General features: G+C 47.6%; 4 protein-coding genes across 5 annotated transcripts; 1 reads left to right on the plus strand and 3 right to left on the minus strand.

Moving 5' to 3' along the window:
* Nucleotides 1–56: 56 nt before the first annotated feature.
* On the plus strand, nucleotides 57–2,922 carry AMIGO1 (adhesion molecule with Ig-like domain 1). Its single transcript, XM_006865955.1, has 2 exons — nucleotides 57–335; nucleotides 739–2,922. The coding sequence occupies exon 2, from the start codon at nucleotides 820–822 to the stop codon at nucleotides 2,299–2,301; it is 1,482 nt and encodes a 493-aa protein (XP_006866017.1). The 5' UTR covers nucleotides 57–335; nucleotides 739–819; the 3' UTR covers nucleotides 2,302–2,922.
* An 11,017-nt stretch (nucleotides 2,923–13,939) lies between these two features.
* Nucleotides 13,940–15,713, minus strand: LOC102821433 (cytochrome b561 domain-containing protein 1-like). 2 transcript variants are annotated; one of them, XM_006865956.1, is made up of 3 exons: nucleotides 15,537–15,713; nucleotides 15,045–15,082; nucleotides 13,940–14,483 (listed from the first exon to the last, which is right to left on the minus strand). In XM_006865956.1, the coding sequence occupies exons 1-3, from the start codon at nucleotides 15,682–15,684 to the stop codon at nucleotides 13,980–13,982; spliced, it is 690 nt and encodes a 229-aa protein (XP_006866018.1). In that variant the 5' UTR covers nucleotides 15,685–15,713; the 3' UTR covers nucleotides 13,940–13,979. The 2 variants fall into 2 exon arrangements, with proteins under 2 accessions (XP_006866018.1, XP_006866019.1); XM_006865957.1 differs by lacking the exon at nucleotides 15,045–15,082 and having other exon boundaries at nucleotides 13,980–14,483; nucleotides 15,670–15,684.
* Nucleotides 15,714–17,466: 1,753 nt separating this feature from the next.
* On the minus strand, nucleotides 17,467–26,535 carry ATXN7L2 (ataxin 7-like 2). The gene is made up of 11 exons (XM_006865958.1): nucleotides 26,400–26,535; nucleotides 24,449–24,514; nucleotides 23,965–24,069; nucleotides 23,338–23,548; nucleotides 22,816–23,006; nucleotides 22,145–22,227; nucleotides 21,560–21,813; nucleotides 20,535–20,733; nucleotides 20,276–20,397; nucleotides 18,642–19,434; nucleotides 17,467–17,687 (listed from the first exon to the last, which is right to left on the minus strand). Exons 1-11 carry the CDS (start codon nucleotides 26,524–26,526, stop codon nucleotides 17,673–17,675), a joined length of 2,166 nt encoding a protein of 721 aa, XP_006866020.1. The 5' UTR covers nucleotides 26,527–26,535; the 3' UTR covers nucleotides 17,467–17,672.
* Nucleotides 26,536–30,457: 3,922 nt separating this feature from the next.
* On the minus strand, nucleotides 30,458–42,705 carry SYPL2 (synaptophysin-like 2). The gene is made up of 6 exons (XM_006865959.1): nucleotides 42,652–42,705; nucleotides 42,401–42,475; nucleotides 34,900–35,024; nucleotides 33,642–33,843; nucleotides 32,377–32,568; nucleotides 30,458–31,093 (listed from the first exon to the last, which is right to left on the minus strand). The coding sequence occupies exons 1-6, from the start codon at nucleotides 42,703–42,705 to the stop codon at nucleotides 30,947–30,949; spliced, it is 795 nt and encodes a 264-aa protein (XP_006866021.1). The 3' UTR covers nucleotides 30,458–30,946.
* Between the last annotated feature and the right edge of the window lie 10,453 nt (nucleotides 42,706–53,158).

Raw genomic sequence — 53,158 nt, forward strand, 5'->3', positions numbered from 1 at the left:
GCACGCGCTCCGAAGCTCCGGCGGCGGCGGGCGCGCGCGCGGTGCTGGCTGCCCCCACGCCGCTCCCTCCCCACAGATCGCGGCGTCTCCCGCTTTCCGCACCGCTCCAAGCCAGGCTGGTGGACCCCGAGGCGGCGGTCGTGGTCCGTGGGTTGCAGCGGTCGAGGTGGGAGAGCAGAGCGGAGCCGGACGAGTCTGCGGGAGACGATGCCGCCAGGAGCGGGCCCCTGCGCAAGGCGGGTGTCGTGACAGGCCGGTCGGTGCTGCGCCGCCCTGGGAGGCCGCGACGGAGCTCCCGGACCGGCCATGGGCTGAGACACGTCCTCTTCGAGCAGGTGCAGTGCCCAGAGGTCCCAGAGGGATCCCTTCCCACAGGCCCAGGGATCCTATCCTTCTGGACGCTCCTTACCCGGCCCAGTGCCCTGTTGACCTTCCCTCAGCTCCTCCCCTAGGCCCTGCTAACCCCGCCTCCAAACCCAGCCCTAGCAATCCCTGCGACCCCACTTACCTGACACCTCGCTCGTATAACCATCCGACACCCTGTCACCCCAGCCCAGTAGGCCCTTGTGCCCAATATCTGCACAGTGCATGGGAACTAACTACCCGGCATCTCTTCCTTTCTGTTCTAGCTGAACGGGAGAGTGGGGTGTAAGACAGGAGGGAGGGTTGAACCATCCCTACAGAGGCCCTGCTGACCACAAACCCATCCTCTCTCCTTTAAGAAGTCTACAGTGAAAGTGACCCTTCCTTACAGAACATGCCTGGGTGACGCCCTTCCACATCTTCCTTGTGGCCTTCCTCACCTTCCCCAGTGACACTATGCAACCCCAGTGTGACCTGCGAGGCCTCTGGCTCCTGCTGCTGTCCTTGTTCCTGCTCCTCTTTGAGGTGTCCCGAGCTGGCCGTCCAGTGGTTAGCTGTCCTGCGGACTGCCTGTGTGCCAGCAACATCCTCAGCTGTTCCAAGCAGAAGTTGACGACCGTGCCCCACTCCCTGCCCAGCTACACAGCAATATTGGACCTCAGCCACAACAACCTGAGCCGCCTGCGGGCTGAGTGGACCCCCACCCGCCTGACCCACCTGCATTCCCTGCTACTGAGCCACAACCACCTGAACTTTATCTCCTCGGAGGCCTTTTCCCCAGTACCCAACCTGCTTTACCTGGACCTCTCCTCCAATCAGCTGCATACACTGGATGAGTACCTCTTCAGTGAACTGCAGTTACTGGAGGTGCTGCTGCTCTACAACAACCACATTGTGGAGGTGGACCGCTGCGCCTTCGATGACATGGCCCAGCTGCAGAAACTCTACTTGAGTCAGAACCAGATCTCCCGCTTCCCTCTGGAACTGGTCAAGGAAGGAGCCAAGCTACCCAAACTAACACTCCTGGACCTCTCCGCCAACAAGCTCAAGCTCTTACCCCTGGCTGACCTGCAGAAGTTGCCCGCCTGGATCAAGAATGGGCTCTACCTGCATAACAACCCCCTTCACTGCAACTGTGAGCTCTACCAGCTCTTTGCACACTGGCAGTACCGACAACTGAGCTCTGTGGTGGACTTTCAGGAGGATCTGTACTGCATGAGCTCCAAGAAGCTGTACAATGTCTTCAACCTGAGTTTCCTCAACTGCAGCGAGTACAAGGAACGGGCCTGGGAGGCCCACCTGGGTGACAAATTGACCATCAAGTGTGACACCAAGCAGCAAGGGATGACCAAGGTGTGGGTGACACCAAGCAATGAACGGGTGCTAGATGAGGTGGCCAATGGGACAGTGAGTGTGTCCAAAGATGGTAGCCTTCATTTCCATAAGGTACAGGTTGAGGATGGGGGTGTGTATACCTGCTACGCCACAGGGGAGGCTTTCAATGAGACACTGTCTGTGGAGTTAAAAGTGTATAATTTCACCTTGCACGGACACCATGAAACCCTCAACACAGCCTATACCACCCTGGTGGGCTGTATCCTCAGTGTGGTCCTGGTCCTCATATACCTGTACCTCACCCCTTGCCGCTGCTGGTGCCGGGGTGTAGAGAAGCCTTCCAGCCATCAGGAAGACAGCCTCAGTTCTTCCATGCTTAGCACCACACCCAACCATGATCCTATGGCTGCTGGGGACAAGGATGATGGTTTTGACCGCCGGGTGGCCTTCCTGGAACCTACTGGACCTGGGCAGGGTCAAAACGGCAAGCTCAAGCCAGGTAACACCTTGCCTGTGCCTGATGTGACAGGCAAGGGCCAACGGAGGATGTCGGATCCAGAGTCGGTCAGCTCAGTCTTCTCTGATACGCCCATTGTGGTGTGATCAGGATGGGTTGGTGGGGAGATTTTGCCCCAGGAGAGGTAATGCACCCCTGAAGGATATGAGGGGATGGAAGAAAGGGCTGGCTGCCCAAGGGAGTGGGTTCCCCCCAACCTGAAGGGAATAAGTCACAGATACAACAGCAGGCAAGACCCCAACCAGGGTGTGACTGCCATCATTTTCAAACATGGATACATTAATCCTCAGGCAAAGGCTACACCCATACCCAAAGCCCTGGTAATTGTGAATGTGGTAGAGGAGGAGCATGTTTGAGTTGGGTGGGAATGAGGAAGGGGTGAGGGAAATGGTAAATTCCGTAAACTTTTTCAAGATCATCCCTAGCTCCTTAAGAGAAAATCATTCTGGGGGGAGAAAAATCATATTTCTTTTCTGTCTCTGTCCACCTGCACCTGTGATGCTGTGTGTGGTGGGGAGGGTGGTCTTGCACAGGAACCACACTGGGGGAAAGCTGTAGAAGCTTCTTTGGACTGGCCAGGAAGTCACACTTCACAGCTGGGGAAATGAAAAACCGTAGGAAAAGGAGTCAGGAAAGGTTAAGAGCTCAATCAATATAACATTCTGTAAAGCTGTTGTGAGACTTCCCATTAATGCCTTCCTCTTTCCCGATTGGCCTTGGGAGCATGGATCTTTGCAGGAGTGCTGGTCTGTTGCCTGTCAGATATGGCAGCATTGTGAGGTGTGGCATTTGTGCCTTGTTCTTCAATTAATGGCACAGAGGAGTGCAACATGAGCTGAGAGGTCCATGGGATAGCATAGGTGCCAGCATAAAACTTAAGTGATGGAGGGTGAACTCTAGGTAAGCTAATTCCCTGGTCTGTGGAACCCTTGATTCGCATTTGATTCTCAGCACCTGGGTGACAGACCAGGGTAGGACCTGCCGTAGACAGAGCTTCTATGGATGACTGCCAAGGAATGGGAATGTAGGGCCACTTTGCACTAGAGCCTCTATTATGTAGCATCCAGCTAGACCTACCTGATTTTCTGTGTATGCCATTTCTTCATTCAGTCTCATCAAGCTTACGTGGAATTCTGAGTTTTTCTTAATATGCTGCCCTGCAAAGAAAGAAGAAAGAGCTCAGGAAAGTCTGGTCACACTGGGTTAGACTAGGCTTGGGGTAGAGGGGACCAGGTATATTTCTCCTCTATGTTGACAAAGCTGTTTTGCTTTTCTCTCAGAGATCTCACCCTTATTGCAAAACCAAAACATGGGTAGTCGGGTAGTCTCTGCTCCAGGATGGTAAGAGTTCTGTCCTCTCTACAAGGTTACAGACCATCCTGTGGCAGAATCAGTGGCACTTAAACTTTCAGAAGGGAAAATGGACTACTGTCATTCTTCATCCAGAGGCCTGTGCAGTTGTGGTTCTTAGGCCAGAGGAGCATCACAGAATAAGGCACATTTCATCCAAGGTTGCAGAATACTTGGGGTATAGAAACGACAGCTCCCTTTAAAGTCTCCAGGCCCTGGCATGTGGATGCTCTGAGCTTTGGCTGGGGAGTGAGCAGGGCAAAGGTGAAAATGTTCTCTAATGTTGGTCTTTTTCAGTCTGTCCCCTCTCGCCCCATGTTCTCTGTCCATCGAAAGTTCTCCAGAGTCTCTAGTTCTCTGACCTGCTCTTTAGTTTCCAAGAAGGGTTACTCATTGAGGGTGAAACTGCTTGAGGCTGTTTGCTAGGAGGACCTGACTCCAGCGACCTATTAAGATTAGGGACAGGGACTGGGACTCAACATTTTCCCTCATCTGTTTCTAGTATCTGAAGATTGCTGTCCATCCTTTGTTAGTGACCAGGTTTTGTTGAGAGAGAGGTGCAGCATTTCCCTCAAGTCCTTGCATGCTCATAGTGCATAGTGCATGCTTACAGGTACGCATGCACACAGCACCTTGACTTCCATCAGGACAGTGATTCTTTAGTCCCGACCAGTGTCCAATTTCAGAATGGTCTCTACCTATGTGCACAACGTCATGCACTCCATTTTCTGACCCTATCAGTGAGACAGTGACCACGCCGGGCTCCCCAGACACACAATTTATTGTGCTTCACCCACATCTCCACAGCAGTGAATCACTTCTCTGCAAAGGCTGGAATTGGAAGAACCTCAGGCTTCGTGAAGGCCTAAGAAGGAAGGGAGTGGTGAGGAGGTAGCTGGTTCTTCAAACTCCTCAGAAACCTCCCTTAGACTAAAGACAAGAAGTATGAGAAATTAAGATAGAACTAAATCAATGGAGGGCCAGAAGCACGTTGGTAGAGAGCCAAGCAATGGTGAGTTGCTTTTCCTCTGTTAAACTTCTCTAGTAAGAGAGGCAGGAGGGAAAAGTTATCTGCTTATGTCCAGAGACTTTTGAACATTTTGGTACAGGATATAGAGGAAACCAGTATTCGCTTCCCAGACTTAACAGGGAACTGGGAAAGTCCCATTTTTCATGCTGCAGTTTCCCTTTTGAAATTAAGGTTCTGAAAATCTTTAAAGTGAAAATCAAATGAAGTAGGCCTCCTGGGGCATTCTAACGGATCTCCTGAGGACTAGCAGGGCCATGTTCTTAAATGTCCTACCTAGTTTAGGAAACAAGGAAAGGTCCTGTGCCTCTAAAGTTCCCTACTGTATTCTTCTAGTTTGGCCCTAGTTTGAGAAAGCTGGTGGATGTGCCTAACTGTCCCACCAAAAGATTTAACTGATTGGCAGCCTTGTCCATGGTTTCAGTTGACAAAACCCAAAGGTTTCAGTTGACAAAGCCCAAAAGTTGACAAAAACCAAAGGTCTATCTGGGGGACTAAGTAATCAGCATTATGTGAGCTCACTAGAACCCTGTAGGAAAAACCAGGCATTTTTCTGGTTGTAAGAGCAGGCTAAGAGACACTTCCTCCCCTCATCCTACCCCACACTTATAAGCCAGACATGTCTCCTAGGAAGTAGGTGTCCCTGAAGACAGCGTGTGACAGGGCTCTACAATCTGTCCATGTGATTATTTGTGATTTGTTTTGTTTGTTTGTTTGCCTGTACTTATGGGACTCCCGGAAAGGGTTCAGAGGAGGGCACACTCCAGCTGGAAAGAGCAAAGCAGACTGAATCCAGTTTTATGTGTTTTTACCTTTGTACTTCCTTGTGGCCCTGCTGGCAAAGTAAGTCGGCCTCCCTGTGCCCAGAACCCTGTTGTTCCCACTGTGTACACCCAGGCTGGCACACCTCGGAGCCTCTGGCTCTCAAAACTAGACAATGTTCATTAAACCTGGCTTGAGTCTCTGTTCTGGCATAGTCTGTGACTGGTTTTATTTTGTTGTTGTTGTTGTTGTTTTTTAAATATTTCCAGCCTGTGGGCAGGGCTCACTGTATCTCAAAAGGGTGTGGTCTGTCTCAGGATAGAATATTTAAATGTTAGAATTTACTTTGAGGCATTACGATAGATCTGGGGTTGGCACACTTTTCCTTTAACAAGCCAGGTCGTAAATATTGTAGGCCTTCAAGGTCACACATTCCCTGTTTTAGTGCTGACAAGTCTGTTTCAACTTATAATGACTCTATATAGGGTCTCCAAGGAGCAGCTGGTGAGTTTGAACCACTGAAGTATAGTTAACAGTCTAGTGCTTATGTTACCATGCCACACCAGGATTCCAAAGTCTCTGTAACAATTACTCAACTGTGCTGTCATAGCAGAAAAGGAAGGCGCCCTGGTGGTTCAATAGTTAAGTTCTCAGCTGCCTTCTGAAAGACTTGCAGTTTGAACCAATTGAGGGAAGAAGACCCAGAAGTCTGCTCCTGTAAAGATTACAGCCTGGGAAACCCTGTAGAACAGTTCTACTGCCATATGGGGTCACTATGAGTTGGAAGTGACCCAATGGCACCTAACAACAAGCAGGAAAGCAGCTATAAACAAATAGTGAATGATTGTGGCTGTGTCCCAGTCAAACTTTATTTATGGACATGGCTATTTGAGTTTCCTATAAATAACATCTTTAAGCTGGACAGTGAATAAGAAAGACCATAGAAGAATTGATGCTTTTGAGTTATGGTACTGGAGGAGAATATTGAAAATGCCATGGGCTGCCAAAAGAACCAATAGATCTGTTTTGGGAAAAGTGCAGCCAGAGTGCTCCTTGGAGGCCAAGATGGCCAAACGTCATCTCTCGTACTTCGGACATATTGTCAGGAGGGACCAGTCACTGGAGAAGGATATCATATTTGGTGAGGTGGAGGGTCAGAGAAAAAGAGGAAGACCCCCAATGAGATGGATTGGCCAAGTGGCAGCATCGATGAACTCAAGCATGGCAACAGTAGTGAGGTTGGCCTAGGATTGGGCAGTGTTTTGTTCTACTGTACATAATAAGGTCGCTATGAATCGGTACCGACTCAGCATGTTAACAACAATAACAACACATCTTTAAATTTTCAACCACTTAAAAATGTAAAAACTATTCTTAGCTCACAAACCATCCAAATACAGGCAGTGGAATGGTTGGCTCATGGGTCATAATCTGCTGGTCCCTGGGAGATGCTCAAAAAAACATGTCATTGAGGCTTTGAAATTCCATGATCCAGGGCTAAAACCTGTAGAAAATGAAGGCTTCCTGGACCCTTGGAAAGGAAAGTTGCCTTCCTGCAAAGTTCTGTTAAAAGGCAGATTCAAACCTACTAGCCTCACTATGGAAAAATGCATATACGGGCTTTTAAAAAAATGGTTGGTCAGCAGCTCTCTTCTGCAGCATTTGTATTAGTGCCAGTATATCTTCATGTCATAAATGGTTACATCTTAGGCTAAAAGTAGACATCTAATGGACAGATTAACATTCATTGGCAGTTTAGTGTATCCTAGGTGTGGCGCTGTGGGCTAATGAGTTAGACTGTAGTCAGTTTGAACCACAAAGTCAGCGGTTCAAGCTCACCAGTCACTCCTCGGAATCCCTATACAGAGGTAACTATGGTCGGAACTGACTTGACGGCACTTAACAACAAGAAGTTATTTCATGGGACTGAGAAATACAGTTCCTATTTTCTTGGTACAGACACAGCCTGCCAGCAATTGGGTTGGATTCTAGCTAACTCTAAACATGTACATTTTTTACTACTCCCTTGATAACTTTCAGAAGGGAATTGTCATGGTAAAGTCTGTGTGGGAGAGGAAATGGTGTAAAGGTAAAAGGAAAAAATCAGAGTTGGATTACCTCTGGTCTGGAAAGTTTTTTTTTTCACTTCAGGAGAAACCACCAGAGTGGTAAGGACTGGAGACACCACATCAGACAAATAAACCTTGGCAGTCAATTAAATGATGGATGTTGGTGCCAGAACACCCCTGTAGTCTGCATTTATACACTTTTTTCATCTTTTCAGAGCAGTGTTTGCTGTGACTGCCTGTTTGGCAAAGGAGATGAAGTTGGTAAAGAGAGCAGATCTGAGGAAGACTACTTAGACCTCCCCTCTTTTTTAGGTTGTGCAGTCTATTCCCAGTTACTTCACAGTGTTTTCTAAGAATGCCCAGGATTGGGCCAGGCCTCTCTTATTTAGGCTCACTCCAGGACAACCTACGGCCTAGTGAAGGAGCTTGGGAAAAGAGGGAAAAGCAGCATCGTGCTTCAAACCTGTGTGCATACTCAACACACGCATGTGCACCTGAGAAGGCTTTGACACTATGTATGCCAAGGAAGTTGATACACACACAAATCACAAGGTGTTCCCTAGATTCTGGTCCAGATGCAGTTTTATCTGCCAGATCTTGCAGCCCTCACCCTAGTTCCTCTTAGGTAGTGCTCTGCTGGGAGGGGCAGAGGGACTAGTATGTCAGTTTCCTTTTAGAAAAGAAGTTGAGAGTACAGTGTATCCGCTAGCTTCATGTTTCTTCCACCTGAGCCCACCATGCCTTCCCTCTCTGCAATTGCACTTCTTTTGCCACTTGTCTTGTTTCCCAGGAAACCAGTGAAACTTCACTTCCCCTACCCACACTACAGAAAAGGGCCAGTCCTCTGCAGTAGGATGGATGGCTTATCAGGGCCTGGCTACAAGTGCCTATGTTGGATGCTTCCTCTCCTGGGACTTGAGAGAGTAAAGTTAAAACAGCTTCCAAGTCTAGCCCTTTCATCAGGCTTTGCACTGTCACATGGAAAATGTCATGTGATAAAGATTCCTTTCCTGAGGCCTTCCAGTCTACTTCAGCCTGTTCCTGCCCTAGGGTCACAGAAGATGTGGAACCAGGGCCTCAGAGCCAGCCTTTGGTGTGAGTCCTACAGTGGGGCTTCTGAGCACTCTCTGGTACTGGCATACATGTGCACTTTTATGCGTGTGTGAATGTGCACACAGGTCGGGAGCGCTGTACTGGACAGGACTCTGCTGCTTTCCCCTCAGCTCCCAAGCTCCCCCTGGAATGAGCCTGATCTGAGAGGCCTAGCTCAATCTTGGATGTCCTTAGAAAGCACTGATAGGTAATGCATCGAAGACATAGAGTTCTAGGGGACCACTTGTGGACACTCAGTAAGACAAGAGTTGGATCCTATGGTACCGCAGAGGGGCCCGTCCCACTGGCATTGAGCCAGTTCTGACTCATAGTGACACTGTATATGGTTTCTGAGGCTGTAAATCTACAGGAACAGAAAATCTCATTTTTCCCCTATGGTGCAGCTGGTGGGTTTGAACTGCTGACCCTGAACTAAGCAGACCAGAGCTAATCCTACAGTGCCACCAGGGCTCCTTACAGAAGAGCCAGCAGAGGTTTAAAAAATCTGATAAATTCAGACAATAGCAGGTGGATTAAAAACAGGGACTTTTGTTCCGTGACCACCCAGAAGGTTGAGGGGCTGGGGTGGTTTTCTGGCACTAAGTTGTGTCTGTTTTCAGCCCAGCCCAGTGCTGGAGACCACTTCAAACCACCCTTCAAGGCAGTTCTGGGGCATTTTCAACTTGTCATCTATTTACCCGTGCTGGTGAGAAATGGTGAAGTTATGCCCGCAGTGCCCATCTTGTGTTTCATTACTGAATCCCAGGGCAGAAGAAAACAATTAAGATTTAATTTAAAAAAAAAAAAAATACTCAGGTCTCTGTGCTGCTGAGGCTCCTGCCTCCGAGTCCTCTTCAGGCCCACTGCTGCAGAGTCTCATCTCAAGCAAATGGAATGCAAAATACCCTTCCCCTAATTAAACACTGAAACAGAACTGTTTTCTTGGGGTGGGGGGGTGGCAGTTAAATTCAATAAAGTGCTTTGAGGAGGAACTGTGATCCTCCTCAAGAGCATGGAACTGGGAAAAGCAAACCGGAGAACCCCTGGGCGCTCACAGCTTTGCATGAGAGCCTGAGACGGGCAGAATTTGGAGTGTGGCTACGAGGGTCAGGGTGGCAAGGCTGGCAAGGCTGTGTCCATTACCCATGCCCCTTTCTTGGTTCATCTGCCCATCTTTTTCCATCAGGGAAGAATTAGGGAAAAGATTTAGACTTGTGGTCAGCAGCTCCAGGCTCTTCAGGCAGGCTGGGCCTATGGATCTAAAGGGGCATGTGCATTGACTCAGCCCCCTCCCTGACCGGAAAACACCAATTAGGCAGTAGCTTCATTAAATATAATCTTAGTTGTTTTGGGCAGGAGTGGGCAAGGGTCAACCTTGCCTCTAGGAGGTCTGCACACTTACAAAGGCCAACAACATAACTTCTCTGAGACTCAGGTCCCCTAGGCATCATTAGCCATAACTGTTACTGCCTCCCCAAAAATCATAAAGTCCAGAGCCAGGCTAGGTGAAGGAAAGAGGACAAAAACATACCACCTGTTTACATATGTTTAATGCTTTGTGTTTAACATTCATTCCCTCACAACATCCCTGTGAGGTAGGTCTACCAGTAAGTGATTTGTTCATGGCCATACCTCTGTGAAGAGCTTAGTAACCCATATCTCAGATTAGCTCCAGTGCACTTTTCAGTTCATGATGATCTGGCTATTTATGCCACCAAGACACAGGGCCATCACAGACACTAAACCAGAAATGTCCCTGTTCCCTAAGCTTTCAGAGGGCACCAGAAATACTGAGGCGGGGGCCTCAGGACCAAGGTGTCATCTGGAAGCCAAGCAGGTAAACACAAAGGGCATGATGGCTAGAGGTCCAGGGTCACTGCGGCTTCTCCCAGACTGAGCACAGTATGCTCCTTCCGTCTCTTCGAACTTTGTCAGGTGCAAAGGCCTTATTAGTTTACTCAGAGGACTCTCAGTACTACCAGAGTAGAGCCTCAAGGCATGGCTGGAGGGAAGATTCCTGACCACCTCCCCTCACAAGGTGCCTCCCCATTGGGTTACACTCTGTAGCCCATGAAGAAAGGAGGAGGGGTGAGGGCTGGCTGACTCAGCTTGCAAGTGCTTAGAGATCTGGAGCTGAAAGGCCCCAGCACCATTCAGCTAATGATTATTATTAACTCTGAACAGGCCTTGGCACAGCAGCCAGCTGGCTCCAGGAGGATGCCTGGCTCTCCCACGGTGAGGTTTCAAAAACAAGACTCACAGCAGCCATGCATGGAGGTGGAAGGGTGGGGACAATGAGAAAATATGGACAGTGTCAGAGAGTGGGGAGGGGTAGCCTGTCTGGTGACCGAGTGGGGAAAGAAGCCACACAAGCTGGCAAGAGATCGCAGCCTATCTTCTAGGTAACTGAAGAGGCAAAGTGAGGCTGTCATTCCACACCACCCCAGGCCATGGTGGGGCCCAAGGGAAGGGGCAGTTACAGGAAAAATGGGGCTTGGTGAAGATACCTGGACCTAAAATGGTAATCGTGTTCCATAGTGGGCCCACCTATCTTTACAGTGTTCTCGAAGTTGAGTGTGAATATAATTATACCTGGAATCAGAACTTGGTGAACTCGATGTGCAAATGTGTGCAAATGATACTTTTTTGTTGTTTTTTAAATCAGCACCCTGGTTTGTTTTTTTTTTAAAGAAAAAAGGCAAAACAGGTGAACAGCCTTGCTTAGCTACAGGGACAAGGGCAAAAGGGCAGCCTTTGCTTCTTCCCCAAGGCCTCTGCCTCCTTGCTCAGGAGCCCAACTAATATGCAACATGGGAAAATACAGGGAGGTGGAGGGCTGGGGTGGGGGTGGGGGGCATAAGGAGGAAAAAACACACAAGCAGGAGGCATCTGCAGCTGGCAGCCACTGAGATCTCAGCTGGAGGAAGACCACTTGGGCACTGAAGTCTAATGGTTGTCCAGCTGCTGCCCCAGGAAGTGAGGGCAGGTGGTGGTAGCAGAGGGAAAGATGAGAAGAGGGGAGGGAAGTTCCCCCACAATCTGGCAAGCCAGAAAAAAGGGCTCCCTCTGGTGACCTACTCCCTATATGGCAGGCAGACACCACTAAAGCAGGAGACCTATGTTTTCCCCTCAGCCCTGTAACCCTACCCTCTAAGCCCACTGGTCAGAGAGAAAGGTGGCAGTAGGAGCCCCTTCCTCCTGCAGAATATAAATGACTTCCCCCTTCCTCCCAGGGCTGGGAATAGACATCAGCTGGCACAACCCACGCAAACTGCCGGCTGTCAGCACGCCTGCCTGCCTGCCTGCCTGCCTGCCTGCCTGCCTGCCTGCCTGCCTGCCCGCCCACCAGCCCCCGCACCACCTGGGAGGAGGCAACACCTCAGGCAGGCTCTTGTGTTATGGTGTTGCCTGCTTGGTTCTCAGAACTAGCTGATGGACCTTACCTGGCCTTTTCACACTACTGCAGACAGGACGCAAACCCCCAGAACTGGGATTGATGGAGATGTAGAGGGGTGACGGAATGGAATCCCTGGATCATAGTGACCCTAGGTGAGACTTTTCGCCATGCAGCCCCAGCTACCATTCATCCAAGTTCAGGCCATACTGGATAACTGGAGAGAAGACAGAAGGCAATGAAGGGGACCACCCTCTGCCCTCTGTACAGCAAGGGCCTTCTGTTTTGATGCTCAGCATTTAGAGAACTTCTGAGAGATGCTATCTGACCCAGGAGAAGCCTAGTGAGATGCATTTTAGCACACTTCTGCCCAATCAGACCCTATTCCTGTTCTGTTAGCTCATACTAACCTCCTGGCTTCTGAGCCATCCAGAGAGGAGGCCCTGAAGCTTTGGAAGACTGAGTGCAGCCAAATTATTGACATCTAGGAACAACTCCCGCTGCTCCTGGGAATTGGAGCTCTAGCACCTACACTCCAGGCCTCCTAGAGCTTCCACTGAACTGTCTCTACCTGCCTCAACAGCAGCCTTCCTGGCTCAGTTGCCTTCAGTTTGCCATGATCAATGGAGGTCCCATCTTCCCAAATGAGCCAGACCACAGTTAACCAGTCTGGCATCCAGCCCTCACCACCCAGGGCAGTCTGGGGAGCTACTTTCAGTATGGAACAAGGAAGGGTCTCTGCAGGGAAGAGGGCCCAACCCTCATCTGCCAGCTGGCACCAAACTCAGTTCCTTCCTGGGCCAAAAAGCTAGCCAGAGTCTACAAATGAGGAAAGCATAAATTATAAGGGGAGAAGTGGACCCAGGAGTACTTTGTTTTCCCTGGATTAAAAAAGCCCTGCCCCACTTCCTTGGTATTTATTTTGTTCTAAAATCTTCAAAATAACTTCATGAAGCTGTATGGTAAGAATCTGAATCCTCGAAGAACAGGGCATGAGATGTCCAAGACTATTGGTCCCTGAGAATGGCTGTCAGGAGACGCACACCCAGGTCCGACTGCTCTCAAACCCAGATCCTATCGGAACCTCTGTGTGATGGCTGAAGAAAGTTCTTAGCTGGGCTCATCTGCTTTCCATCAGTGTAGTCAGGGGCTAGAGATTTGGCTACACCAATGCCCTTCTACTCCACAAACTTTAAAGTGACATTAGTGCCTTTACTGTCTTGGAGTCCGGGAGACCCTCATTTGGGCCCCTTTTCTCCATAATGCCTGCCCTTTGTGTCCTGACTCAGGTACCAAATCAACCAATGCCTGAAAGCCTACCAGGGCAGGACTGTCCCTCTGGGTGGGCAAGGGGAGAATGAATATAAGAATCACATCCTGAGTCTGCCAAGTGGTCTTGTCCATAGTCCAGAACTGGGAGGGTGCTCTGTACCATCAACTTGACAGACACTGAAAGTCAGAGATGAAAGGGACAGATACATTGTTTAGAAACATTCATTTCACAGATGAGGAAATTGAAGTGCTAAGTAAGATATGTGACTTGTCTAATAAGGGCCACACAACAGAGCCTCGAAGGATTACAACCTATAACAGGCTCCATTTATGATCTAATAATTAAATCCAGTTTGCAAAATCAATAGCAGACTTTGGAAGCTGAGCCTAACGATATCAGATTCTGTCATGTGTGTTCTCTGCTACACCATACTGCCTTTTCAAAAGTGACCCAAATCTCAAAAACTGCCATTCATAATTTATAGGAACCCAACTCTTTAGGTACAAAAGCAAGAAATGACCTCTACCACCATCACCTCCCACCCCAATACTTCAGTCTTCTGTCATAGTGGAGGCTTCAGGCTCCGACTCCCCATTACCTTCCACTGGCTCTCCATTTCCCCACTTCAGCTCACTGTATCTTCACTCCTGCAATAGTAGCCTGGGTTTCAGCAGCACCTGGCCCAGCCAAGAAGTGCAAAAACCCTACCACTTCTGAAGTGGGTCCCTTGAAGGTCATCAAATGAACCAAGGAAGTCCAAGGCAAGTGTCCCACTTTGAGTCTGAGTTCAGAAGAACTCACATTTCCATTTTCTTCTTTGGCAAGTAAGAGCTGGAGATTTGGTGCATGATCACCAGGGCTGGGTAGAGTGGCAGTGCCAGGCACAGGTACCAGGCTGTACCTTTGATCTGGGCTTGGAACCACACTGAGTACATACCCAAAAGCACCGTTACTGTTGCCATCAGATAGACCACCAATCCACAGGTCATATGGTAGAGCTTGAGGCGAGCCACCCTGGAGACCCTGGCTGCCCGGGGACAAAGGAGGCACAGCCCACACAGTGCCTGGCCGCCAGTGGCCAGCAGTGTCAGAATTCCTACCCAGCTGTGCCAGGACACCAGATGGGGCAGTTCACTTCGCGTCCTGCTAGAGATGATGAAGCCCAGGCCCAGGGTGGCAGAGATGATGGTCAGGGTCTGCCCCACCCAATGGAGCCGGATCCGAGCCTTTCGGGAGCAGAAGAAGAACAGGGAGTGCTCAGGAGAGAAGAGGAGGATGGCCTCAGCCATGCAGAGGCAGAACTGTGAACAAAGGAGAAGACCAGTGAGCCTCTGGGCCAATGTGGAAGCCTAAGAAAAGGAAGTGCTTTCTTACAAATAAACAAGGAAGAAGGGTGGGATTTCTAAAGAACCTCCTGTTTCACAGGCTAGCAGTTCTAGGAACAATGGGAATCAACATTTGAATAGACTGTCTCATCATTCTGGCTGCCACCACCACTCTCAACCTCCTTGGACAATGATTCCTATTTCTGGACCAGTGGCAGTAACAAATGTTAAACCTCCTTTCTCAATTTTGAGAGAGTGGGGGAAGGCTACATAACTTCCCCTTCTTTCTTTCAGGCCCCAGTGGAGAAAGAAAGAACTTCCGAGGCCCATCTCCCTTCAAACCACTTAGCACTTTATCAATGGCACATCCCTCCAGTTTTCCCAATCCCACTGACTGCAGAGAAAGAGTGAGTCCTTGTGGTTTCCCCCACATCCTGGGTCTTAGGAAAGATAAATCTTTTGAGGGCTGAATGCTCTCCTAGGGATGAGGCTAGGGATATCCAAAGAAATTAGTGGCGGAAAAAAGTCCAAACTCACCGCCAAGGCCATGAATACAGGGTGCCACGAGAAAAGACCTGAGAATCAAAGAGAACAGGCTGACGGCTGGACACTCATGTTCCCGTCCAAAGAATCTGGCCACAGTGAAAAGGTGAGTGAACCATCCCCTAACCCTAATCTGGAACTGAGGGCAAAGCCATGGTCCACATGGGGTAGCAAACCAGAGTCGCACCGCAAATATGCATCAGCCTGGCCCGGGCTGCCCATGTGGCACATTTCAGCTGTTACCCCAGTCCTTCATCAGGGGCCCTACTTATGGTGAACTAGTCAGTTCAGTTTTAGTCAATTGTCTGTTCCCCGCCCCCAGCACTCCAGGCTCCATCCTCCTGTGGCGGCCCCTGCCCCTGCCCCACCCAGCCCTTAGAAGCCCTATACCGTCGCCCCTCTACTGCTCGGTGGTCCCCGTTCTCAAGCATTGCCCCTCCGCATCTCGGCTCCGCCCCCTGCTGTGGCCCCACCTCGCACACTCACTGGTTCCTGGCCGGGACAGCACAGTCAGAAAGACGGTGAAGCCCAAAGCCACCAGGTGCGCCAAGATCCCACTGCCTTTCCGCAGCCAGCAGGTCAGTCCCGGCTCCCTCGTTGGAGCAGGAACTAGACCTACCTCCAGGGGCTGCATGGCCTTGTCTGGATGGCCGCACACTCCCAGCTGCCAGAGCGCGTCTTCCGGGTTTGCTATTGCGGAGGCGGCCGCGACTGCAGAGAGGCTCCTCCCCAGGGACGCCGCGGGCAGAGTGGCGGCTTCGCCCACAGCGCCTCTGGGGGCTGGGGGGAGAAGTACGTCGGCCTAGGAAAGAGGCCTGATCCCAAGGAAGCCCCGGGGGCAGAAGTGAGCTGACAGCTCCAGGCCCACCTTGTTTCTTTAAATTGTTTGCTTGTATCTATATGCCTGCAAGGGCCGGTGTTTCAAGCAGGCCTGTGGAAATTACATTTATGGTAACTGATTTCACTGAAACCCCAAATTACAGCCTTGGTACACTGAACCAAGAGAGTGAAACCGACATGCTTTAAGTTTTTAGTAAGCATTGGGTTTCTTGTGGGAGCTGAGTGGCTCTATAGGATAAGCACTGGACTGTGAACCACAAGGTTGGTGGTTTGAACCCACCAGTCACAAGCGAAAGATAAGCTTTCTCCTCCTGCAGATTTACAACCTCCAAAAAACCCTAAACAGGGTCGCTGAGTCTGAATCTACTCAATGGCACCTAAGGACATTAGGTTTCCCTGGCTGCCATTTCTCTACTGCCATTCTGGTCTTTTTCTCTCCTGTTATTCCTTCTCCTGTCTAGTTAATGGAGCAAGATTCCTCCCTTCCTAATAGCAAGACAAAAGGATAGTACTCGGCCAGAAAGTAGTGCCTTGGACCTGGTGAATTAGGGTCTGTGGACCAGAAAGAGTGAGGTACAAGAGTTTCTATCTGCATAGTTGTCCTCAGTTAAGGCAAAGGGAAGAATTAGGGCACTCTTGGTCCTTTGTTCCCTCCATGCCAGCTTCCCACCCAGGGGAGCAAGGTAATCCTAAGGTACCTAGGGCTTCCCACACTCCTGCCCCTCTATGCTAAGAGTTCTATAAACTATACCTTTTCCATCCCTGTCTCCAAAAAAAAGTGTGGTTCAGCCCAAGGAGGCCTACCTCACCCTTATGGGCAAATCCAAGGGTCAGGGAGAAAGCAAAACATGGTGTCCCACAGAAAAACATGATCCTGAGAGCATGGAGCAACTTGATCAAATTCCTTAAGCAGTTAAGAAAATGGGGCTGCTGGCAGGAAGCACAGATTGAAGAAACCAAGGCAATAATTCAGATGGAGCAGAAAGGGACCAGAAGCGGACTCCTACAGACAGACCCCCAAGTAAAATGTGGAGTCGGAGGTATGGTTCCCCTACCATATCAAGTTTCCCTTCTCAGTGGGACACATCTTCTCTGGAGTCAGAATGGTCAGTGTCTACCCCAGAAAGAATGGGGCAGAGGGTTAGAGGGTGGCAGGGTTCTGGGAAGCCTTGCTTCTCACAGCCACACTCACCACCCCATCTGGAGAAAACCTATCCCCCAACCCATGATAGAAGTCTTGGTGTAGCGCTATGGGTTAATGCGCTGGACTGCATGGTTTGTTTAAACCACAAGGTCCGTGGTTCAAGCTCACCAGCCACTCCTCGGAAAACCATACAGAGTCACTATGAGTCGGAACTGACTCAACAGCACTTAACAACAACCACCCAGGATAAAAATCCAAGCCATTTCTACATGGTTTCAAGTGACAAAACAGGGAAAGAAAAAAAAACAAAAAATGAGCTCAAGAGATTTTTTTTCAGGCAGGTGACCGGGCAGTGGAGTCTGAGCCTATCATTTCAACTTTCCAGGCTGGGGCTGGGTACAGTAAGAACATTCATTTTGTTAACATTTTTCGTCTTTTTCTATGATTCTGTTTTTATATTTTCTTAGCAGCAACAGAACAGGGAGACAGTCTTGAGGTATTTTAAAGTGTTTTTTTGTTTTGTTTTGTTTTCTTAAAAAAAATAATATAAAGTTATAAAAAGCGGCAGCAGCCCGAGGCCCGGATCCGGAGAGAAGGAGGTGCTGGGGGCTCCATCGCAGTGGGCAGGCACTTTCTCGTTAATGGGCTTTTGACTGCAGGAAGACAAGAGATAAGAGACAGGATCAGGTGGGGTCAAACAGTTCTTGTACCCAGTAACCTATATAGACCACCAGAGCTAAGGCTTTGATTTCTTCCTGCTGGCTTGGTAACCCTGGGTAATGGTGACAATGAATGCCACCCTGGCAGGAAAGCCAAGTACACATCAACATGCACACACACACTTGATTCCTGAGCAACTGTCCAATTTACTCTCATGTAAGTGCCAAAGGAGCTGGTACGCACCTGGCCCATGCCTGAACCAAGAGAGCATCCCCTCTTCCCACTCCTGGCTGAAATCATATAGGTAGTCCATGGCATGCTACATTAGGGCCCCCATCAAATAAACCTGGCAGCAGGCTTTACCAAATGCCCTGGAGAGCTTGCTGGGCACTTGAAGTGAGCTCATGTATAAGTCAGGCACCGATGTATATCCAAGTCCTTGAATTGTGTCCCTACCCTTCCTTACCCTGATGGTCAGAGGTAGAACCAATGACCAAGACTGGTTCATCCAACCTACTGTTCATATTAGGTCACAACTCAGGGGCCAAAACTCAACCCCATTGACCCAGCCATCCCATGAAGCTCAACTGCTTCTCCTTCAGAGCACAGAGGTAGCTCTAGTTCCTAGTATGAGGACCACAGCCACTCCAGGAGGAAGTGGCTCTTTGGTTAAACCTAGAGTGGAAACAGGCAGCATTATCTCCTTAGCCCCAGAAAGAGGGCTGCAGTTAGGAAAAGGCGGCCCATTAGGCAAAAGTCAGGGGTCGGTCACTTTGCTAAGAGCTGAGCCACCTCTCTCTATATAGAAGTTGGCCTAGGAACTTCCCCTTTCTTCCCATCCATGAACAAACATGTACTCCATACTTTGTCAGTTACACATGGTGCACCCCACCCTGACCCTTTCTGACCCTTCTTTGGCCATTCTCTTCAGGGAGCTGGGCTGGTACCTTCAGTGTGGAGCACTTCTCCTCAAAGGCCAGGGCTGGGCCTGGTTTCTTACGGCGCACAGAACAGGCCACGTTAGCAGGGGTACCTGCCTGACAGTGCTTGGCCTTCACCGGCCGGCAGTAAGTAGCCAGGTTTTTCCGCTTCTTGGCTACCTCCTCCTCAGAGAGGCAATTGGTTGGTAGAACCTTGGCTGGGTGTCCAGTTGCTCCCCTGTTCTCCAGCTGAGAAGCCTTGACCGGGGGAGGCTGATGAGGGGAACTTGGACAGTCCAGGGACCCTGCCCGCTTCACCCTTGGTCCCACTGTCCCATTAAGCCCCATGCCCAGGGCTGTTTTAGTCTTTGCAGAGAGGCCCCGGCAACCAGAGGGTTTGCCTTTTCCAGCAGGCTCCAGGATGCAGGTCCGTTTGAAAGTGGTGGGGCCAGGGGATAGTTTCCGCTTTCGAGACGATGCCTCCACCTCAGCCCCATCCTTGCCTTTGGACGACTTGCTAGCCTTGGAAGGTGGGAGTTTGCTGAAGGACGGGGATGGCGTGTTGGCAGGCAGTGGTGAGGTGATGGCCTGGCTTCCACCTATGCACTCTGCCTGACTACAGGCAGCTGCCACACTGGGAGAGCCTGCAGGGTAGCTGGGGACAAGGCTGTCCTTGGTGGGGGGAGTGGAGGATGCGCAGACAGGCCTGGGAGGTAAGCCTGGAAGGCGGGGGCAACTGCCCATAGAGGATGGGCTCAGGGGAGCAGAAAGCGGGGAGTTGACAAGGTGGGATAGAGGCTCAGCTGCAGGTGGGATCTTTCTGTAGCAAAAAGAGAACCCCAGTGTGACTGCCAACCCAACAAACATGCACCAGACCCTCTGCCCCCGCAAATCCCCAGCATTACTGCCATCTGCTGGGAGCTAATGGAACTGAGGGTTAGGAAAAAGACTAAACCCAAACCACAAACCTACTGCCATTGAATCAATTTTGACTCATGACAACCTATGGAGACCTGATGCGGCACTGCTGGATACTGCACAGGACATCAAGTTCAGTTTAAACAGCAAGGCTGGCAGTTTAAACTCACCAGCCGCTCCTCAGAAACCCTATACAGGGTCGCTGAGTCAGAACTGACTCCATGGCACTTAATGACAGCAACCCTATATGACAAAGTAGAACTGCCCCATGGGGTCTCCTAGTCTTTACAGAAGCAGACTGTCACATCTTTCTTCCAGAGAACAACTGGGTTCAAATTGCCAGTCTTCTGGTTAGTGGCTGAGTGCTTTAACCACTTTACCACCAGCGTACCTTAAGCATAAATTAGTATACAGTCTATGAATAGTACACATACAGTCTATGAATAGTACACATTAAGAACCTCATTTTAAATTTCAGTTTAGACAAGCCTATCTCTTATTACCCAAAAGATCTAGAAAGCATATTAGATAGAGTCTAAATCACCCCCAGACCACTTCAGTTGTAGCCCAGCTCTAGGATGCTAAGTCTCCTCCTCCCACTCTCCAATGGCATGGGTGGGTGGGGGTGGGGGTCTCCTTGGCAAAAGTCAAGGCACCTATGGGGATGTGTACAGGGCCAGGGTTTCTACAGGCTGTGTCTGCCTAGGGCCTGGGAAGGGAAGTTCTAGGCCCCAGAGACTTACTTCCACATGTGTGAGCTGAGGTGCCGTTCCAGCATGGAGCTGAGTGCCGAGCAGAACCGGTCCAGCCGGCGGCTAAACACATAGCATCCTGGGCTCACCAGCCGGCTCCCAAAAGTGCAGAACTGCAGACAGAAAGCAGGCATGTGGTTTTCTGGCCTGGCATGCAGGAGGGCATCTGCACACAGGACCTGACCTCCTCCCCATACTGTAGGCCAGGAGAGCTAGGTCATCCCCACCTAGACCCTCCCCAGGTTCTTACCGCCTGTGGCCGTGGGGGCCGAGTTGCATAATGGCAGTCTGGGGCGAGGTGGAGGTCCTCAGATGTCCCCTCCTCCTCACTCTCCTCGCTGGAGGCCTGGGCTCCACACCGGGGCAGGGGAAAGGGGAACAGGCCTGGGTCCCCATCACCACCACAGGGGCCTTCATCATCCAACTCACTTTCAGAGGAGGCCCGGGACCTGGTAGGGTCAAAGGGGATGTGAGGGGGATATGACTGGAGTGGGGTCAGGGTGGGGGTGCCCCTGAACCCACTGAGTTAAAAAAAAACCCAGGGCAGATGCCCTGCTGGGCATTCAGAGGAAGGAGAAGGGGGAAAGGAAGAGAGGGAACAACAGAGCATAGCGTAAGAGACAGAAAAGACCAGGGGTCACAGCTCCCAAGGGATTCTCTCCCCAGCCCCTTCATTTCCCGGGCCCTGCCTCCTCAGGGGGAAAATCTGCTCCAGATTCGCCTCCTCCAGAAAATCTTCTGCACCCAGCTCTGGTCAGCCCAGTCACTCTCTCAACCCCCCTTCTTGCATCACATATTCATTCCTGGGAGCCTGTCTGTGAGCTGAGCCTGTGTTTCGGGTGTGCCCCTGGTGCTACAGGCAGAGATGCGTGTTTGTCTCCTTCAGCAGGGCAGGCTCTCCCCGGGCTCCAGCGCAGCCTCTGCACATGAAGGGCCAACGAATGATTACACAGCAGGACTGCCTCACCCAGTGCCCTGACCCTTTCGGCTACCCAATTACAAGCCTTTGGCCCGGTGAAAGCAGCTGGGAAAATGTTCGTATCCCAGGTGTTGGATCTGGCACACTTCGGAGAGGCTGGGGAATTGTGGTTTCCTTAGTTAAGAACAGGAGATTCACCTGCTTTCAAACCACTATCAGGGACCCCGGGTATCCCCCCCCACACAGGTCCAAGTGAACAGAATCTTCCAGGACACCCCCTGGGGCTGCCTTCAAGGGTTCCTGCCTGCTTAGGGGCCAAGTATCCCTAGGTAGGTAGGGCTGGACCCTGGACGTACCTGGGCAGTACACAGTATGGGTAGCTCTGCTTGGCACGAGCAGAGAAGGTGCTACTGGGAGCAGCTGCTGCTGCCACAACCTGGACTGAGGAAGGGGGATCCTGAAATGGGTGCTCCAGAGCAGGTTCCCTGCGCGCTGGGCTCTTCTCCTTGGGAGACTCTCCTTTACGGGAGTTGGCCTTCAACTCTGCCACCAGCACATCAAAGTCTTTGGCCCGACCCTGGACCTCCCGGCGCTGGTGCACTGAGTGGATCTGCAACACAGCAAGGTGGAGGGGTTGGGGTCCATGGGTGAGCTGAGAATGGGTAAAGGGTAGCAGTGTACTCTGGACTGAACAAGTGAAGAGAGAGCGGATAGGAGTGTTTGTAGGTGTGTTTTATGTGTCTGTGTTTCACTTTCCTATGGGGTCAGAACCTTCTTTGGGCAGCAAGGGCATAAAAGCCACCCCAGCTTGCTATCCCCCACTTTGCGTCCACTGGGAAAAGCCTCCTCTACTGTTCCCTGGTCTGAGTCCATCCCACCCCTCTCTCCTGAGATGGATATTTGAGAACATCTCAGTTCTTCTCCCAGGGGGTGAAGGTTACCTTGCAGGTCAACAGGCGTGTGCAGATCTTTTTGGTCTCTGGATTTATTACGCCACACTGCCTGTTGAGGTCGCACTCCTTCCCTGTGGGGGAAAGCAGTTCTGTGAATGCCGAGGTCATTTTCAGGAGGCTCACAGGAGGACTTATTAGCGTCTTCTTGACAAGGGCCTTAGAAGAACTGGAACTAAGGCAGAAGGGCCTCTGGCCTTCAAGTCCTGGGCCTGCAGCTTTCTAGAGAAACTTGTTCTAGGCATCAACTTCTCTCTGTTGGGCCAGAGAACCATTCCCATCCTAAAGCATGCCTTTAGGTCCCAATCACATTAGGGTAATACTAGCAGCTTCAGGCATTTGGGATGCCAGAGAAACCAGCTATGAAAGGGGTAGGTGCCCTGGATCCAGATAAGAAAAGAGACGAATGTCAATAGCCCAAGGTGAGAAAAGAGTCACTTCACCTGTTGGGCACAGGCTCCCTTAGCCTTGCCCAGGAGACCTGGGCTAGCGAGAAACTTCTGAGAGAGAGCAAACAGGTCAAGTGCGTGTCTATGTGAAAAGGTGACGGGCCCGCTTGAATTTATAGGGGTTTTCTGATCTACTCCCCTTGTGACCCAAGGACAAAGTAGCCCAGTACGATCTACTCTATCTTCTTGACCCCCAAGACCATGACTACTCACGAGCCATCTTCCGGTGGGTTTTGGAAGGCAGTCTGGCCCCACCAGGCTCCTTCTCAGGAGGGCTGCCTTCACCTCGGTGACTGGGGCCCTCGCTGGAGGTTGCCTCGATGCTCTCCCTGCCAGGAGGTTCTTTAAGAGATGGTGCCATGGGGATTTTTCCAGGGGAGTCCTTGGTAGGGCCGCCTGGCTGGCTGAGGTAAGCAGAAGGCGGGGCCACTCTGATTCCATGTCCATCAGGCTTGGGAAGACCGGACATCTTCTCTAGATTCACCACAGGCATGAAAAGGCTACATAGGGAAAAAGGGTGTGGGCTGAGGGGATAGGGCAGCTGGGCCTAGGATCTGGAAGCTGCTTCCTTCCTGATCCTGCAACGTAGGTGGACTCTAGCAGGGGTGCAGAATATGGGACAAGGGGACCCCATATTCCCTGGAAAATATGGACTGCGGATAAGACTGGCTGCCTCTGTTTGTGTCAACCACCCCTGAACTAGGGCTGGTCTCAGAGTCTCCAGTCTTCCCTTACCAGAGGTTGTCCTTCTGGGTCTTCTCCGGAGGCTGGTGGCCACGGCTCCGGGACCCCTGGCCCTTCTCCCTGGAGGAGGTTTTGGTGGAACCTGGGGCCCTACAAGCTGGGCCCTGCCCATTCACTACGTGGCATTTCTGGGAGCTGGCAGGGGCTGGAGGTGGGGGTGGGGCCCGGGCGTAAAGCTTGCTGAGGGGCCCATGTCTTCTTTCTGTCACCAGGAGGTGGAGAGAGTAATCGAGGTGAGTGGTATCAGTGCCTCCTTCCCCAACCTCCTAAGACTGCCCACACACACATTCAAGTTAAAGAATTCTGGAGTTTCTATAGCTCAGCTTTAAAATCTGCCTCCTTCACATTCAAATTTGAGCCTTAAAGACTCCAAACAAATTTCCGGCCCAGCTTCCTGAACCTCTTAGCTTTCTCCTTAACTCTACTAGATACTAGAAGTTTGCTTAGACAATCCCAAACCCCAACAATCCTCTGAAGCCTCCCCACAGGACCTGCCTGTCCTCCATAGCTTCCCTCTATTACCCCATACGATACGATCCTCCCAACTGACCCTGTGCTCAAAGTTCCATGTTCCACCTTCCCCTGTTCCCTCTATCTCCTCCCTAGGGCTCCCCTCACCGCAGTGCTTCTGGAAAGCTTGAGGCTTCACCACTTGGCTGCAGTGGTTACACACAACCAAATAGAAGTCGTCATGGGCAGGGCAGTGCCCGAAGATGGACATGTCTGCAATGACAGAAGCCCTCATCACTGGGGCTGGGGGCCCCAGGGTCTCCCTGTAAGATCCAAGAGCACTCCCACCCCCACCACTCAAAAGGCATTTCACCTCCCACCTGATGTGACACTGTATGCCAGAGACTCCAGTTCCCAGAGTTCAATCTCACCAGTCCCTAAGAATGTGTGCTTTCAGGTGAGTGGGCACTAATCACCTATGATTAGGATCTCCAACAACAAGTCACAGGGAGTCAGTGGCCTAGGCTGGCCCAGACCTACCAAAGTGCAGATCCCCAGACCTGCTGCTTTAGGTAGCCACCTCCTTGAGTGTCGGGGAAGGAGTGGGGGGTTTGTGTGCCCTAGGTCCCGGCCCTAATGTGTTGATGCCCACCTTCTTTAATGAGGGTCATGGCATCCATCTTCTTCATGTTTTTGCTATTCTCCTCCAGCTCAGCCCCTAGAGGAAAAACAGTTGAGAAGGACCACTCCATTCCCAGATACCCCATCTCCTAGCCAACCAGGACCTAAAAGTGGGTGGTATGAATCCCACATTCCCTGACAAGCTCCTATTGCTCAGGACCCTTGGAGAATCTTTCAGTGGGTCATTCTCAAGTGCCCGGCTTCCTTCACCTGCCACCTCTGGAGTAAGCTGGGCCCCTTAAGAGAGATCCAGCCACTTTTTTAATAGGCCTTTCACACCACAGTGTAGTTTAGGGCTCCACTGCTGCTGAGTTTGATGCCTGTAGGTTAAGTATCAACTCTTTTCTGGTCCTATAATAAAAGAAAAATGGACCTCAATAAATTCCACTATAGATCCCTGAGTCCCTTGAGATTTCTCAGATGGCATCCTACTCTGTGTCATCCTACATAGATACTCTTCCAGCTCGCCACCCCCATGAACTCAATTTTGTTCCCCTGGGTTACAAAGCATAGTCAAAGTTATACCCAGCTTCTCAGGTCCTGCACTGACAGACAGCATGCCACAGAGCAGACACACAGCTATCTTGGGGACCTTCAGCATCATCAAAGTCCCCTTGGTCAGCTATGCAAGCCCCTCTTTTTAGGGAGGCATTGGAAGAGAGTTGCCCTTGTACCTCAGTTTCTCAGTTGACATCAAAAACACCTTAGCTGTGCAAAGCAGCTCTTTCCCCATCCCCCAACCTTACTCCTCTCCCCTCCTTTACGCCCCCTCCCTGTCCCTTGGAAAAAAAAAAAATCAATTCTGAGTCACCAAACCCCTCCATTTCCGGTTCTCAATGCACCCAGACACTGACAATGGCCCCAGCCTTGCCCACCCACAGTGGGGCAATACTGGGTTGGCCTGGGTTCTCACTTAGATCTGCTCTGTGGTGTCCACCAGCAGATCTGCCCCTTTACTGAATGAAGAGGTTGCTGACAATCCAATATATTGTCCAGATATGGGCATGGGTTATGCATGAAAGAAATGAGGGGCAGCTCCCACACTTAAGTGGGTTAAATACAAACACAGTGAGTGATGGACAGAACACGGATGGAAGTCAGATGTGTGAGAGAAGAACAAGTGTCATCAGAGACCGCTCCATGTGGACTCCTCCTCCATCTCTCTTCACTTGTAAACTTCTTCAGGAGCATGATGCCCACTGTCACCCCTAAAGGCCACGAAGCCAGGTGCCCCCTGGGGCCCAGGAGACAAAGATCAGGGAAAGAGGGAGGCTGTTGGCTTCTTCACTAAAGGCACTCCAAGACCTAAAGAAGGTGTGGGTCAGGAGAAGGAGCCAAGAGGCCCAGGAAAGGACGAAGGGTTAGAGGGATAGATGTATGAACAGACGGAGGGAAGGAGACAGTGAGGGAAGACAGATAGATGGATGGACAAACTAGTGCGGAGGGGGCGGGAGTCCAGGAGCACTGCAGCCGACAGGCAAACGCCGAAATGGTGTGGGGCAAAATGCAAAGGACCAAGGAGGGGGGATAGGTTAGAGGGGGACACAGAAGTGGGGTGCGTGGGAAACACGTGGAGAGGACTGTTGCAGATGAACAACGCCGCTGGCAGATCCAGGAAGGACGGAAACCAGAGGCCAGTAGGCATGGAGAAAGATAAAGGCAAGCAGATGTGGGGGCAGGTATTGGGCACGGGCAGAAACAGAGGTGGGCAGGGTGGGCTGAGTGCGGTGAGCCGGCGCTAGGACCCGGAGGAACGAGGAAAGCGGAGCAGGCGGGCACTAGGACCCGGCGGGTCCTTTGTTTGGGGGGCCGGGGAGCCGGACGGCGGCTCCCTTCGGCGGCTCCCCTCAGCTGGCAGGGGCCCGGAGAGGGGGAGGGGAGACAGTGATGGGGTCCCCAGACTCCAACGGGGCTTCACTCACCGTCAGCTGCAGGCAAGTCGACCCGTTCCACCCACGAGCTCCAGCTCTGTCCCGCAAAGTCATCGAGACTCGGCACCCGCCGCTCCAGAGCGGCCATTGCTGCCGCCGCGCGTTCACGCACCGCCATCACCGCCGCGGACGCGCGCCCGCCCCGGCGCTGCCACCGCGCGGCACCCTCCCTCCCGCTCCGCCGCGGGCACTCCTCCTCTCTCCCCCCCCACCCTTTCAGCTCACTTTCTGCGCAAGCCCAACACAAGTCGCCGGCCCCTTCCCCTCCCGCCTGCATATCCTTCTGGGAAATGTAGTCTTGAAGGGGGTTGTGTAGCCTACCGATCTTACTGTCAAAACCCCTCCGAAATGCACAATTGGGGGAGAAAAAGTAAAGACCAGAACCCCGGGATCCCCTCTCCTAACCCTTGTGCACACATTCTTCGTGTTACCAGTCCACTCTCCCAAACTCACAACGCACACATGCCAGCCCCAAACCTCTCTCTGCCCAAGATGCCCCTTTACGCTGTGCGTCCGCCTGCTGGCTGGCGCCCCTTCCCCGGCAGGCGGCCACTAAGCGACTCTACTCCTCTGTAGATCGAGTAGGGTAGGTGCAGGGAGGTGGGCGCTGTGAATCAGAAGGGCAAGGGGAGGGAGTCTGTAGGATGTGCTGAAGGACACAGAGGTTGGTGTGGGGGAGGGTCCTCGGCTCCCATATTGTGCCTCCTCTGTGGGAAGCCCTCTCCGCCCTGATGCGGAACCAGAGGGCTGGAGTGGCGGTCTGGGTTTGGGAGGACCTGGCTTGAGCTGACCAAGATCACCTGTCAGGATGACAGAAGGCTATTTCTTAGCCAGAGCCAGCCCCGGAACTGGAGTAGCCCCGAGGTTGCTGGTGTCTGCTGATCCGTCTCTCTCCTTTTGAGAACTGCGATCGATACCCTGTACCGCCTCTTCCCAAGCCCTGGCTGGACCTTGACTCCATCCATCACTTTGGCTTCTTTTTCTAATGAATATTTTCTCTGCTGGAAGGGTGGCTACAGAGGCTCGCCATAGGGAGATTTCTCATCACATGTGTCATTTTCCTTGCTAAGGCTTGGAAAGTACCTTAATCATTCACCTCTTTTTCTCAGCTGATAACATTTCTTCCTGCCCTCACACAATCAAGAGACAAAGTCTGCTCCCCTCCACCACCACTATCACATCTGAAGAGATAGATACTAATCTTTTCGCTCTCCTCAGTCTCTTATACCTCACCCAATACTCATCCCGTCAGCTAAGGGAAAACCAAATTTGTGAGCAAATAAGTCAGGGTCCGTGACTCTGAGATCTCGTACTTTCTCTTCTCCTTTGTATCCAGGGAAGATTTAACTACTTCAAGAATCTCAGGGCAGGGAGTCTTGTTCCATAGATAAGCTTAAAGGATCCAATAATCCTCCAAAATTGAATGTACAATTGTATCCAAGTGCATTTTTCTAGGGAATGTAAATGTAACATGTGACTATTTGTTGAAAGGGAGATAGATGTGCACGTTTGTTCAGCAAGAACCTTGTAGTTAAGAGGGTAAAGCATATGGACACCAAACTCCTGACAGGAGGCTTGTCTGGGTCACAGATGGTAGAAGAGCAAATGGAAACAATATTATGGAAGCTGCTATCCCTTGCCTTTTGAGTTTGCCCCAAATTTGCTAACAAGTCCATTTGTTGTTGTTGTTGTGAAGTACCTTCGAATTGGTTCCGACCCATAGAGACCCTGTGTATTACTTTAGATTAATTAGGTGTCACCAAAAGAAGAAATATCACCGGACTGGAGCCTGCCAGGAACAACTGCTCAGTCAGCAGACCCTATTACTTCAGATGCAGGGTGGAGATGAGTGGAATGATGTTTTGGTGGAACTGCTGATATTGGGTCCAAGAACTGAAAACAAGGAAGGGTTAAAAAAAAAAAAAAAAAAAGAAGAAGAAATCCCAGAAGGGCTCCAGTCTTGACTCTTTCATGGCAAATGCTCACAGCACTGTTTATTCAAATGTGTAATAACAAGCATCAGAAAACAACATGCAACATTCTCCCCCCACCCCTGATCTACAATCCTGCAAGTAGAAGATCTATGACTATGATGGCAAAGGGAACTCATGTCTAGGAAATATCCTACATGGATACCCTGGCAGGGTCAGAATTTACTAAGGCAAAGAGAAAGTGCCCTGCCTCTGGGCTTCCTGAAGCAGCTGGAGAAACCAGACACCTTCTCCTACCTCAGGCCCTACTAGGCAAAAGTGGTGATGCCAACCCTGGTTGGAGGGGACATAAGTCCTATGAGGACAGCTCTCAGCACTTAGCCCAGCCTGGACTTACAGAGGTAATGAGGTGAAGTAGCCTTTCCTTTTAGGGTGGCCATGGGGGTGGGGGGAAGCAGGGGTGCCAAAATCAAGGCTCTGAAGAGAAGGAGAAGAAGCCTTCTCCACTCTCGGGAGAGTTCTGAAACAAAGAATCCTTGACAAGAGTGAATACCCTCCTTTCCCTAACTGCAGGGCTACTTGCTAACTTCAGCCCCCAAATGAGAACACTTCATCATATTTCAAATAAATTATAAATCTGTACACAGAATCCAAACAAAGTTTCAGTAGAAGCTGCTCACAGTCCCCCATAGGGGATGGCTTAAAGAAAAATAAAGGTCACCCTTTGTTCTCTGTGTCTATGGAGGCAAAACTGTCCCCCCTTGTCCTTGAGAAACTGTGGAGACAGTTCAGGACAGAGAGCTTCAGACTTAGAAATACTATCACCCCCATCTTCTTTCTTCCCTTCTCAAATTTCTTCCCTAAAATCTAAAATAAAAATTTAAAAATCTAATTCTTTCACTGAAGGATTCTGGAGCATTTGATGATGTTAATCTCACATTCTCCCTGACAAGTGGGGGAAACTGACCCCAAAAGGAAATGACTGACCCAAAGTCTAAGATCCTCACTCCCAGGTGTCCCAATAATGTACTCATTAGTACAGATGGCATTGAGGGAAATGAGGTGGTTGGAGAGTGCTGACTCAGTCCTGAGGAAAGATTGGCACAGGGCCATTCACCTTTTGGATGCTTAGTGGCCCAACTGGCATTGGATTGGGAAATGATTGGGTTCCTCCCTCTTCATCCTTCCATGAAAACCTTGTGGCCAGGGCAGATTGAGTTTCCAGCTGGGTAGAAGATGGATAGCCTTTACTCAGCATGTACTCTCAGGCCTTGGGGTCCAGAGAGGGACTAGAGGAGGTATCAGGAAGAGGACACACACCAAAGACAAATATGGAACTGGGTCCCAAAGTGAAGAAGCACCAATAGCATCGGCCTTCCCTGGGCTGGGAAGAGAATAGGGATCTAGGGAAAATGAGGAAGCAGGGGAGGAAGGAGAGGGCAAAGGGAAAGAACATGTATTTTTGTCAAGGTGAGAAGGGGACGTATGAATGAACAACTGGAGCAGGAGCAGAAAAAGAAAATGGGACCATCCATCCATATCCTAGGGCTCTGGGGGCAATTTAGCCTCATGATGGTCCTTTGGGTCCTTCCAAAGCCTCAAACTGGCCCCTTGGGAATGAAAGGAAGGCCTGGACAGACTGAAAAAGCTCTTGAGTGCCTCAGACCAAGAGGCTGGATAAAGACATTGGAGTTGTTGGGGTAGGCTGACATGGAGAAGCTCCTAGACCTCTCATCTTGTGTTCCAAGTGTGTAACCAAGGTCATGAGGGAGGAAGGTCAGGAGTTTTGTAGAGCAAGCATGAGTTTAGAGTGTTGGTGGGAAAGTACCCCTAGTCAGGGTGGTAGGAATACTGAAGAAATAGAAAAACAAAAGGATTCTTCCAGCAAGTTTCCAGGATAAGGTTTCATGTGAGGATGATTGACATTGTGGCTTGGTTGCAATTTATCTACTCCCCACTGACTCAGGGGCTCAACAGGACCCTCTAAAGGGTTGTTTTCTAGGCATGTCATCATCTCTGGTTCACCCATGGTGGTTTCTGTGGGCAAACAGAGCTAAGAGTGGAGAGTGGGAAGCACACTAAACTCTGGGTTGACCAGAGATCAATTCAAACACAGACCTGGATGACAACTGTTAAGGAGGTCACCAAACAATTGTTGAACCCTCCATGCATGGGACTAGGGAGAAGGCTGCCAGCCAATTTCTCCTCCCTTTTATTGAAGCTGGACAGGTTGAGAGAAAGGGAGCTGCCAGGAATCAATCTCAGGTCTCTGGTCTCCTGCCCCCAACCCTCACCTGCAGCAGAAGCTTGTTCTCAGAGGCTGTGAGGATATGAGTAAGAACCCAAGTAAATTTGTTTGGGTCCAGGCAATAGGCAAGAAGCACTGAGCTCCTGCCATCCAGGACTCCAGAAAAACAAAGGACAGAAAACCACCAGAAGGGCTGCCTGGGTTTCCAACAGCTGTTGCTTGTCCATCCATCATCTCAAAACTCAAAAGCCTAGAATGATGGGGAAGGGGAGTTCAGGGAGAAGGCAGAGGAAGGTCCTGGAAGCCGAAGGTGGTTGAAGAGGTGCTGTCCAGTTCGGGAGTAGCTAGGCGTAGGCTGCTTACTGCTTCTCCACTGTTCCCTGCTCAGCTGCACTCTCCTGGCTGGGGCCCTGGCCCTGGTCCTGGCTCTGCCCATGCCATGGCGTCTCCTTGAACACAAACCAACAGTTCCCGGCCCACAGGAAGAAGCTGATAAAGCCGAAGAGCTGCAAAGACATTAGGGAAGTTCGTGAGAATACTAAGGGGAACATTTGAGAACAGGAAGGGGACAGTCTTTGTGTGTGTGTGTGTGTGCACATACTCAAGGGTGTGGAGGGATTCCAGGCCATCACCCACTAAGGGATTCTCAGGTAGCTCTGTCACTAGGAGACTCTGACTCATAGAGTAAAGCATTGTGCAAAGCCTAACAAGGAGCCAAGAATTGAAACTCTGGTGGAACTTCCCACAGCCACATGGGGCCCTGTCAGAAGCACTTTCTGTGGGGTAGGTATGACTGGAGCTGTCCAAGGTGCTCCTTCCCAAGGGCCAGGGATCCAGCCAGGACTATATTCAAATATTTATTCAAAACGTTGAAAAATCTATCAGCAAGAAATGCTTAAGAGGAAGTGTACTGATGTCTGCAATTAACTTTGAAATGCATTAAAAATAAGATGGATGATGGATGGAGAAAGGTGGACAGATGTGTGATAAAGCAAGCCTAGTAAAATGTTAATGGTACAGTCTAGTTGGTGAGTATGTGGGTGTTCTCTGTAAAATTCCTTCAGCTTTGCTCTATGTGTGAAAATTTTCACAATAAAATTGTGAGGGCTGGGGGAAATAAAACGCTGGGTTCCAGTAAGGTCCCGAAGACTCCTGAAAATGCAGCTATTAAACCATCCAGTTGCATCCATTAACCCTTCCAGTCCAAGCTCACCAGGGCAGACTGAGGTGGCTGGAATAATGGAGAATATTTGAGAAGTTCAAGGCCTCAGTTACTTTATCAACTGATATGGAAATATTTAAACATTTTAACAATTGGTATAGCCAAATGTGCACATCCCAGCTGGATCCAGCACTTCCGAAAGCTCCTCTCCAGCCAGGAGATCTGAGCTGTACTAAACCCCTTCTCAATCAATCACTCCAGTTCTACTCCAGGATTTGAACCCAACCACAGCCCTGCACCTGACAGTTCTCTTCCTTTACATGTTCACTGTGTACACACACACACACACACACACACACAGTGAAGCAGGCAGGAGTGAAGAGAAGGGAAATGGGAAGACAGAATGCAGAAGGAGGAAAGAATAGGAGGCTTATAGACTCTTAGGTTTGCCCCATCACATATGTGTGCTCAGGGTCTGCCAAGGACCAGCAGCCAGCATCAGGTGGAGGGGACACCAGCTCTGGGGGCATCCCATCTGCCCTTCCCAGAACCTACCAGCTGGGACAGGCCTGGGTAACTAGAATATCATTGCCTTCCACAACCCCCTGCAGTGGCCAGAGATCTCACCACAGAGATGTTGGCCAGGCCCATGGAGGGTGTGGCTCCGGCACTGCACACAGCCTCCTCTCCGTGGCACACAGACATAGCTGCAGTCAGGCTGGATGGCCGGGTGGCCCCCTTGACGTCGGTCAGGCCCTTGCCCCAGGCAGCTGCAGCTACCAGCCAGAAGAAGGTGAAGGAGACAGTCACACAGAAGTCCTAGTAGAAGCAGAAGGACAGGAACTGCACTCAGAAAGGTCCCAATGACCCCAACTTCTTTTGCAACTGTGGTGATGCACTAAGATCCTGGAGTCCCAGGACAGCTGCCTCTTCCCATTCTGCCCCAAATCTAGGGCCTCGGGAGCAAAGATTGTCCTGAGGAAGTTGTTCACTGCCAATAAAGGAATCCTGCCTTTCAGGACTGACTCTTCCCAAGTCCTGAGGACTAAGGTACAGCAAAATGTAACAGGAAATCTGCTGTTCATCTTCATTCCCAAACCCAGGTGGCCTGAATTTCCACTTTCCCCTCCCAAACTTTCCTTGTTCACCATCACTCAGCTGTAACTGGTGACAAGTGGAGTCCCCTGAGGCATCCTTTGTATGCCTATGATAGTAAGAAAATATTATTAACAGATCCATATGATAAGCACTGTATTGGGAACCACAAGGTCAGCGGTTCGAGCCCACCAGTCACTCCTAGGGAAAAAGATGAGACTTTCTGCTCCCACAAAGATTTAAACCTCAGAAAACTTATTCAGGGTTACTGATAGTTGGAACCAACTTGATGTCACTTAATAATACCACCACTTATTAAGGCTGCCTATATACCAGATACTTAATGGCATTAACTCATTTTTATCCCCCCAACAACTAAAAGACAGGTATTTTTTTATAGTTGATGAAACTGAAGCTTTGAGAAGATAAGTAGCTTGTGCACAATCATGTAGCTAGTAAAGGACAGAGCTGGGATTTGAAGCCACACTATCTGACTCCAAAGCCTGCTTCTCTCTGCTGTTATTGTGCCTCCTGAGAGCAGAAGGAGGGAGGAGAACAGGAGGAGCAAAGTCCTAAGAGTTGGGCCATCCTCTGGCACGAGAAACTGAGGAAGCCACAGCTCTTGAAAAGACCAACAGCAAAGAGCTGGCAGGGAGATTCAGAAGGTTCCAAATGTGGGTATCAGGACCCATGAAGGCTGTCATATTTGTCCTTCCCAGCTCTGACCTTAGTTCCAGAGTGAATGTCTCCTCAGTTTCTCTGGCTCATCCCTCTGGCCTGTATACTCGCCTACTCACCACCAGTGGGAAGCGCTTGTTCTCTGTGTAGAGGTTGTGGAAGCGCAGGTAGAGGATGAGTGCAGCCATGGTGTAGAAGAAGGAAAAGATGCCAAGGGTTACAAAGAACTCAGCAGGGGCAGAAAAGTCTCCCATAAGGTGCATGGTCTTGGAGGTGGAGTCATCATCACAGAGGGGCATCTCATACTGGACCCGGTTCAACCTGCAGGGAGGAGGGGAGGCTATGCTGAGCTCAGGCGGAACCTCTCCTTATGGAGGCAGAGGGCTCTCTGCTCCTGGAGTAGTCCTGTACTAGCTCTGAACCCTGACACTCTTACAGAGCCAACGGTGGTGGTGGGAATACTTAGGGAGCAATGCTTCTTGAGGGGGCATTGCAGTCAAGAAAAGACTCCCACAAACTTCCTGGGGATTCTAGTCAAACCCTATCTCCTCCTCAGCTGTCACCCAACACTCACCCACCCTGCCTAGACATGATGACCATGTATTTCCAGAGCACTTTCAGTCACAACCATAATATAGTTCATCTATTTCTGAGAGTCAAAGGAAGTAGACAGTCTTCATTCAGCCCCTTGGGAAAGCAGAATGCCCAAGTTAGAGTTGGAATCACCCATTATCAGGTCTTATTTAGACCACTTGATGAGACTATATTCAACAAAATGAAGAAAGAAAAATAATCCATAATATCCAAGAGACTTGGGTGCTGACACTAGAAATTTCTGAAGACAGGAACCCTATACCAATTCTCTGAATACTCAATCTCCTTCCTCTCCTAGTTTTCAAATAACCAAGAAAGAGCGCTCCCCTCTACCTGCTGATCGAAGTGTGCCTCCCTATATTCTGGTGGTACCAGGTAAGCATCCTATATTATCACCGGATCTAAGCACTAACAAGCTTCCTTACCTCCAAGGCAGAGAAGGCTGTTCAAGGTCAAACAGATCTGCCCAGCTTGCCCAAACTCTTTTTAAGCCTCCATCCCAAATTACATGAGTTCTTTCTGTATTAACTCTTGTTCCCTGCTGTTGATTGTCTATGGACTAGAACAGCATGCAACAATGATCTATCCATGTTTCCCTTATGTTTTCCCCCAGTCACTGTGTCTGAAATTTCAAGAATGCAGGAAGGGCCTAAGTCTTGTATGTAATTCTATTTGAATGTGGAGTGGCACACAACAAATTGTCTTTAGGCTTTTGGCAGAGGATCTAGTATGTTCTTCCAATCCAATGAGAGGATGTATTGGGTCAGAACTAGTTCTGCTTACCTGAAGGGATAGCCGAATGAAACAATGATGAAGCTCACGTCCTTGGCTTCGTTGTTGCAGCGGACCATTGCTCCTGTCTCCCCGCTGTAGGAGCCGCAGGACCCGAAGGCGAAAATAGCAAAAAGCTGAGGGAGAGTAAAGTTCCTTTTAGAGTCAGAAGGCCTCAACTGGCCAAGACGAATTTCCTAGGAACCCCCTCTGACTCCTAGAAGGGTGCAGATATGGATGTAGTGGGGGAGGGAGGAGAGGATGCTGTGGGGATGGAAGATTCTCTTCAATCAAGTTCTTACTGGGCAGGGACCCATGGCCTCTATTAGTCTCTCAGACTTGGGGTACTATGTCAATTGCACAGGTCTTGGACCAAATAGCCAAATAAGTAAGGTTAGCAATGAGTATTTTGGGAGGAAGATGTAGGGAGAGAAAATGGACAGTTTCCAGGTCTTTCCATTGAATGTAACATTGGGGACCAGATGCTCTGAAGATGACTAACACAAAACCTCTGCCAAGCCAGGTTTTTGGAAACTTCTAGCTTAAAGCTAGACTTGGATTTCCTCCTCAAGGGAGAAATACCCTCAGAACTAGCTTTCTCTGCACCAACCTAGATCAGAGCTGAGTGGAATGATTTCCACTTCTCCCTTGACTAGCCATTGAGTCTTGTCATTACCTTGTTGCTCATTCCCAGTGGCTTCCTGCTTCAATAGTAAGAGCACAACTAGAGGGAATAACTTCTGCCAAGTCTTTAAAGGGACCAGGGGACAGGGCCACACTGCTGCCCCATGGTACTGCCAGTATAATTCCTCTCCTACCCCAATGGCACATTTTCTTCTAGTAACAACACTGACTGGCTGGCTGGAAGCTGACAGTCCTGGCTCAAGACCAGAGAAAAGTATCCTCCACTTGACTTATCAGTTTGCCACTATTTCCCCATTGGTGTTTCCCTCAGTGATCAGTTGATACTGCCACTTCTCAATGTGAACAGCCAAAGGCATTCAGACCACTTGAATTGTTTCCCTCTCCACCTTTTAACACATCTTACTAACCCTCCTGCCTTTAGTGAAATGAAATTTTCTCAGCCTATGATTTTCACATTTCTTTCTGGGGAAACACACTGTGGTTAGAAAAAGAGGTGACAAGTTGGAATCCATTGTCCTCCCATATTGTCAACCCAGGCCCAGTTTCCTGTGTGCTTACCATTGGCTTGAACACAATGGAATTGCTCTTGTTAAGTAGTGAGCTTATTCTTTATGGTTTGTTTTTTATATTTTTCTCTATGACTCAGCATCTTGGACATTAAGCACCTGGAAGACAGCTAATTCATATCCTAGTCTTGTCTCCAGTAAAGAGAATAGAGTTGTGTGCATACTATTTTGCTCTTGCTTATTAATGTTATGGAGTAACAAGAAACCTGGATCAGGAATCAGGAAATCTGGGTTCTAGTCCTGGCTTTGTCACTAATTAGTTGGGTGACCTCTGATAGAAGTCCCCTCTCTGAGTCTCAGTTTCCTTATCTGTAAAATTAGAGGTTTGGAGTTGAGGCCTTTTTCCACTCTGGAAGGCTTTCTCTTTGAGGTTAATAGTGTCAGTGTGCTCTTGGCTGGGCCCGCCAACAGCTGTGCTCTGTCCCTGAGTGGTGCTCGGTGCCAGTGTCCTGCCTTGCATGGCCTGGCCTGGAAGATCTTCTCCATGGTGAAGCCACTGACCCCTCTCTAAAGGTCAGAATGGGCACCTCTCTGTTTCCAGAAGATTCAATGCAGACTAGTGAGGATTCTCCCCATTTTAAAGGACATCCAGGAAAGGAGATGGTATAACCTCTCTCCAATGCCCAAATAATATCCTTATTGAATTTAAATCTCAAACCTGTATTAGAGCCCTCTTTGCTCGTCTTCTTAAAGCTGGAGAGAAGTCACTCAAAGCCCTGTGCTCAGTTACCCTTTACATACTCAAAGTTGCCTCACCAGTGGTGTAATAATACAACTCCTCTAGCTCTTCCTGATAGGAGTTCTCTAATCTTCTGTCAGCTCCATGTCTCTCTGATCCCTCTTGTGGCTGTTGTTAAGTGACATTGAGTTGGTTCTGACTCATAGCAACTCTATATAGAGTTTCCAAAGCGTGGCTGGTGGGTTTGAACTTCCACCTTGTGGTTCAAATTGACCTTGCAGTCCAGTGCTTATCCTACAGTGCTACACCACTTAGAGGCCACCCATCTTAGAGGTTCCTTTATCCCTCTTAGCTTCTGGTGCCCAGAACGGGACACAACTAGGATGTCACTCACATTCTAGGAAGGGCAGCACAGTTGGATGTATTTTTACACCTTGGCAGTTAGTCAGTGAATAGCTCCAAAAAGTTTCCCTAAGAAAGTAGGTGTTTCTAATTTGGAGCAGTGAACAGTCAAGAGCCTTCTCTTCATTAACACTGCTAACCAAAATGTTGGTGGTTCAAACTCAACAGCTGCTTCTTGGGAACCCTATACTGGGTTGCTATGAGTCAGAACTGACTAGATAGCACTTAATAACAACAACAGCCACATGTGACTAATATTAAATAAAATGAAAATGTGAGATTCTAATTTCAAGTACCCAATAGCCACATGTGGCTAGCAGGTAACATACTGGTTAACACAGATGATAGAATTTTTCCATCATCTCAGAAAGTTCTACTGAATCTAGATGATAACCTTGAGGTTCTAAACATTCTGAACCCTGCTTTCTGATTCCTCAGAGGGCAAAGTATACCCATAACGACTTTGTTGTTGTTGTTGTTATGTGCTGTGGAGTCAGTTCCAACTCATAGCGACCCTGTAAAGGGTTTCCAAGGCTGTAAATCTTTACGGGAGCAGAAAGCCTCATCTTTCTCCCGTGGAACCACTGGTAGTTTCGAACTGAGATTTGCAGCCCAATTCGTAACCATTACGCTACCACAACTCCTTTAGTATTAAGTATATTCTCTTGTATTCTGATTCCTCGAAACTCAGGAATCTTCTTACACACGGTATATGATTCCTCTTTATTATCCAGCATATATTACTAAATCTGAACATCACCAGCCAGGTCGTACCAGATATCAGATTGCTATATATGATGGAGAAGCAGAACCCCAGAGATTCACAGAATAGCAGGGAAAAAGGACCTCAGAGATCAAGTCTAAGATTATCATTTCACAGAGGTATAACCGGAAGCCCCAAAAGAGTAAGTTGACTTTCCGAAGGTCACATTTAACTAATGTGAGAGCCAGTCTTAAGATTCACATCTGCTGATTCCCTGCTTACTGTTAATTCCACTTCATTCATTCATTCATTCATTCAGCAAGTGCTCAAACATATATTGAGCATCCATGTTGTGCCAGGGACTGGAAACAAAGTTGAATAAGACCCAGCTCCTGCTCTCAGAGTTCACAGTCAGAAAGAACAGTGTCATGTTAAAAGCAAAACCCTGTATCATAATTATTAAGGCTAAAATAGAGAACTCAATCATGTGCAGTAGGGATTACGAGGAGGGAGAAAGTAGCTCTGTGCTTGGAATGTAGGCACAGAGAAGGACATGCTTTCTGAACCCCTTCCATGACTTCAATCTCTCCACCTTTCTGTATCAGATTTGGTCTCTCCCCTAACTGTGCTGAGGAAGAGAGAGCAAGAATTGAAACTATCCCTGTTACCAAGCACAAGACACTTAGGATGAGCAAACTGGTCAAAATGAACATGAGCCAAGGAAAGGTGGGGGTCCCAAAACGAGGAGAAGCTGTGAAGTTCTGGTGCCCATCAGTCTTCCCCCTTTTGGAGCAGCATTGTTGAGGGCAGGGGTGAGGGTCAGACACAGCTCTCCAGTTCCTTTCCCTCCTGCCTCTGCATTTCTTTGGGAAAGATGTCAGAATAATCGTTCTGGTTTAAAGAGAAGGCTCCACTTTGCTGTTGACTTAATTTGTTGGTGATAATTCTGTGTCAGTCTCAAGAACTCTAACATCACCAGCTAGTACAGGGCACGAGGAAATATGTTTGCTTCCCCAAAACATTCTCTTGCAATCATCCCATATGTTTTATGGACTCTAATGGTGTTCATTTTACTTTCCCTGCACTTACTGAAGTCTTGGTGTGGCGCTGTGTGTTAATGTGCTGGACAGCAAAGCCGGTTTGAACTGCAAGGTTGGCGGTTCAAGCTCACCAGCCACTCCTTGGAAACCCTACACAGGGTCGCTATAGGTCGGAACAGATTAGATGGCACTTAACAACAACAACAACACTTACTGAAATAACTTTTCATCACAAAGACCCCAGAGTCAAACAAATTGTTATGCCAAAGGTAAATTATTGACTCAGCTGAAGGCAATATGACTTATTTATAAGAAATGGGAATAAGAACAGAGTAGCCCACAAGATTCTTTTTTATACTTTAAGATTCTTTTATTCATACCATCAAAACAAGGCATTGGCAATGACATTTGGCTAATCTCACCAATCAGTATGCATAATGAGGGAAAGTGTTACTAAGGGTCAGGGGGTAGGTACAGAGGTTCAGGAATAGGAGGGAAGGGACCCAATGCTTACTAAATGCCTTCTGGAGTGCCAGGCTATCCATGGTCCTCCTGAATGGTCCACCCTAGGGCAGATGCTTTACAGTACTTCCTGTAATCCTCCCACAGAGTCCATGAGATACGTCCCATTTACAGATAAGGAGACTGAGGTCCAGAAAGATTTCATCACTTACCCAATGTTTCATGGCTAGAAAGCAGAGGAGACTAGACTCAAACCAAGCAAGGTTTGAGGTTAGTCTGACCTCTAAGTTAGCCGTTTTCTTTAAAAAAGCAAAACAGAAACATGTTCTCTAATAATTGAAATGAGATTAGTGAATTTCTTAATTTAAAAACAAAACACTTAAAACTAAGCTTCTGATTAATTAAAGAATCCTTGCAAGAATTCCAGTAAAATCTTTGCCTTTTGGTAATAGTAATTAAAAAAAGTCTTTGATTACCAATACAATAACTGCAAGATTTGTTCTTTCTTTTTTTCCTTCTCCAGTCAAGAGTAAATGATTCCTCCAAGCAAGAAATGAGTAAAAAACTCAAGTGACATACCCACTGTAATTTTTGTTGTTGGTCTTGTATATTTTAATGTTAGCTCATCTGCAGAGACTTGGGACAAGTGAAACTCATGCTACCAGATGGCAATACAAGCAAACCATTTGACTTTACGATGCTATAGTTCTAATGAAGGCTGAGTTCAGAGCCTGGCCCAGGCCCGAGGATTTAGCATTATGAGAGAAAGGAGTCTCTGTTTCACATAAGCCTATTCTAAGAAGTTGAGGATCAGAAATGTCAACGAGGTCTTAGCTCTTTAGGATATCAGTGTTGACCCTGGGACAAGACTGGATCATTTCCCTTGGTACTGCTTTGTGCAGTCTTTATAGAAATCTTGTGTGTATTGGTGGGAGGGGGACAAAAGGAAGGGGAGAAAAGGGTGGCAGGAGTAAAGAGGGAAGCTTTTCAGAATATCACCAGGGAAGATGATTCCATGGTCCAATAATCCCATTGTTTCCCTCACTCTTTCACAAAATTTTCTAAGATCCATTTGTCTAACTTAATGATAAAATCATACTCTTACATTTCAGGTTCTGCTCCTCTGGAGTACTCATAATGGCTCTGTTAATTCTGAATGCCAGTCACTTGGTGTTTTAACATCATTCTTAAATGGCTTCCTCTGTTACTTGAGTAGTAGGTCAAAACAGGGTAGTGGAAGACTGTGAAAGAGCTCAGTCAGCACTCAGTTCAACTGATCTTGAGGCAGAAGGGAGAGTGGAAAGTCCCTGCCAGGTCCCAGAGTTCCCACTTGGGAGCTCTCCAGGCTGACCTATAGCCCCAATCAGGGACTCAGATATCTAGCGATAACCCCAAATGCACTATTGGCCCTGAATTCCAGATTTAATGATTCTCTTTCAAACCATGATTGAGGAATTAATGACAGTGCTAACTGCTGTCTCCAGTGAGTTCAAAGCCCTTTAGACTCAACCCTCCTTGGTAGGTATTAATGGTAACTTACTCCCAAGCTGAAAGGAGCTCTGGTAGCAGAGTGGTTATGAATCAGTCTGTGAACCTCTAGGTCAGCAGTTCGAAACTACCAGCTGTTCTGTGGGAGAAAGATGAGGTTTTCTGTTCCCGTAAAGATTTACAGCCTAGGAAACCCTGTTACAGGGTCAGTATGAGTCGGAACCGACTCTACAGCACATAACCACCACCACTCCCAAGTTGAATTCTGTACTGGGGACACATTAATGAAGTTATTCATGTACCATTAATGTATGGAGTGTCTCACTTAAATCTCTTCTGCAATAGTGCACAAATTCTCTCAGTAAATTTTAATGATTTGAAAAAGTAACTGTATCTGTCCACATTCTTAAACTACACCCAGAAAGTCTTGAGTACTGGGAAGGACAGAAAGCACACCAATGTCTCAAAGTACTAGTTAGGCAAGGAGATGCTATTTCTCCTAGACATTACAGGGTAAACTGAAGACCTCAATGTAGTGATTTCTTCAAGGTCACAGGAAAATCCTTATGTAGGGCAATTTTCTAGGATCCTGGTGTGGCGTTGTAGTATTAAGCACTGGACTGCTAAACACAAGGTTGGCGGTTCAAACCCCAATCCACTCCCCAGAAACCCTATACAGGTTGGCTCTGAGTCAGAATCCACTTGATGGTACTTAACAACACTAATAACAACCTATTTAGAACTAAGAGGACTCTATACATAATCTCCCATTTGGCTAATAAGGAAGCAGAGGCTCAGAGGAGTGATTTGTTCAGGGTCACACGACTGGGAAAGGCAGGTCCAGGTTTAGAATCCAGGGCCCCAGATTTCCAGCTCAGTGTTCTAATTCTACTAGCACATATTGGCTCCACTAAGATTTTTCTTTCTTTTATTTAATCCTAGAACCATGCGCTCCATTCATTCATTCGCCCAATCTTTCACTCTGTCACAGATAACCTCAACAGGGGCACCACGGAGTGCTGGCATCTTGTCTCCTGAATTTACTGCCAGGTTCAACCAGGTCCTGGTGTATTTGGGTAGAGGATGGTTTCCACTGGCTGCCTCCTTTCCTCTTTTGCCCTGTGAGTCCTCTCTCACAGTGAAGCACGGACCTCGTCCCCCTCGTCATCCTCCTCCTCCTCCCCCCTCCCGTCTCCGAGGAGTGGTATGTGCAGGATCAGAGTTCTAGAAAGGTTACACCAGAGTTCTCTCGCCCAGATGAAATGTGAGCGCTCTAGGCAAAGGCTACTTGCACATAGAAGGACCGAATCCGGGACTCCGCATGCCTAGCTCCTCACTCTCCTGACACCAAGTGCTAAAGAAGCAGTCCAGTCCGCCCCTCCCCCGCCCACCTGTCGCCGCCCCCCACCTTCCGCCAAGGCCAGGCCACAGAACCCACCCCCAACCCCCACCACCATGGCCACATTGCTTCAGGGCAGCGTCACAGTTCAAGCTCCCGAAATAGCCCAAGGCTAGGGCATCGACTCACCCACTGGAGAACTTTGATGAAGCCCAGCGGCTCCTCCAGCCGCCGCCAGCGCAGTCCCAAGAGCAGGCGGTCCACCTGCGGAGACAGGGCGGGGGTCAGGGAGTAGGGGGCGCTGGGTAAGCGCCGGGAGTCTTCCCCGCCACTCTTAACCAGCATAGAGGGAGGAACAAGGGTCAGACCAGACACCCAAGTGGAGATCGGGCGGTGAGAGCGCCCCGGAGGCAGGAGGGCAGAAGAGCGCGCTAAGGTACCTGCTGCCTCGGCGACTTGTCCGCGGTGCGGCCCGAGCTCTCCGTCGAGGACATGCTGGAGCGGCGGGGTCGGGGCGCAGCGCGGGGACTCGGTTTCCTCGCCGGGAGGCTGCGGGGAACGCGATCGGGCTGGGGGCTGCAGGTCAGCGGCGGGGGAGGCGAGCGGGGCAAGAGCGTGAGCCGTCGGCGGGCCGGGCTCCAGGCTGGCGGGGTGGTCGCTGCTTCTCGCGTTCGCCGAGGCAGCGGCCGTGGCTCTGCCCCGCCGGCTGCAGAAAGCCCCCGAGTCGGATTCAAACTTCTGTCAAACTCCGGAGAGAATTTGGCAGACGAGTCACGTGGCGTGCGCTCCTTACTCTCCTCCCGCCCCCTGCGCTGCCCCCTCGGCCAGCCTGGCGCCTTAAAGGGACCTGTGGCTTTGCTGGCAGCTCCGCAGCGAAACGGCTCAGGCTTTCTCCACACCGAAACACGACAGCCACTCCTCTCTCAACTACAAAGACAGGAACCCTAACCTAGCGTGCGCAGATGCGCCAGTTGCTACTTTATCTTTGCCTATTTTCTTGGGATTCAGGGTCAATAGGTCTTTACGGGAGCAGAAAGCCTCATCGTTCTCCCGCGGAGCAGCTAGTAGTTTCGAACTGCTGACTTTGAGGTTAGCAGCCCGATCCGTAACCGCTACGCTACCAGAGTTCCCTTTCCTCATATAATACCCACACCTTAAAGAGTGTTCAAAGAGGTCTGATAGGGTAGTGGTTACGAATCGGGCTGCTAATCTCAAGGTCAGCAGTTCCAAAGTGCCAGCTGTTCCGCGGCAGAGCGATGAAGCTATCTACTCTGGTAAAGATTTACAGGAGTCCTGGTGTGGCGCTGTGCGCTATGTGGCGCTGTGGGTTAATGCGCCAGACTGCTAAGCCGTTTGAACTGCATGGTGGCTGTTCAAGTTCACCAGCTGCTCCTCTGAAGCCCTATACAGGGTCGCTATGGGTCGGAATCGACTCTACGGCACTTAACAAAGATTTACAGCCTCGGAAACCCTATACAGGGTCGCTATGAATCGGAACTGACTCCACCGCACATAACAACCATCAAGTCCAAAGAGTGTTCATCAGGCATAATCAGTGCGGAGGATGGTTAACAAGAAATCAAGTTTCTAGACCACACGGTTAACAAACCGCTTACTTTGAAAATCTTCGTGTGTCACTACAGACGAAAAGACAAGGGCATGCTCAATTTTTATTTTAAAAATTTAGGCAGTGTTAACATTTGTGTGTGCATGTTTTAACTTTTTTAACAACAAAAAGTACTCATATTATTTTGTTGTTGCTGTTGTTAAGTGCCATCGAGTCGGGTACAGGGACACCTCGCTTTATTGACGTTCGAATACTAGGAGCATCAAAAAGTTCTTCAAAAACCTTTTCACCAACATTTTGAATCCCCCTCGTCTGTTGCGATTCCCACCCCCACCCCCCACATATGAAAGGTTTGTGGCAATCTTGTCTCAATAAAGTTCCTCGGTGCCAACTGCAAGTTCTCACTTATTGCTTCTGTGCCACATTTTGGTAGTTCTCATAACATTTCTGTTTCAAAATGCTATTGCATACTTAATAGAGTACTTTTTTATGTACTGGAAAACCAAAAAATTGTGTAACTTTCTTTAGTGATGTGGTCTGGTGCAGAATCTGCAATATTTCTGAAGTATGCCTATAGTTTGTATTGGAAATTGTTGCATTTTAATTAACCTTAAATGGGTCCTTACTTTTCAGAGTGTTTCCCGGGAATCCCACTCCCCCTCATGCCTACCCACTACTCAGCAGTGCAGTAATTGTGATTTGTACTTTTGCTGTACAGCAAAATGTAAGTATTAAAAGGTTAAGTCATCTGTCCAAGGACACTGAGTGAGCCAGTAGGCATTGGTCTGTTGTTGTTGTTAAGTGCCGTCGAGTCGGTTCCGACCCATAGCGACCCTGTACAGGGTTTCCGAGGGTGTAAATCTTTACGGGAGTAGAAAGCCTCATCTTTCTCCCGCGGAACAGCTGGTAGTTTCGAACCGCTGACTAGGGTGAGAGAAAAGGCTAGTCCTGCCTAAGAATTAACTTGTAAATATGTAACCATATTGTCACAATCATTCTTGCAGGGCACCCTGGCACTTCAGAACTGCTTTTTGAACAAACACTGGCTATTATTAACACAAATCCCATAGGGAAAGTGCCTATCTAAGGTTTCCCTAGGGTAAAGGACTTGGGCTGGGACCAAGTTGAAGGAAAACTTGTCCAGAGGACTTGCTGTACAGATGTAGGCTAATGAAGGAACCACTGAGTCTCCAGTTCATCTGTTAATACATTATTCTGCTGTCTTAGGTTTCTGTTCTGTGGAACTGGGATAATAATGTTTGTCTTACTACTTCAAAAGGTCATCATGAGGATGAAGTGGGGTGATGTCTGTATATGCCCAGCTTTCATGAATGTGAAATAAGCATACAACATGCATACAAAATACAACACAATCAAACAAGAATTGAGACTAACATGGCAGAATCCATGCATCCACCAACCAGCCTTTTCTAACTTTAACACTTTTCCCTGCTTGCCTCAAATCCATTTAAAAAAAAACAAAAGAAATACTTTATCATCCACCTTCATTCTACTACAGGGGAAAAACTGTAAAAACAACAACAACAAACAAACAAACCCCCCAAAAAACTACTTTGTAACCTTAGATTGCAATCTGACTGGAAAACAAATATGCCTTTAAAAGTTACTATAGATTTCTGAGTTTATTATTTTATTAAAAATTGCTTATAGAGTACCTTCTTATGTAACAATAGCCATCCTAAAATGAGACTTATAAAATTTTTTCATTGTTCTGTGTAGTTTGCAACTGTGTCTGAAATAAAAATGTTATTGATGATTGAAAAAAAAAAAATCAAGTCTTGCATATAGCTCCTGGTATTCTCCCCCTCCTTATCCTCTTTGCTCTAAGAAGTGTAACCACTATCCTATTCTAAATTTTTGCTTTATCAACTTCATCCACATTTTCATATTTTCTACATATTATTAATATAATAGAAATTCAAGCTGTAATACTGTTTTTCATGTCATTTTAAACTTTAAGATTTTGCTTTAGAACATTCTGCAACATGCTTTTAAACTTTATGCTGTGCTTATGAGAGTTTTCTTGCTTGATTCATATAACTTTAGTTCACTCATTTTTAGCTATATAGAATTACATTCTATATAGAATTACAAAGTATTTACTTATAGACATTTCGGTTATTTGCCAACGTTCATGCTTATAAACAGGGCAGCACTGATTGCGTACACATTTCTTTGCTTTTTACAATACTGAATTAACAAGTTTTAAACCACAAATCCTGATAAAAATATTTTTACATCATGACTCATATAAATTGAAATCAGAAGCTTCATAGAACACTCTCATATTTTTTGTTCTATTTCATTTGTTAAAATTCTGGTAATCTAGAAACATATCCAGGTTTTGTGGGTAATCCAGAAACATATCCAGTTTATTCAGTTAAGAGACCCCTTTAGAAAACGAATAAAAAATTAGAAACTTTGCAAGTGGGGGCCCCAAGTTTAAGTTTCATGAATTTCAGGGTAAACTCATAGCGACCCTATGTACAATAGAATGAAAGCCTGCCCAGTGCTGCCCCATCCTCACAACCATTGCCCTGTTTGAGCCATTGTTTCAGTCACTGTGTTACTCCATCTCACTGAGGGTTTTCCTCTTTTTTCCTGACTGTCTACCAAGAATGATGTGTTTCTCTAGGACTGGCCTCTCCTGATAGCCTAAGTATGTGAGACAAGGTCTCATGCTTCTAAGGAGTATTCTGGCTGTACTTTTCCAAGATAGATTTGTTCATTCTGACAGTCCATGGTATATTCAATATTCTTCACCAATACCATAATTCAAATGTTTCAATTCTTCTGTCTATCCATCTGAGTAGACACACTAAATTGATCTGATGATTCAATAATGATGGGTCCTCGTGTGATGCTGTAGGAAAATTACTGGGCTGCTAACCACAGAGCCAGGAGTTTGAATCCACCAGCCATTCTTCAGAAACCCTATATAGGGTTGCTATAAGTGGCAACCGACTTGACAGCACTTAACAATAATTAACAGTTTGATGAACATTGCTCTGTAGTGCTATAGAATAAGCATTGGACTGATAACCACAAGGTCAGCGGTTCACACACAACAGTTTTGCCTTAGAAAACCTACATAGAGATGGCACTTAACAACAACACCATTTAAAAGTGGACTGGCTAGTGTCTTAGGCTGGGTACTGAAGAGAAGCAAAACCGTTGAAGCATATATTGTTCTTGTTAAGTACTGTCCAGTGGGTTCCAACTCATAGCTACTCTGTCGGGGGTTTCTAAGGAACTGCTGATGAGTTTGAACCACTGACCTTGTAGTTAGCAGAATGTACTTATCCTACAACACCACATCAGCATATATCTTGTATATAAATACATATGTTTATTTATAGAGAAATCTATCTTAAGGAAATGTCTCAAGCAGTTGTGGAGGCCCACTAGTCCCAAATCCATGAGTCAGGCTTTAGGGAGGAGGCTTTTCCTGACTCACTCACATGGGTGCAAGAGCTGACAAACCCACAATAGGCAGGTCAGATGGCAGGCTACTAGATTACAGAGCTGCAAAAATTGGAGAATCTCAAAATTGGCAGGCCCGATGATAGGCCCAAGAACCAGAGGTCCGATGATAATGAGCCACATTCAGGATCCAGAGCAGGGGTAAGCCATGTAAGAACATTCATATTTAGAGGGACTTCAAAAAGTTCTTGGAAAAATGGAATTTTTCCATGAACTTTCTGAAGCCCCCTCATACATACAAATACAGATCACACCCCCAAGGAAACTGTCCTTACATCAGAGTAAAGGTGGGACTTGAGTAAGAGAGGAACTTGAATCATGCTGTTTCATAAGGTTGTGACTCAAGAAATAACCCACACTAATCTTGCCTCATTAACATACATAAAATGAAGAATCATTACATCATATCACAAAATGAAGGATAATTACATCAGATCACCAGTTGGAAGACAATCACACAATAAACATGAAATAAACACAAAAAAATGGCCTAGCCAACTTGACTTATAACATTAACCATCACAGCTAGGTTGTAAGATATGTACATTTTCATCATTGAAATTTGAAATATGAATATGCCCATGTAACCATCACCACATTCTAGGTATAGAAGAACATTTCTATCATCCCAAAGGATTCTCTCTTTGAAGTCAATCCCAGACAACCATTGATCTATTTTCTGTCATTATAAATCCATTGTGCTTTCTTGAGAATTTCAAATAAATGGATCATGCTATGTGCATTCTTTGTGTCTAAATTTGTTCACTAAGCATAATGTTCTTGACATTTAACTATATTGATGTATTATATCAGTAATCTGTCCCTTTGCATTGCTGAAAAGTATTTCACCATATGAAATATGATACATCATATTTCAATGGATATTGTTTTTCCATTCACTTGCTGAAATATATTTGAATTGATTCCATTTTTTAGTTATTTTGCAGAGCGTTATTGACACATTTTTGCAGAGGCTTTTGTGAGAACCTAAGTTTTCATTTCTAGGGTAAATACCAAGAATTCATGTTGCTAGATCATATGTTGCTGTTAAGTCCCATCAAGTTGGTTCTGACTCACAGCGACTCTGCACAGGGTTTCCAAGGAGTCAATGGTGAATTTGAACTGCCAACCTTACAGTTCAAACCAACCTTGTGGTCAACTGCTTATCCTACAGTGCCACACCAGGACTGTGGTATATAGTAAATGCATATTTAACTTTATTAGAATCTACCAAACTTTTCCAGAGTGACTGAAACATTTTCCATTCCCACCAGAAATGTACTGCAGTTACTCCTCATCTTTGTCAACATTTGGTATTGTTAGTAATTTTTTTTAGCCACTATTAAAGCTGTACATCTCATTGGTATCTCATTGTGGTTTTAATTTACATTTCTCTAGTGGCTAATAATGTTGAATGTCTTTTAAAGAACTTTTATTATTTTTATGTCTTCTTTGGTAAAGTGTCTGAAAATTGAACTGTTTTCTTAATATTGAGCTTTGAGAGCTCTTTATATATTACATATATATGCATCCTTTGTTGGATATATGATTTGTAAATATTTTAGCACGGTCTGTAGATTTTTTTCATTCAGCATTGTGTCTTTTGCAAGAGCAAAGGAGCCCTGGTGGCATCATAGAATAAGCAGCAGACTGTTAGCCATAAGGTCAGCAGTTTAAACCCACCAACTGCTCTGAGGGAGATGAAGATTTCTGCTATGTACTGTGAACCATGAGGTTGGCAGTTCGAATCTACCAACTGCCCGTTATAAACCCTATGCAGGGTTCCTATGAATCAGAACTGACTCAGCAGCACTTAACAACAACAACAGGGTTGCTATGAGACAGAATCAACTCGATGGCAGTTTTAGTTTGGTTTCCAAGAGTAAAAGTTTAACATTTTGGTGATGTATGAATTATTACTTATTATTTTTATGTATCATGCTTTCAGCATCATGTCTAACTCCTCTTTGCCTACTCCATGGTCATGAAGTTTTTTTTCCCCCTATGCTTTCTTCTAAATAAATGTTTTACAGTTTTATGCTTTACATTTAGATATTTTAAGTATTTGTATTTTTGTATATGGAGGGTCCAATTGTTCCAACCATTTTTTAAAAAAGACAATACTGTCTCCATTGAATTGCTTTTGCACTTTTGTAAAAAATCAAGTACTTAATTATCCAAATAAGTCTATTTCTGGATCTCTATTCTTCTCCATTTAGCTACATGACTGCCCCTTTGCCATTCCATCCACATTGTGTTGGATACCATTGTTTAATATTAAGTCTCTTTGTTAAGTGTTTATTGCGAATCTAGCGAAGATTTGCAGACAAGATCACCAGTTTTACTTTCAGAAAATTATACACTTTGTTTCATGATTACAATTCCCTCCCTGCAATGACAGTTATTCTGATTTCTCCCTGTGGCTCCCCATTCACATCTTATAGTTCACAAATGAACAAAGCAAAAATATTTTATGTACACATACAAAGCAAAAAAAAAATAAATATTAATTTAAATGCCCTGGTGTAGCCCTGTGGGTTAATGTGCTAGACTGCAAAGTCGGTTTGAATCACAAGGTTGGGAGTTCAAGCTCACCAGCCACTCCTTGAAAACCCTATATAGGGTAGCTATGGGTTGGAACCAGCTTGACGGCACTACAACAACAACAACAACAAATGTCCAAAGGGCACATTCTGCAAGCAGCCTCCTGCCCACAGGCAAGCAGCCTTACTCCATCCATGGGCCTAGAACCTGCAGCTGCTCTGTCTCTTCACGCCATCACTTCTGCCACCGTTTCTGTTGTTGTCACTTTTCTAGGTTGTTGTCACTTTTCCACTCATGCTCTTCCTTCTTGATGGTCTTGGGATCGTCTGTTCCTGAAATGAAAGATTAATTACTCCCCCCTTTTAGTTACACATCTTCTACAATTACAGTTGTGACAGTCACAATTAAGCCTACCAATTACTCACAATTGAATTATAAAATCCTATCACCATCATCCCCCAACCCCTTTCACCAGCCCCATCTGGAAAAGAGGGAAACTATTCAGTGGGAATTCTACTTTACCCTCCTCATCCTGAAACTAAGCACATTCATGAAAGCTTGTAAGCCAGCCATTTCATGTCTTTATGTTGTTGTTGGTAAGTGCCGTGGAGTTGGTTCTGATCTATAGCGACCCTGTATAGGGTTTCCAAGGTGTCGCTGGTGAGCTTGAACCACTGACCTTGTGGTTCAAACCAACTTTGCAGTCCATCGCATTAACCCACAGTGCCACACAGCCTCATATCTTTATAGCCCCTCCCCCCCCATTTTTGATAGCCATGTCTAAATTACCCATCCATATCCACCTACTACACTGAGAAAACAAGCTTGTTCCTTTTTTTTTTAAATTAAGGTTTTTATTGTGGATTGAGCACAAGTTTACAGGGCAGATCATCAGTTTTACATTCAACAAATCATACGCTTTGTTTCATTACAATGATTATAATCCTTTCCATGTACCATCAGCTAACAGTATTTCTCTCTATTCACTTTAGCTCTTTTTGTTTGTTTGTTTAAACACCCAGGCATATATTATAATTTACACCACTATAGAGCACATTCTGCAAGTCGGCCTCCTGGCTGCCAGCTCTCAGTCCCTCTCTTCCCATGAATCTAGAGTCCTCAGCTGCTCCTTCTCTCCATGTCCTCATCTTTGCCTCCATCTCTGGTATCACTGCTTCTCTGGATAAGGTCTCACTTGTGTTCTTCTCCCTTGATGGTCCTAGGTTCCTCTGTTTCTGGACTGTACAATTAACTATTCCCCCGTTTTTGTTACAAAACTTCTACCTTTAAATTGTGACAGTCGAAATTTGTAATGATAACAATTACTCACTATTGAATAATAAGAATCTTATCACCATCTCTTTTAACCAGACCCATCTAGACAATATGACAACTATACAGTGGGGACTCTTTTCCCCACACACTATTAAACTAAACTCTCCCTTGAAACCTTGTAAGCCAGTCACTTTGTGTTTTTATTACCCTCTCATTTTAGGTAGCCAATGACCAAGTTGCCCATTCCTATGTACCCTGTGTTCAGAGGGGATAGCATTGATACTTGACATGAAGACTCCTTTCCTCTCTGTTGGTATTTAGGGTAACTACCAACATGAGTATGGAGTCCTGGTGTGGCACTGTGGGTTAATGCGCCAGACTGCAAAGCCGTTTGAACTGCAAGGTTGGTGGTTCAAGCTCACCAGATGCTCCTCAGACACCCTATGCAGGGTCACTGTGGGTTGGAACCGACTCGACGGGCACTTCACAATAACAACCTCCATGAGTATAGGTCAAATTCATCAAATTGTAGCAATTTATCCTTATCTCCTTTATCAAAAATTGTTTGTTTTCTTTTTCTTCCTCTAGTAGAGTTCTGATTATCAAGCCATTGAGGCTAGGTCAAATGGGATAAGCTTGTTCCTTGATATGAAGAATCCATCCATTCTGGTTGGAATTTTGAGCAACTGCATCCATAAGAAAAAATCTAGTTCATCAAATTGTAGCAATTTGCACTTGCTCACAGTATTAAACATCTTTATCTTCATCTGGCCAAGTTCTAGTCAGCTAGCCATCCAAGCTAGGTCAAATGGGTACTAGTTCCAAGTTTGGGAGTTCATGCATACCTCTCTGCACTTCAGACCAGCTGACCCGTTTTCACTCTCAGCCCTGGCCTGCAGGGGATAGGTTAGTGCCCATGGCCTCAAGAGTTCACATATCTTCCTCAGCTTCAGACCAGCCAGCACTTCCTCTTCTCTCTCTCATCTCAGTCAACAAGTGTAAATGGAACATGGTCAAACTAAGCCCATGTCTTCACTGCTGAATTTCCCCCACTTCCACTCACAAGCAGACCCAGGCAATTAGCAGTGAGCATACTATACTGCCTGTGGGTTCCCTCTAAGTTTCACCCCTAGAAGAGGTTTTTCCTTGATGGGCTGACTTTTCTTGCCTTGATGCCTCCAAAGCAAACCGTTTTCTTGAAATTCAAACAGCCAAATAGTATGCTTTTTTTCTGCAGATCTTTCTTTCAATAAGAATCTTTGGTTCTTCTAGCAGTTCTGGGTAGGTCTGCATGTCTTTTCAACTCAGAAGGTTCTGGGTGGGGCTCAGGATCCCACCTAAGGCTATATATTACACCACTGTGGCTGTGTAGTAAATTTTGAGATCAGGGAGTGAGAGGCCTCCAACTTTGTTAATCTTCTTAAGCAGTACTTTACTAATCTGAGATCTCTTTCCTTCCCATATAAAGTTTGTGATCATTTTTCCCATCTCTTAGAAGAATGTTGTTGGAATCGCATTGGGATTATGTTATATTTGTAGATTGCTTTGGGTAGTATTGGCATTTTCATCATGTTAAATCTTCCTATCCATGAATATGGTATATTTTTCCATTTTTGTAAATCTATTTTAGTTTCTTGTAGTAGTGTTTTGTAGTTTTCTTTGTATAGGTCTTTTGTTTCTCTGGTTAGATTTATTCCTAAGTATTTCTTCATTTGGGTGTCTATTGTAAATGGTACTGTTTTTCTAATTTTCTTTCTAGAGCTGTCTTTATTAGTATAAAGGAATTCAAGTGATTTTTGTGTATTGATCTTACATCCTGCCACTTTGCTGAGTCATCTAATGAGTTCCAATAATTTTCTTGCTGAGTCTTTGGGGTTTTCCATGTACAGGATCATAGCATCTGAAAATAGAGAGAGTTTTGCTTTTCTTTGCCACCTTAGTCCTCAAACTAACATCTTTGCTCTTGAACACTTTAAAGAGGTCTTGTGCAGATTTGCCTAATGCAATATGTCATTTGATTGCTTGACTGCTGCTTCCATGAGTGTTGATGGTTGATC

The sequence above is a fragment of the Chrysochloris asiatica genome, unplaced genomic scaffold (assembly GCF_000296735.1).
Source record: "Chrysochloris asiatica unplaced genomic scaffold, ChrAsi1.0 scaffold00085, whole genome shotgun sequence".
NCBI lineage: Eukaryota > Metazoa > Chordata > Mammalia > Afrosoricida > Chrysochloridae > Chrysochloris > Chrysochloris asiatica.

Excerpts from the sequence above, each read along its gene's own strand:
- AMIGO1 (XM_006865955.1), top strand. The coding sequence starts at position 820 with ATGCAACCCCAGTGTGACCTGCGAGGCCTCTGGCTCCTGCTGCTGTCC.
- LOC102821433 (XM_006865956.1), bottom strand. The coding sequence starts at position 15,684 with ATGCAGCCCCTGGAGGTAGGTCTAGTTCCTGCTCCAACGAGGGAGCCG. Across the intron at positions 15,083-15,536 it reads GCTGTCCCGGCCAGGAACCA|GTCTTTTCTCGTGGCACCCT; the intron begins GTGAGTGTGCGA and ends TTTGATTCTCAG. Across the intron at positions 14,484-15,044 it reads CTGTATTCATGGCCTTGGCG|TTCTGCCTCTGCATGGCTGA; the intron begins GTGAGTTTGGAC and ends CTTTGTTCACAG.
- ATXN7L2 (XM_006865958.1), bottom strand. The coding sequence starts at position 26,526 with ATGGCGGTGCGTGAACGCGCGGCGGCAGCAATGGCCGCTCTGGAGCGG. Across the intron at positions 23,549-23,964 it reads AGCTTTCCAGAAGCACTGCG|AAAGAAGACATGGGCCCCTC; the intron begins GTGAGGGGAGCC and ends TCCTGGTGACAG. Across the intron at positions 22,228-22,815 it reads AACCCACCGGAAGATGGCTC|GGAAGGAGTGCGACCTCAAC; the intron begins GTGAGTAGTCAT and ends TTTCCCCCACAG.
- SYPL2 (XM_006865959.1), bottom strand. The coding sequence starts at position 42,705 with ATGTCCTCGACGGAGAGCTCGGGCCGCACCGCGGACAAGTCGCCGAGG. Across the intron at positions 35,025-42,400 it reads TCATCAAAGTTCTCCAGTGG|CTTTTTGCTATTTTCGCCTT; the intron begins GTGAGTCGATGC and ends ACTCTCCCTCAG. Across the intron at positions 31,094-32,376 it reads GCCTGGCCAACATCTCTGTG|CTCTTCGGCTTTATCAGCTT; the intron begins GTGAGATCTCTG and ends ATGTCTTTGCAG.